The sequence below is a fragment of the Centropristis striata genome, chromosome 10 (assembly GCF_030273125.1).
Source record: "Centropristis striata isolate RG_2023a ecotype Rhode Island chromosome 10, C.striata_1.0, whole genome shotgun sequence".
NCBI lineage: Eukaryota > Metazoa > Chordata > Actinopteri > Perciformes > Serranidae > Centropristis > Centropristis striata.
In genome coordinates, this window is record NC_081526.1 from 11,842,389 (window position 1) to 11,914,477 (window position 72,089).

At 41.4% G+C, this 72,089-nt stretch overlaps 1 protein-coding gene across 1 annotated transcript; it reads left to right on the top strand.

Annotated features, from left to right (window-relative positions):
• Positions 1-267: 267 nt before the first annotated feature.
• Positions 268-48,104, top strand: LOC131979510 (anosmin-1). Its single transcript, XM_059343512.1, has 14 exons — positions 268-526; positions 6,586-6,633; positions 26,767-26,829; positions 27,151-27,373; positions 32,428-32,612; positions 32,972-33,101; positions 35,664-35,869; positions 37,969-38,113; positions 39,040-39,186; positions 42,261-42,349; positions 43,513-43,684; positions 45,192-45,412; positions 46,062-46,203; positions 47,066-48,104. The coding sequence occupies exons 1-14, from the start codon at positions 335-337 to the stop codon at positions 47,122-47,124; spliced, it is 2,022 nt and encodes a 673-aa protein (XP_059199495.1). The 5' UTR covers positions 268-334; the 3' UTR covers positions 47,125-48,104.
• Positions 48,105-72,089: the final 23,985 nt, after the last annotated feature.

A 72,089-nucleotide genomic window follows, 5' to 3' on the forward strand; every position in this document is an offset into this window, starting at 1 on the left:
ATAATTTATATTTATACTTAGCTCTTTCCATTACTTCATATACAACATTACAACATCATGATTATAGACTATGATTGCCATTCACACACCCTTTTCTATCTTCCCACTGAACAACCTGCCCATGCTGTGAACAGTAGGACTCTGCAGCAGCAGTAGTCTACCTGCTTTAACGCTCCTCGTGTCTGTCAGTCAGCGCAGCGTCCTCCAATCACAGGGCGCGTGAAGCCCGTGACTCCTCCCCAGTGTATAATTGAAGTTTCTTTAGTTTCTCCGGCGGAGCCTGCACGCAGTATTGTCCGATCCGTGGAGGGATTAAATACACAATCGCGGGACCATGTTTTCCAGGAGCCTGAACGTGTGTGTGACCCTGTGTTTGTGGATTATGGCGGTAATGAGCCCGGGAAGTGTGTCCGCGAGGAAGCAGGACGACTCTTTCTTCACTGGCAGTATTTACCGAGCAAGATGCGCCTCGAGATGCCTCAGTCTGCACATCACTCGCATCTCCGCTTTCTTCAAGCACTCCCAGGTACGAGCATGTGGTCTCAGACACCCAAACTTCTGGCGTTGATAATGAGAAATAAACGCGATGCTGTATTATCTAATGAGGGGATAGTCGAATCCTTCCTACATAAGTCAAACCTGTACGAGCCCATTGTGAGCAGACAGGTCACTAATGGTGCTGAAATACTTTGTCACTTGTGTTTTCTGTCACTGACAAGGAAACGAGACCTTTTTTTAAACGGAAAGTGTCACCAAAATAAAACACCAGTTGCAGATATAACCCTCTTTATGAAGGTATGAGTTGCTTGTAAAGTTGCCACACACAATATATCACTGGCCGTGTAGCTTGGGACCATATTAAATCTATCTAATTAACACAGTGCAGTGTTTTTGAGACTAAGGAATGATGGACGCCTTTCAGTGCAGCCAGTTTCCATTCATTATTGCTAATTACTGGAAAATGAGACACCCTTTTCTGTCAGTGTTGGACTCAACTCCTGCTATGACTCTACATAGTGGTACTTGGTTCTGTTGCCCCCTTATTTATAAGGCATCTCCTCGGAGAGCTGCCTTTTATATTCACAGTGAGAATTTTACACTAGTGTTCCCAGACTGTTGTGATGCAGAGCTGGCTGAAAGCTGCTATAAATTAGATGTATTCTTTGCATGATTTGGTATGTGGTGTCAGAAGTTGTTTTTCACCCTTCACTGGACACACTGTTCTCTCCCAGGACTCTATAGAGAAAAGGCACTGGTCACTGATCCTTCTCCCCTGTGCTCCCTTTTCACCAGCTATCTATCTGGTGACTGCCTTTATACTCACTTCATTTGCATTTGCAAGGCTAGTCTTTCTCAAGGTGCATTAATGAATTTGTAATTGTCAGGAAACATTGTGAAGCAAGGTAAATTTGTAATTAGCTCTGATGAATCAGCAGAGTGCTTTGCTTGTTTGTTTGTCATCAATTAACTTTACTTTGAAAGCACTTATTGATCCAGTGCTGTAGTTCTCAATGCATAACCGTGGGACATGGAGATAAACTGTGGTTAATTCTTGCAATTTTATTAAGAGGGAATATACACCTGGGGTGAGGGAAGAATGTAGTTAAGTGCAATTAACATCCTGGTAGGATAGAAAAACAGCAGTGCTGTGCATCCAAAGGACAGATTGAAAACAGTGTTTCTTAATTCACAACTTGGCAAGCAGTGTTGGGGATTTGTTTTGAGCAGAATCCAAGGGTATATAGCTGCTCTGGGTTGCAAAGTTGGGGCATTAAATTAGTCACCAGCTGACAGAGAAGTCAAATAACTGATGGAAGTCTCACCTCTAATGAACAGCTAATAGTGTACATAATTGACTGCAGAGCCTCGGAGTCTGAGGCAGCCCTTTTTTCAGTAAGGGGAAAATGAGAGGGAGGTATTTGTCTAAACAGAGGAGCATTTTTGTGGTTAGTGATAAGCAAGGTTGCTTGAGCAAGCTTGTGGGTCTAAGAATAGAAAGGCAATTGTTGATAATCTGCAAGGACTGTCTTATGCACTGTGTTCTCAACAGTCCTTTCATGTGAAAATGGGGGGTCTGGTCAGCTGCAAAAACATATGGTCCTCCCCCCACCCCCCCTGCCCTCTACCCCCTGGCCCTGCCAATAAATGCCAGCATCACACCTCATAGGCATGTAGAGGATACACACTGAGCTACCAACGCCGCTCCTCCGAGGTCACCTTCCTGCTAAATGCTGGCGCCCAATTGTGCTAAATGTGATAAGCTCTAATGTGCTGTTGCCACAACACTGGAGCATGCTCAGTCAGCACAGCCTACAGGTGGATCTGCTTCCTCTGCCAGATCTTATTACAGCAGCGAGCCGACAGGCAGCAGCTCGGAGCTCCACTCCAGTGATTGAGACGACAGACCTCTTAATTCAACTCGGACATCCTTCAGGGGTCATTTAATACGCGATAGGGAAACCAAGACACACAACACTTTCCATTTTAATGGAAATGAAATGCCTGGGCTGGATGTCAAAGCGGTGACTTTTGCCTACTGTTTCTTAATATTTTACTGTCTCTACTCAATATCTAGTAATCTATATGGACCATTACTTATTTTGGTCACGGTACAAGAGGCAATTTGTCCTCTTAACACATTCTGCAGCTGGAATTTAAAACTCTGTTTTTCATATCAGCTTTAATATGATCATTCTGCAAATACTGGAACGATACTTGGAGAATTTAGCACTTGCAGATGTTACAAACACCCACACGTCTTTCCTTTTCGTGCCGGATAAATCGGAGGACAAATAAGAGTCTTTGTTTTAATTGTTGCAATTATGAATTAGTGTTAAATGGAAACAAGCGTGCAGTTGCAGAGTTGGGAAACCCTCGGGTCGCCCATTGGTTGTCAGATTTATAGCAAGCGTAGATTTATTGATGTAATCGTGTTTCCAAATACAGATTTATTGACATTTTACTCCACATTTGGGGAACTTGTCACCCTGGTACAATAGACAGAGGGGAACACCCAACCATAAATATTAGCCTCGGACACTTTAAAATATTAAGAGCGCGCTGGGAGCCCTGTGCAATAATGTATTCAGAAAGCATCAGCCTTGTAGTGGATTATTTATGTGGAGACCATGTGAAGCCAAAAACAAGGTGTGTCCATGAGGTCTTGTTATTACATTCAAAGCAATAAAAACATTTTAAATTCAGTCATTCATTTCTAATGTGCTGCGCAGTAAAATCTAAGCATCTTGCTTGAGAGATTTGTGTTCTAAGCGAAGGGAAGAAAAAACATTGGAAAGTAGTTTTTCCGTGTCCCCTTGTTTTCGCCTTTGATATTAAATAACCTGCGGTGGAATCAAACCTCAGCCAGTGCTCTTCTCATGTGTGGAGTTTTTCATTAGTGAAGACAGCGGATGAATAGAGGTCTATGTAGCTTGGCCTCACCTCTCTGTAAATGCTTTTAAACCATGACAGTCCTGTCTGTAAATCTCCAGCCTCCAGTGCTGCTACACCCTGAGCTACCTCATTTGACAAATAGCCGTCATTCCTAAGCGGGGACAACTTTACACCAGTGTTGTTTGAGATCTCTGAAACACCCTTTTATGTTAACATTGGATGTGCGCTGGATACATTAGCTCACTTTCAGAGCTGCTGTCAAATAATTCATATGAAGTGAATAATTGATAAGTAGAATGACCACAGCCCTCGCAAACGCTCAAGTCAAAGCCCAAATCTTGAGGCCCTTTATTTTAGTGCTGCGTATGTGCCCTTAAAGATCAGTTATTTTGGTGTTGCCTTAGGACCCCTGGGCTGTCAAAGGACACACAGAGACACCAGCCTGTCCTTTGAAGTTCTGTCTCCTGTTAACTTAGCCAGAAATGTACAAGGTCTCATAGACCAGCAGTTTAAAGTAAACATAAGTAAAATAATTCAATTCATGAGCGTAATTTGAGATCTATTTAATCCAAATCAGAGGCTCATAGGAGACAATAGATTTCAAAAGGTGGAAAGCTATCCTCCAAGATAAAAGGGGTTTTGTCCGTGTTCTCCTCAGTTGTCTAGACAATACAACACGCCCCTGGCCACCTGCTCTGTCTTCTCAGTTGACAGCAGCCATAATGTATCTCTGTGATAAATCCCCTGTTTACACGACTCCACCGGTGTCACTAACAAAGCAGAGAGTTCACCTCAGCCACACATTCATACACCACTGTCTGGTCTCCTCTCCTCGACCCCAGGCAGTCACACAGGAGGATATCTGGAAAGCATTCATTCACAGGAGTCCTTGACAGTCCTCAGCACTGCATAATGTTCAGACTGCAGAGGAATGTCATGGTGAGTCAGAGGGATGAAGTCCTGACCTATAATTATTCCCCCGTTGGTCCCTGACATGGTGGGGTCAGGCCTGGACAGCTGGGGCAACATCCTGCTGAGCTTCTCTGCTACGGGATGCTGTCACACAGCAAAATTAGCCCCTCTGTGGATCTGGCCCTGTCGCCGTTGATGGATGGGCGAAGAAAGGTGTCAAAAACAGGATTGATGATTTAGAACATGGTCTAGAGTTGTGACAATCTGTATAAATTATCCCGAGGCACTGGCTGCCAGTGTAAATGTCAAGGTTTTTATTTACGGTGTGTCACCAACGGGGGGTTTGGCTCGCTTGGATTGATCATTTTGTCTAAGTTAGAGAAGGATTTTAATCATGTGATACAATAATAGTGAGGAATAATTCATAATTTAATCAACATTCGACCAAGCAGGGTGGAAGTGTTCTGCTACACAGAAAAAGGGCAGAAAACTTGCTGATGCACTCTAAACTCCTCAGCACAGTTAGCGCTCACTTTCATTTTACTCTGTAAAAAATGAAAAATAATTAAACCTCTATTCCCAGTCTCTTTGGCGCTCAGAGTTATATATTTTTCATCCTTATCTGCAGCTTTTTGTTGAAGAGATTCTCCTAAGACATGACCATACAATCATGGATTCCTTTGAAGCCATTTGACCATTATCCTTGACACTAAAAGCACAGCACTTACTGGTACTGGATGTCAAATTAAACCCTTTAATGATAAGTTCTCTCCTAAGGTCTCATGGGAAATTTCTTCTGGATTACATTGTGGGAAAAGGCTTTGAACTTGACATTGAACTTAAGCAGACTTTTTTCCTGCAGACCCCGAAAGTTTGGCTTCATCCTGCTGCTGCTTTGCTTTCATACAGAAGCGCAGGGAGCATCCAGAAGTGAAGCTCAGTTTCAGGTCATTGACAAAATGAATATCATTAGAGTCCAGCTAATGTGCGATTCTTTTAACACGGGCACCGTTTTGAAATGGAAAAATTTCACAGGTTACCAATCTGATGGCCAATATAGTACATTTATGAGCTGTAACTAAAGATCTTTTCTTTGTGGCAGTGCACCGATATGATTTTACAAAGGTACTCTTTCTTAAAGAAGTATCTTAATTAAATATTTTTTAACATGATGCATACATTGTATTACAGTGCCAACCAATTTTAGCAATGAAAACCGATCAAATAAATAAATAAATGAAGAGCTAAATCATCAGTTCTATGTTCAAGTATCAGCCAACTTCTGACCAGTCAAATAAATAGTTTAAAAAATAGCCTTTTGACACCATTTTCAAACCACCATATGCATCACTTTCTGCATTATATGTTCTGTAAAAGTTGTATCATATTGGCACATATCAACCAACATATACACCAATACTGATAGATATCAATATATTTGTAGTAGATAAATATAGGCTGATAAAAGCGACCGACAGATACTCACAGCCTCTGTCGAAATAATTAATATTTGATTTATTTGGTCACTTATAGAAGACAGGTGGCCAAAATCTGTTTTTCAGGGTTGTTTTTTAACATTGGCCTAAATGTCACATTTTGTGATGCACATCACATCCAAACATTTTATCTCTTTCATGTTGACCAAGTGGTCATTTATTCCAAAGCCCTGCACTCGCCATCCAAGCACAATTATGTTTGCAGAGGATGACAGCATAATTCCTCGCCCTAATGGAATTCAGGAAATGACCACTTGCACAAGCCATTTACCCCCACTGGTCCCTCGCTCGACAACCCCACATATTTACACATAGAGGATTTATAAATACGCCGCAGCACTATTAGGACCAAATGTTTCCCTCGCTGAAGCGCAGAAGGTGGCACTTCCACGGCAATTAGAGGAAATTGGCAGTATCTGCAGTCTGCACAGGAGTGCTGACACCAGTTCTCGCCTCAGTGACCTTGGGGACGTCTGTTGCGAGATCAAACGGGTCCTCAGAAAAGCTGAGGTCACCATGCTCCGCTGAAACTGACCAGAGGTTTGCCCTGGCCCTGGTGCTGGTGACCCCACTTCCCTGCTTAGGTTACATGCACTCAGCACGCAAAGCTGACTCTGATATTTGTCTACTGTTAGAATTATTGTTGCTTAAAAAAGCCTTGACTTAAGGAAAGTGGTATTAAGATGTATTGTGATAGGAGAGGAAATGGACTCCACATGTGCATTTGATGAATTGATAATGTATTTCTCTGATGACTGATGATATTTTTCCTTTTCTTTTACAGAATAATGGATCCTTGGTTTGGTGCCAGAATCACAAGCAGTGCTCCAAGGTAGTGTGGTTTCCCATCTTTCATGAATGAGACACATGCCGCATACATGCCCCATTATCAGAGGATAATGCAACATAAAGTGTGCGAGTCACGACAGGACTAGTTTTGTCATGCCTGCAGGAATCACTTGGGTTGCTGTTGACATAGACTATTATGTGAAAAACTCTTTTCTTTTCAGCCAGCCCTTACTTCTGCTTTCATTGAAACTCATTTGCTCCTGTAAATGGAATACAATTAAAGACAATTAAATAAGATTTGAAAAGACTAAATGTATGTCGATTTATGAAAGCAAACCATGATTGTTTTTCCTACTCGTGTCTTTTGGAATTTCAGTGGGCTGCATTACGCTACACCTCCCGCAGGGCTTGTTTGTGTTTCATGCCCTGTCCCAAAGAAGGTTGATACAAAGCTGGTGTTGACAGCTACTCTGAAAAGATGGCGCTGACATATTCTATCAGACTCTCCCGGAGCTGTTGACAAGGCCCTCGGAGATGTGCCGTATAGACTGTAGGCCGAGAACACTATGGAGCTGAAATAAGGACGATGATACGCTAGCCAAGTAGAAATCTGAACAATGCTCTCTGTAGCTGTCAGAGTCTCCTCACACACAGACCGTGAAACCAGGATTCAATGCCTTTTGCCCATGAGGACTCAAAGTAGGGCATAAACACCACATATACATTGTCTAAATAAAATACAGGAAGTATGCTCTTGCGGGGGTGATGACAAATTAGACGTTGTTTAGTTTGTTTTTTACTCAAAACTCCACATGCTTTGTTGTTCTTATAGAGGAATGCATGGTGAGAATTTGGGCCAATCACAGTGTTGCAGTGATGGTGATTAATTGGAAATTTGGGAAAATGCAGATTTCTTTTTTTCTTGTGCTTGCTTAACACGGCCTCACATTCGGTGTACGTATTAATCACAATCAGTGTCTAGTATCAACTGACTCACAAAATGACCCCTTGTTTGATTTCTAAATTCCTCTTTTGAATTTCAAATTGTTTCCTTGGCTATTTGCATTTGCCTTGGATACAGCGGGGCCATTGTTCTTTGTGCTTTCTCCTACATGTGCAAATGTATAGGTTACCTCCCTTACCCAACCTAGCAGATGTTTACAGCATTATTTAACCTGATCATACCACTGAAAGTGCCCTGTAGTTTGCAGTCATGTTACTTCTAATGATTAAGTTCTTTAAAGGGGACATATTATGCTCCTATTCAGGTTCATACAAGTGTTTTGGGTTTCTACCAGGACAATGTTTACATGCTTCAATGTAAAAAAAAACCCCACATTTTTCTCGTACTGCCCATAGGTGTTGCACTTCTACTCACCCTCCACCTGAAACGCTCCATTCCTGCGCCTCTCTCTTTAAGACCCCCTCCCGGAAAAACTCCGCCTGCTCCAAGGTTATTATAGTTAATGAAAACTAACGAAATAACGAAAACTAGAATTGAAAAAACATTTTTCGTTAACTGAAATACAAATAAAAAACTGAAACTGTGTTGTGTGGTTTCAAAACTAACTAAAACAAACTAAAGTTATAGTGAAAATGACCTTCCTTGTCGTCTTCGTCAACTTTTTAATACATAAACCTTTTTTTAGTGATATAAAATCTATTTATTTAGCTCCGACCAAACAGCTGCTGGTAAGTGAACGTCGATTGCCTTCAAAAAGTTCAGCACTTTAATCAAACCAAAATTCTGGAGCTGCAAGAGTTAATAACCTTATTGTGGCTGGACTATTATAAACAGGTACAATAATTATTATTGGGGTTTTGTCTTATCCACCAAAGGCAAAATTTATTGTGACCTTTTTGAGTCTCGCACCCAATAAATACCCCCGTTATGAAAACGAAACTAAGACTAAAAAAATAAAAACTAATAAAAATGAGCAAACTCACTTTATAAAACATTAAAAATTAGCTCAATTTGAAAACAAAAATTCACAACAAAATTAAAACTAAAACTAATGAAAAATCCAAAACTTCAATAACCTTGGTCAGCTCTGATGGTCGGTGTCTCTAGGTCTTTGGCACCTGTGTTCTTGTGTCTTTGTACCATCATTGAAGCTGGATGGATGACTGTAACAGATAAAAGTGGCACTTTTAACCATTTAAAAAAATGTACACCGGCAGCAACCAAAATTACAGCTTCAACATGTAGTAGGAGGATGACTGTGACGCACTGTAGCAGTTGCATTTACTGCTGTGAAAAAACATAATTAAAACCTCACACTAATCACATAAAAATGTGAAAAAAGTGTTAATTTACAACATCTTCAACCAAGATTGCAGGCTTTCCTGACGTTAGTGTGTAGCTTCATCTAGCACTGCAGTAACAGCCTGGAGCAGATGACCATGTGAAAAAAATGCTGGAAATGAAGTGTTCAGAATGATCGGAAACTGAGGTCTTTGCTCACAGGGATTAGTTATACATACGCCTACGACATCATTAGAAACTTTGGGCACGTTTGACATCAGAAACAGAAGCGTAATAGGTCCCCTTTAAGCATCTTGAGGAAAAGCAAGTTTGCCACCAAAACAAAATCTGTAATAAAGAAAATGTCATCTACGTGATCTTAAACTTTCTGCGACAAGTTTAAAGTTGATGCATAGGCACGTAAGAAGGCAAACCTCCTTTGTTTTCACCATAATGCTGTGAAACTTGTTTCTCTCCTTTCCACTGTGATGGCCAACATTGGCTGTTGGCACTAGTCATTCCCAAGTCGTTCGGCAGAGTTTATGTTTGAAAAAGGCTTTTGCTGGCTGTGAGTCCAAGCACAGCATACTGTTTTCATAATCAACCAGCTAACATTGCTGAACTTCTGCAAATGTCCCAAAAAAACTCTTTAATAGACTTCTTGTTCTCTTTGCTATAACAAGCATGTCAGTTAGCACTTCTTTATCCTACTGGTAGGCTGTAAATAAATGAGGCTGGATTTGATGTAAGCCCTTAAAAATAATGATATGCTTGTGTTAGTGCTGCACAAATGTGGTGCTCCGCCGCTCTGCCGTTCCAAAATCCTTTTCAAGGGCTCTCTGAATTTAATTAATTTAATTGTATCCTGGGTTTTTTCAGTTCAGCCATTCAGGATGCAGGCCACGGCACGGTGCTGAAGTCTAATTTGCGGCCAGAAGTCAATATTTTGGTAGCAAACACCACCACACTTCACATCCACAGCAATGGCTCGAGTGCACACTCTGTGCACACGCCTGTGTGTAGTGTGTCAAAACACAGGGCTATTGTGGCCACTTTAACAATTGTACCAAATGGGCCCATGCTGTACAGTGGTTCCCTGTGAATAGCTCTACAGCCACTGATTAGCCCCTTCACTTCATGAACAGCACACAGTCAAACAGAAAGACAAAGGCAGTGGCTCCTGGGGAGTGCGTTAGGGCAGAAGGCCCGTCCACCCAGAGAGCTCCCCGCCTGTGAGGAAAATGCGAGGAAGGGCCGCCTAATAATTTAGACAAAGATGCTGTGACCCCGTCCATCTGTCTGCATTTTAGGAAATCAAAGCCTCCCGCTTCCATTTGTGAAGACAAAGTCATCCCGGTCATCTCGTATGCAGTGTCCAGAGCCGGCCCCGCTCTCAGTGTCCCCATTGTCATGGTAATTAACCTGCTTGCCCCTCTCTCCAGAGCGGAGCGAGGTGGCATTTGGAGAGCCGGGGAGTCATTATCATGCCATAACACTGGACCAGCAGACAAACTCCATTCAGCGGGGGAGACGCCAGGAGAAACAGACAGCGGGCATTTTCTATGAGCTTTTGTCATTTTGTCTCCCTACTGTTAGAGCTCCCCACTTGAGAAGTTTGGATGTGTTCCCTGAAAGTTTTTCAAAACTCCAGGGGTTTTCTCTTTTTCTCGCCGGTGCAAAGAAAATAGATTTTGTGCGTGCGCATGGGAGAACGTGCAGAAGCGGGCCAAGAAGCTTTCCACATTCAGAGCATGGCTGATATTAGCATGGTTTTCTTTCCCCCCCATGGGTGTGATCCAGGCTCCAAATCAAATGCTAGGATTGACCTAAGGCAGCTAAATGCCGCTCTACAACAAAGCGGTGCTCTGCATTACTCAACCTTCTCTCAGGGAAAGAAGAGAAGAAAGGACATGTGCATTATGGCTGGATAAGTTGGCCTGTGGTGAGTCACTGGAACGTGGCCATCGCTTATAATTCCTGAGGAAGAAAAGTGTCATATTTTTCTTGTAAACGCACCGAACATCCTGAACATTTTTTTAAAATCAGTATACTTTTTCCTCTGTTGAGACTGATCTCTCAATGAATTAGATAGAGTGATGATTACCGAGTTGGAGAGAATTAAAACACCAGTAATAAAACGTCTTTTTTAGCAGCAGGGAGATGTTGACTCTGCCTTATATTTCTCTGAACCTGCCACATGCTTTCCCTTTTATTTATCAAGGTTTTCAAAAAAGAATAGCTTTAGAAAGTAACATTCTCTGGTCGCCATTTGACGTCAATGAGTCGTGCATGTCTTTCACAGACGTCTCATATATTCCAGGTGGCTCTTTTGAGTGTGCTTTTTTTTTTTTTTTTTCCTACCAATCACACCCTGACCTGCACATACCAGCACAAGAATAAGAAGTGTTTACTCTTTTGGATTACATGCGCCTTCGTCTTCACATGTCAGAAGCTTTGGAGCTGTTTGCCTGAATAACAATCACTGGAATGCAACTATGTCTCATTCAAAAGTGTCTTTCTTGTCAACCCCCCCTCTACCAGACCCCACACTTTCTCACGCCAAAATAAAGTGGTCAAACTTCCCATCAGTTATTCTTTTTTTTTTTTTCAGGGTCAGTTGAGCCTATAAAATTAACTCAGGAGCACCGCCTCATTCTTCAGTTTGTATGAACAGGGTTCATTCAAAGACTTCAGTTAATTTTAACTGTTTACAAGTTTAGGAATATAGTTGAATTTCGAATAAAGTCCTAGCATTATGCTTAATTTTTAAAATAATCTGGTGTTTCTACTGCACAGTCTCTTAGATAAACAAAAAATCTGCCAACCCCATATTGGATATTTGAGACGATTTTGTGAATTTTTGAGCTGGAACGAAAATAGACCTTTTCTATGTGGATTGTGCACCAATTTTGCACTGATATGACTAGGCTTAGGTACCCAGAAAGAACTTTATGAAATAATATTTAAAGTTATTATACATTACACATTGAAATTATTACATTATCAACCAATTCTAGGAATAAAAACAGAGAAAATAAAGAAAAAAATAAAGAAATGTTCAGTGTCAGTCTATTAATGACCATTAAAATGAAGAATAAATAAAATAAAAAATGGCCAACTCAATTTCTAAATCAGCTCAAGCATTTTTTTCTGCATTATATGTTCTGTAAAAAAATGTCCATAATGGACAACATATACACCGATTCTGGCGAATATTGGCAGATAAATTGAGGAAAAGGAAAAGATTCCATTGTCATTATTATTGTTGTTGTTTGTTATCTCCTATACCAACTCTAATAATAATTTGCTTAATAATAAACAAAGTGAAAATATACATTGATTGCTTTTTGGAATAAAGGACTTCTGTAAACTAACTAATTAGCTCTTTAGATTTAATACTTTTTGGTTACTTTACCTTAACTTGCTTATATTCTTCTCTTAAATTGCTATACAAACCCTGCATGAGTCTTAATTAAAACCAGCGATAACAGCACATGCTTTGGGGCTTGGTCACTTTCGCTTTGCAAGTGTGTCCATGCAGTTTACAAGTCTTTTGTGTGGTCATCCTTTTTTTTGGCGGTAGGTAGTATATTTTCAAAAGCTGTGATAAAGTGGGTGCTGGTTGCTGGGTTTACGGCTGGGCATGGCTGGAATTGTTAGCTGAAAGACTTCAAAGCACCTTTTGGTCATGCTGAGTCCAGACGCTCGTCTCACCTCCCTGTGTTAGCCACATTACCAGCACCAACACCTCAAAGCAAGCTGGACTAGAAATCAATCTGTCAAGTGGGCAGTGTGTCTGAATTGCCTGTCAGTGGAGCAGCTCAGCAGAGCGCAACAGTGGAGAAACACTGTTTGCCAGTCTGACTTAATTGATTTTCTAATTTCATATATAAATATATGTGGGAGAATTCTGAGGCGGCGGAGATCTTGCAAAGACACATCCTTGTGCTTTCTCTGAAGCCTTTCTTCTTCCTCTGGTGTTTTATCTAGTTTGAGGCAGTGTGTGTGTGTGTGTGTGGGTGGCGGAGGAGTGTGAAGCAGGGCTGGTCAGTCCCAGCAGGAAGGACCTGATCTGGACATGGTTGTTAAGTTTCATTGGCTAAAGGGGGGGTCGCTTCATTGGCTGCTATCTGTGGAGCTCATTATTCACATGGTGGGTGGCAGAGAATGAAAACCCCCACAGCAGAAAAACTAAAGACGTGGCCACAGGAGAGGAGGGCGAGGAGGCAGTGGAACTGCAGTTTAGACTTCCTCAGCATGAAAGCTCACATCTAAAGCTGCTATGCAATGCTGTCTGCTCAATATCTGAGTGATGAGCACTCCAGGAAATCCTCCACAAAGAACTACACTCCGTCTCATACCAACCTGTGTTTTTATTGATCCCACAAGCGCCTTTTTTAAATAGTTGCCATTTGTTTTCCCAGATAATCAACCTCTCCCAGATAGCCTGATTTCACATGTTCTCTGTGTCAGAAGGGATTTCATTCCCTTGAAGGATTAATGTAATCAAAGCTGCTGTGAAATCCTCTTTTAGCAATAATGACCAGTCACACTGAGACAATCTGCTGTCATCCAAGTGTTTATTCTCTTTCTGAGGACGGATTGGCAGAATATCATAGATTGCAGCACCTTTCATGTTGCCTCCGCTGTCTCTTCCCTCCCGAGCTCACGTGTTTAGAGGTGCTAAAGAATGCAATCACTCCACGGCTTTAATTATAGTTTTGTGTTAATATATTGTTACAGAACTAATCGTGCCAATGGTCATGTTGACGGAGGGAAGATTAAAATGTAAGAATCTTAAAGCTGATGTACTTAGTAGATGTGGGCTTATCAATTTATACCAGCTCCACTCAAAGCTGCTGCATCCCGCAGATAAATCCCGTTGTGTGTGACAGTTTCAGGACGACGGAAAACCAGAATGTGTGTCAAAGACTCTGTGATCGACAGCTCTCTTAACCTTTGCCCTGAATATATGGCTACGTCAGCAGATATGTGTATCAGCAATGGGAAAAAAACACCTTCTTCAGGGTTTCTACACCTTTTTCCAAAGTGAAATTCATGCATTTTCAAGCACCTTACAGCTATGCTAAAGTATATATTTATATATAGTTCATACCTTATTTACAGTACACTGATTATACACTGGATGTTATCTGTGCTATAAAAAACGAAATTGTTTTTTGACACCATTCTCACAAAGGTGACAGATTTAAAGGGGAAAAAATCAACACATTTTCACGTTTCATAATGTGACACTCCTTCGACTTGGAATCCATGTAACCTGAATTTAAAGCAGCCAAAGCATTTTACTCAAACTCCAATCATTTTTCAACTCTGAAACACCACATTCATCATACAATATGTACTTTTCTGTCATTAGGGGTCTCTCAATCAAAACAATACCAAAAGTAGGAGCAATGTCGTCATTGCAGTAACTCCCTCGGGTGTTCAACGTTGGAGGTTTTTATATGCAGTACCTTAAGCACCTCCAAAGCAAGCAGGACAGGTGATTAAAACCAGTGAAACATTGAATTAAGCAGTTTCATAATGAAAACCAGTGTTTGGAGGATGTTTTGTGCACGGCTTTCACTAGCTCTTGCTTACCTTGTTTCTCTAACTTGAGATCTGTTTTTTACCAGCAGCCAATTATCCATAGAGGTCTCATTCTCACCAAAACAAACTTTACCTGTGATTTAAACGGGTACAAACAATGAATAATGCAGTTTCACATTAAAAATATTTGTTTCTCCGATGCTGTTCAGCACAGTGGTGGAGGGGCTGCGAGCCGAGCTGCTGCTAATATTTGCCCAGCTTGTTTCTTTGATAACTTAAGATCCAGAAGTCTGATGACTGAAATCCTTCATCTGGTTAAAATATATAGATGAAGATTAGTATAGATAGAAGTGTATTGTAGAAATGTAGCTTAAAACTGGTAAACTTTCAGAAGTTGTAAACTTGACAACTTCTGAAGTAAATAGTGTGTTCTTGGTTAAAAACGACACCTTTTTCTTGGTTTGAAAACTGTTGGAAACATTTGGGTTGATCTAATGTGCATAATATAACAACATCTGCACTGTATAACATAGATCGAGTTGTTTTAAGACATTTTAATGTGAAAATGTGACATTAAAATTCAAGTCTTCTTCAAGAATGTCAATCACATTTGTTTTGGCTCTTTTGTTTGTTTTCAGTATAAATCAAAAAGTCTTTTCACTGTCTTTGTTCCCAGCTCTGAGATATATATCAAACAAAAATCCATTATCGCATCAGCAAAACAAAATGCATTATGTCACTGTTTTTGGGCTGCGCATCATTTCTCAGTGTGTACGTGCTGCTGCACTGGTGTGAGGAGCTGTGAGTGTAGGCTGGAGAGGGCAAGTGGGATTAGTGAAATTCAAGTGTTTCTGAGGCTCAAATAAACAAGTGGAGATAGTGGTGGAATGTGACTGCAGCATGGGATTAGGCCAGCTTTACTCCCCTGAACGGCGCGTCGTGGTTTACATGTTGTTGGCCTACATTGAGACCGAATCTCCAGGTCTCATTTCATCTGACATGAGGACCGGATTGAGACGGCTCGAGTGGGTCACTGCAGGAACGAGCCCTCAGGGGCTGACATCCTTTTATCTTGTTTACTATCTCCTCAGTCTGCAATGACAGAAATGCATTTTTCATCCCCCTGCAAGTTCATTATCGCTGCTGTAAATCAACTGTATAGACGGTTTGAATAACTGACTGTGGCGCTGAGGAAGTGTTTTATCATTTGATCGCATTTTCAGCTCCGCTCCTATGCATCTGTCATCGCAACATTATTCAGTGTGATGGTGTGGGAGTAAATACAGTAAATCATGTGTGGGGCAGATCTGATGTGAGGAAACGGCGGAGCGGGAGGGTTTGGCTTTCCCATGCCACGTCACAGAGAAAGGCCTCCTTTATCACCGATCTGACCCCACATGATGGATACATCCTGTTGAGTCTAATTGTCGTGAAATGTAAACCGAGCCCAGAGGTAGGTGATAACTGAGGCTCCGGTTACAGCCACTGTAAGTTTGTCACTGCAGAACATAACAACATGAGATGGCAGAGGACCTGTAAGAGAAGCAGCCTCACGGAGGGGTAGCGGGGGGTGTCTGGCTGAAACTTCAGAGTCATTAACTATTAAGTGAACTGCTATTGCATTCCACAGCAGACAAAGCACAATTCTGGCTAAGCTGTGTGGGCTTTTTTGCTCATAAATAAGGCAGGCACCTCTGATTGTGGGATAAATGTATAATTCATGCACTGCCCCTCCTGCTCCTCCTCTTTTTCTTCTCACTTTCTGCCAAGCTATTCCTTTTCAGCTCTTTGTTGTCTGCGCCCTCAACTGCATTTAAATTAATAATTAAAGTGATGCTCAAAGAATGTCTTGTGACACCACCTGCTAGGTTACTCACCGTCTCTGGGACTCGTTTTGAGAAACAAAACAGAAAGTCTTGAACCGTATAGGTTTCAGTTCACCCCCAGTACAGCTGGAATATGAGTGTTTTCGTTGGTTGTAAATATGAAGGAATTATGACGCTGGCGTTCGCAGCTTACGTCTCTCTCAGGGCTGTAAAACACTTGGAGATTTGGAAAATGTGTCATTACGTGTGTAAAAGTCTGTATCAATCTGGGGCTGAGTTAATTGGCATACTTGTAATTGTATCTTGTATTACTTATGATGAAGAAATGTTGTTGAGGGGCTGCTGTGGCTGGTTGTCCTGTATCTTATTCCATTTTAAGATGATCATTTCTAACAGACAGGCGTGTCAAAATACCAGAAGTTTAGTCAATCGAACCAATACCTCTGAAATTCCACAATTCTCTAGACCCAATTTGATACCACAATAAAAACCTAACACAAAACATTAATAAAAACTATAAAATATAATGGAAACATGTATTTCAGGATACGAATAACAAGGAAAACACTTAAAATGTTATTAATGTAACTGTAACATGAGTTGAAACTCTCACCTTCAATTTTTTAATAAATCTTTAATGTGCTTTGTTAAGTTAAGTGTTTCCTTAAGTCTAAAAAATTCAAATGGCACTGTCTACATGATTTTTTACAAATTTCTTATTTAATGAATAAAATATTTCCATACACAACAAGTCGAGATAGAGCTTCACTGCAACTGCACTTGTCGCCATCTTCGATATGTTGTTGTTCTTCCATACTGGTAGGCGTTTTTTTTCTTTCTTTGTCCTTTTTTACAGCAGGCTAGAACACTTGTAGGTGTTTTATAGATGCCAGAAGAACTTTATCTCCAGTACAGGTGGTAACTGTAGTGCTTTAGAAATGTATTGCCACTTTTTTCAGTTTTGGCAGCGACTTGGTATAAAACCATCTGTTCTTGAGACATTCAGACATGGCCCAAATTATATAGACTCTTCTATTTTTGTTTATTGAGATCGTTAGCAGACAGATTCACCATCCTCAGATAAGCAGATACTGTTTCCATACAGTTATTCCACCTGCACCTCAAGGGAGAAACAATAGAATAGAATAGATTGTCACTATACACATGTACAATGATTTGAGAGCTGAGTCCAAAAAGCAGTGCGACAATAAATAAAATATATATAGAATATAAAAATATACAATATAAACATTAACATACATAGGCAAGTAAATGTAAAGAAAAATATATACGATATAATGTAAACATAGGCAAGAAAGGGAGGTAAGGTGCACAGTCTTCAATTCAATTTGCCAGAAGCAGATATGATGCTATGCAGTGTTGATAAATATATTGCACGTTGAAGGACAATTTATTGCACAAATTATTGCACATTGCCAGGTATGGTATATTTAAAAAAGAAAGAAATTTTGCACAGTAATAAAGTCCATATGAAAATGAGTGCATATGAGAGTTCAGGGTTGTTATTGCTTTTGGGAAGAAACTGTTTTTTTTTTTTTTTTTTTAAGTATATCTTTATTAGTAATTATGTTTCACAAATTATTCACATATACAACATTTTCACTTTTTTTTTTTGTTTAAACATTTATCCCCACCCCCCTTTGAAAGAACCCCCCCAAAATTGAACATTCAGCACAGCAGTCAGTCAGTCGCATGTCACAAGCATGGTAGAGTATCATATGGCATTAGAAATGACAACAATAAGTAATAATATAAAATGGAACAAGTATACATTACAATAATTAAAAAAAATAATATAAAAATTAAAATAAGAAATAAAAAAGAGCAAAACAGAAAGAAACTGTTTTTGAAACGGTTTGTTTTTGACTTGATGCACCTGTAGCGCCTCCCTTATAGGGCAACAGGTCAAACAGCTCAGAGCCAGGGTGGGAGCTGTCCTTAGTGATGCTTCTGGCTCTGCTGAGGCAACGGGAGGTGTAGATGTCCATCAGATGGGAGACAAAACTTCAATAGTGGGAGCGAGCAGTGATACTGTGAGCCATGTGGGTTTCCTGTTAGTTTGCTGAGGCTTATGTAATTGCAGAATAGGAAACCCCACAGCAACCACTGCGGTATAATTTCATCTGTGCACCCCCTGAAATATCAAATCCAAACTTTTCATGAATATTTAAGATGCACTTTCATTGACACACACTGCTTTTTCTGTCGGTTTAAGTTGCAAACGAAACATCAACATTGACTGGGAATGATTCCAACAGTTCTAATACCGTTTAATTGATTAAATAGTGGCATTTAGATAAGCAACCTTCTGTTCATTGGAAAATCTCATTTCATATTTATCAGCACCCATGTGAGCTTGCTGCGTCTAGAGTTCCAGGCTCGCATCTCAGGTCGGCAAGCTGTTAATCTTTTTGATCTACCTGATATAGCCCACTGTCTGCTCAACGCACACGTGCTGATTTACTGCAGTGCAGAAATTAAATACGCAATATCTCATGGACTTAACACACTATAAGGTCGCGTAAGGTTGAGGAAATGGCGTGTCTAGACTTTATAACCGCTCAGGACGGGGATATCTTCTTCCTGATTTACTCGCCATCATTTTACAGTCCTTTGGAAGTTAATGGCACGTCAGAGACATATTGGAAAGCCTTGCTCGCGTATGATTTTACTCTCGTTGTGATCACAGCTCCAGTGCTCGATGAAATATGCTCCAGTCTGGTTAACCTGTAATCACAGTCTCAGTGGGCATCATCTGGAAGGCAACTACAAACATTTTAGGCATGCTTCTCCTTTTTTGCCCACAGAAATTGACTTCAAATTTGGATGGAAATCAAGCTGACTTTGAATTCTGAAAGCCAGCTTGAAGTAGGGCCTCTGCCATGAATAAGAATAAGGGAGAAAATAGGAAACTCGTCAAGAGTAATGATCCTCATTGTGGGTTTCCACTGAGAACTGAGGCTGAGAAAGGTAACAAGTAGCAGACAGAATGAGAGTATGGAATCATGAACATTAAATTGCAGATGAATTTGAAAAAGTACTGATTGAATATCCAAAGTTTTTCATTTTTTTATATGCCAAAAAATGGGAAAGCTCATTTTTATGTTTAAGTGGTGCACCAACATCACAATGTTGAGAGAAATAGGGTTGAATGTGCAATATAGACGGTCATGACCACTGAATTATTTTGGAGTTTAAGTGGGAGGTCAGATAAAGCAAGCAATTACGAATAGTCCCCAGGGTCCTGGGAAATCATAATGGGGTTTTCAATATTTGACATTTTATTGACAGAACGAATCATTGACATGTTAGTCGCGAGCGCTGTTAGTTGCAGCCCTAGTTCAAACATTATGGACAATATGGTCAAAATCTTTCATCCTGATGTATGCCTTTTTATATCTTGATAACAAAATGTATCACAATATATGACATTTTCTGATAATTCAATATATATGTATATTGTATGTAATAATCACATAGTAAAAGCCTATTATTGTGTACTCTATATTCCATGTGTGCAAATCAGCTCCGCTCCAGTGTCCATGGATAAAATTGGTGTCTCTTGAGAATTCCCCAATGGGATTTTTGCATTGGATTTTAGATCATTGCAAAAGATAAGTTCTATGGCAAACACACATTTCTGATGCTTACAGGTTTTTTTCAGCAGGATAATCTTCACAAATGAACACCACTTTTATGATGTTTGAAGTGTTAATGCAGCAGACAGAAGAAAAAAGCTAACGTTATGCTATAGCGAACTACTCCACGGTAACATGACTTGAACGTCACTACCGCTAGCTTCAGACGGTCTCCAACAAGCTAACTAGCGTTCTTGACAAGATAGCAAAACTGTAGCTTAATAAATTGTTTAACCTAATCTACAATCTGCAAGAGTTTGCAAAAGCACTGAAACACACAACTAGAGGCTGTGAGATTAGTGAGAGAGTTCCCATCCGTGTCTGGCGTGAGGACATTTAATGCCCCTGACAACCACTTTAGTCTCATTTGGCCACTTGTTTGCAACCGCGTTTTAATGGCACGTAAAAACTTCAAAATTCACAAGTGGGGGCATTTACTCACATATTTTATGTCGTACAACAAAGCGCGGACATATCTCCAGCTTGTGTTGACCACAGACCTTTTTAAGGCATCTAACCACCAACCCATTCAGAATCCTCACTGTGTTTGAGAGGAGAGACCCCAGGGTGCTAAAATGCTAACTTACTTCCTGATTTAAGAACTCATTCCTGTGGTGCTCTATATCACCCAGCACTACTTCAAAGCCTAATTTGGTCACTTCTGACTCCCTCTGTGGTTGTGTTTTTTGTGTGTCACAGAGTGCCCAAACAGTCAGAACAATTGTGGTCATTGACATATTTTCCTCTTCTCTTTATAATAAATAAATGCATATGTGCAGTATAAACCGTGAGTTTCCCGTAAAAAGGCTTTGTGCCGTTCAAGGGTAACTGTAAAAGCGGTGCTTATTTTGAGCATGCAGTGCTCTCTGCATAGACAGTGTTAGGTAACTGCCACTTCAAAAGGGTATGCAACTCTCCCAGCCATCATCACCAAAGCGTGCTTTGATAAAATGTCAAAGGTATGTGGGGTGTAACTGCTTGTTTGCAGTCAGCCATGGTGGTACTGTTGCTTGCATCTTCCACTTCAGTTCATCCCAACCCTCCCTCCACTTTGCCTCAAACCCAGGCTCCAAAATGTCTCTATTATCTGCAGACAGTGATGTGATTTTTGTGCTTTTGCAGATGTCTTACAACGGACACAAAACATGTGTCCCTGACATCACCTGTACTGTGCAGTTGGCTGCAGACTTGGGAACACACACAAAAAATGATAACAGAAAAAAATTTTAGGCTACAGAAACACTGTAACACTGCTGGCAAGTCAAAGTGCATTGGCCATGTTTGTGAGAGATATATCACATGATAAAAAGCTCATTCTTTGTCTGCGCTGCAATGTGAGCCTGGTGTTTTCAAATTTATCTACTTTGGAGAGAGTTTTTGGAAAACATCCATTTTTCTGAGCATGATCTTGCTGGCTTAGTGCAGATGGATGGCCAAAACAGAGAGAAAAGATGAGTTTTAAAATTTATCAGGATTAGAGTGGACGTGATCGGAGAGTGCGAGAGAACGAAAGGCAGATAAGAAGTGAGAAGGAACTGGAAGTCGAGACGGGAGACGACAGCCAAATAAAAGTGAAATAGAGTGAGAAGTGAGTGAATACGTGGAGTAAGTGCCTGTTTCAATGGAAGGGAGAGCAGAGCCCTGCGTCTCGCTCCCGGATGGGTCGATAGATATGAGCAGAGGGCTGAGAGCTGCTGGAATAATTGAGTCCGGTCATCGGGAGTGTGAAAAGCGTCGGGGCAGCAGAAAATAGCCATAACTCAATGAGATTGGAGGTGATATTTACAATGTGTGTGATCAACAACACAGAATCCTCCATATGAGTCTTCTGGAGAAGCAGACAGCTGCCGCTCCGTCCCAAGGGGCCGCAAAGGCACCTTGTAAATATCTGCTGGCACCACCCGAGCCTCACACTGCCCGTCAGCGCGGTGATCGATACATTCGGCTCGAATATCAGACAGAAAACATATTGGGGAAGTCCAGATTTTGGATGCAGGGGAAGTACAGGCACTCTTGCACGTATTGGTACAAGGTTTGACAAATTTAATTTACAAAACAGGATAAGTCATAGCTATCTCACTCATCACCCTATGAGTGTACAAATATGTTGTGGTAAAATGTGTAAATGTCATCTGTATCAGTATGAATTATTACCCATCTTTTATTTTGTATACACGATGTATTGTTAGACCGGAGGGCAATCTCGACTGGTAGCAGCTCATGCTTCATTAACAAAAACAAAACACTTGCGTGACATTTTATTTATCCACTTTTTTCATAGTTTATGTTATTCCAGTCAGTCACTCGGGGCTGTAAGCATTTTTATGATGGGTGGAGATAACCATGCTCCAATTACAGAGAAAGATAGGTCTTTGCTCAACAACCCAGCCCCCTAGTCTCTCTCCCTTCCCTGTCCTCCCCCATCCTCCCCCTCCACCTCGTCCCAGCCATGACAAAGTGAAGATGGGCTGTGGCATTGGCTGCCATTCAGCCTGACTCTCTCATCGGCCCCACAGAATGCCTTTCAGGGTCCCCCAGAGTAACAACTGCTGCGTTTTATTACAGCGTGAAATGGGGAGTGAAAGAGCGCTATGGATGTTCCTACTTAGCCATGCAGAATGTGTCACTATTGGGCAGGAAGATAAGAGGACAAAGGGGAAATCAGCCGCTCAAATGCTTTTGTTAAGACTAACAGCTCAAGTCCATAGAAACAACCCCATGCTCTTGTTTACATCTCAGAGTAAAACCATTTGTGTCTTTTTAGGCGAAATTTGTCCAGAAATATGTTAACATCACATTGAATGATTACATGCATTCCTTACGCTATTCAAACAGATGGTAGCCGTTTTGCCAGCTGGAGAGATTTGCTTGAGGGAGACCCAGACGTTGGCACCCAAACTCACCAGATACACTATGTCCAGCTCAATTACGTTCTCTACTCCAGCTCCGTGGAGTGTTTTTCCAGATTAGATCTCGAAAGTCAAACTCTAGCATAAATTTCGACGGCTCAAGATGTGCAAATGTTTGAGGGCTCCGAGCCTCTAGAGGAGCCACTAATACTCACTGTTAGACCACAGATAGTATCTCCTGATGTGATCTTATTAATGGAGACTTTATGTGCCATTCACACGTACAGGGAGTTTTACATATGGTTTGGAAGTGATTTAGCATTTTTTTGGGTTTGCTGTAATTAGCCATTTTTGTGGTATTGCTACAAGATTTCAACATATTAAAGCAGAAGTAATTGAGAATGAGGGTGTGTATGTGCATGTTATTGGGTGGAGATGGTGGCCTTCCAAAAATTGCACAATAGTTTATAGAAAATCTGTTGTGGCACTCTCCCAAGCAGGCTTTTGGCGGCATCGGCACTATGGTTTTAGATCAAGCACCAAATTGTGTAAATAGGAGTCAGGCACTTGATTGATGAGAGCACCTTTGTAATTAAATACAGCCGTCCTATTTGCTTTGGCAAGACATCTGTCGTCGGCCCTCCTCTTCCCTCCTTAAATGTCAGGTTGTGGGTGTGGCTGGGGAGAAACGCTGACAGATTGTCAGATTTCAGCACACCTGCAGGGAGCTCTCGCTGCCTCCACACAAATGCTCATCTTTTTTTTTTTAAGAGTCCAGTTTACGATGTATCCGCTCACTCAGCAAAAATAACTGTCCGGATGTTCAGATTTTTTAAAATACAACTTTTTGTTAAGGTTCAGCAGTTTTTCTAAGGGAACTTTTGCTTTGAAGAGTTAAAATAAAAGTGAAAAATGGGACTCTTAGGGTGAGACAACACTAAACACACAGCCAGCATTCTGATCTGTGTTGCAATACCCTTGGTACGCAATGTACTGTGTTAATTCATACGACTTGGCACGCAAGCCCGAGCATCTCGAGGTAACGATGATTCTATTTTCACTTGTATAGTTGTGATTGTGGTGAACCAGAAAAAGATTCATCCTCATGAAAAGCCAATGGAATGCATTCAGTCCGTGCACACAAGATCTTTCAATGAGTAAAATGAGCTTGATCCCCCTGGCTTATGTGTGTATGTTCAGTGATTTGTAGAAGGGATTTGGGGGCTTTAACATGTGCGTCTACTGGCAGAATGTCCTTTAGACGCTGGTGCAGCACACAGTTATTGCCTCAACACCTCATTGTTCCTGCGCGGTGCTTGTGCGGGTCTGGGATGCTGAGGTTGCTGCTACTGCCCGTCTTCGCCGCAGGCTCCGCTCTCAGAGGACACAATTGAGAAGAGAATTAATGATATAAGGTCGCAATATTATTAATAGCAGATGATGATAAAACTGCATAGACTCTTCTGGATGGTGAGGCGTAACTTGGACAGGGCAATTGAGCTCATATGTCATCTTAAATCTCTGAGGTGTTGCAGTGGTTTCACCTGATCAGCTCTGTCAAAACCACATTAGTTTCTTTTGGAGCTCTCAGCTGTCATAACTACGTCCTCTCCCTGCAAGGTGTCCAATTTTCCCTCTGGCACTTTATATTTTATATCATCACTGTAGGCATGTCTATATTGCTATGAAGTAATTAAGAAAATACCTCCCCTCCCCTCCCAGCCTCCTCCTCCACCCTCTGGAGCCAGCTGCTCAACACTCAACACACTGTCCACACAGGGCTTCTCGTTTGCCCGAGACGAGGCTGGGCAAAGCCGAGAGCCGAAGCGGAGTGTAATTGAGCGCTGGCAGACGTGTGCGTGGTCCTGATTGCAGCATGTTCCTCCAGAAGCAAGGTTTATGTTTCATCATGTGCCCATCCACCGCACTCCATAAAAAGCAAATAAACTTTTCACTGGCAATGGCATAATAATGACACAGTTGGCTAATGAGCGAATTAAGGAGTCGTAAATACAGCTCTGCCCCCTGACAGAGATGTGAAATATCTTACATCAACTGAAAATACATTCTCTACAGTAGGTGCCCTTATTTAACCACTCTTTTGTTGTGTACCTTACATAATACCACATATTGTTCTCATTATCTGTTTTCAGGAGATGCAGCCAAAAGTGGGCCTCTGCTGATGGCAGGTCTCCACATCTACTTTATCATATCTCCCTTAGGCTTGGGCGGTATCTGTTTTTTCATCCCGTCATACCTTACTGACAATCCACCAGGGTATACGCTATATGAAGGTTTTTGTGTAAAACAATCAAACAAAATAATGTAAAAGCTGAGCTGCTATTGATAGTTGTTGTAGAACATTGTAGGACAGACGACAGTCATGCTACAGTGACTTTTAATAATTAGACAAGTTGTGCTATGTTCCAATACTTGTAAGGAAACTGTACAGATTTCGACCAATGTTTCATCCACACTATCATGTCACAGCATATAAGCACATTGCTATTACCAGATGAGTAACTTTGTTCGGCTCCTTTTCTGTAAAGAGACTTTAAGTGACTGTTGGAGTTGGTGCTAGCTACTTTCTTTGGAAAAGATATGGCAACACTAGCAAGCTTTCATGCTACACTGGTGACAAAAAAGGGGCCCAAAAAAGGGGCCCAACAGCAGGCTGGTGACCAGCAGCAGTGCTGGGTAAATGGTAAACGGAATGCACTTAAATATTGCTTTTCTTATAGAAAATCTGTTGTGGCATTCTCCCAAGCTTGTCTTTGTGGCCACTCAAAGCACTTAACACTACATTCACACACACATTCATACTGGTGCTGTGCACTACAATACATCTCCTCCATTCAGAATCTTAGCATCAAAGAAGAACATCTGTAATTCTGACATATTGGAAATCACATGTTTTGGGTTTTTAATACCCTGGAATACCTTAATATAGATACCGCCCAAGCCTAATCTCCCCCACTGACCAATATTGGACTGTCCCAGATGAAGAATGAAGGCGAATGTGTTGAAAATTTACTGCTGTGCCTTGTCTTAGTACTGTAACTGATGCAAGAGTCTAAATTAAACGGAGTTGAATGAGTGACTTTGGCAGGTCCCTGGTTGGTGTGGTTTGGGCTGCACCCAGTGCAGCATAGAAGCAGCCTGGCAGTGGTTTGACTGTTTGACTGAGCCTGCTCTTCTCTTTCACACCAGCTCTCTGTGGCCAGCAACGGGAGCATATAAAACCCTCGCTTCTCTCAGCCCCATCTGAACATATTCCCTTTCCCGTGACAGCATCTGCCTGATTCTATTGGACATGCATGGACCTTTGTGTTAAATTACATTCGCTTTTATTGAATTTGATTCTTCCAGGGTGAGTTGTAGTATTTAAAGCAAGAGGAGTATGACTAGATTGGTAAACTTTCATTTGAAATTTTATCATCCCATTATGTTTGGCAAAATGACTTTGAGCTGCTGAGGTTTTTCTTTTATCCCACGCCTATGCCAAACACTCAGTAAATTTGTTCCACGTGTTAAAAAAGGGAATCCCAAGAACATTAAACCAAGTGTATCATTTATTAAGCGCTCTCCGTTCAGCTTGGTGAAGAAGATGGGTGTGTGGTGCCGGTGCCAGAGTGTATCAGGCCCAGACACGAGCAGGAGAAGCGGTGGGATGAGAATGAGGTGTAAACGGTATGGGAGGCAAGTGGTGTTACAGCATGAAGAAGGAATCTTCGCGGGTACACCAAATCCAAGTATCAGTAGATTTCTAGACACAGCAAGGGTGGGGCTGTCTGCTCATAACGGACAACCCCTTTGCCCCATGTTTGCTTTTGTAGAAGATTGTTTATGTGCTTTGAAGGTATGCCAGGCATCTGAAACAAAAAAAAGGTGTGACTGGCTGTTGTGAACGTGCAGGGGAAGTGGTTGAGTGAGGTGCCTGTCAGTCAGCCAGCGCTCAAGCTCAGAAAGCACCATCTCTGAAGCATTGGCTCTTTGATGTGGCTGGCTCTTTGAAGAACTGACACCCTTCTCTCCTTTTCACAGTGCCTGGAGCCCTGCAAGGAATCCTGGGACCTGAAGGAAAACCAGTGCCAGGATTTATGCGAGGTATGTCACTACCACAAATAGTGGTCGCTTCAGACTCAAGTGTTTGAGCTTTTCATACTTAGTGGGAAAATTCAATAAGAGGAAAGTTTGAGAGGAGTGTGAAGTAACTCTTTCTGTGCTGTAATGGCACTCTCTGTGCGGCTGAATCAAAGCTGTTTAAATGTACCCACCGCTCCGGTGAGTCATAAGCTGAAATGTAAACAGGACAATCCCTGTTTGCTCACAGAGCTGACTGTTTGCAGCCAGGCAGGTTGGTCTTAAAAAAGTAATCTGACATATATTTTCCCTCACCTCCTTCTCATCCTCCCCCCTGCTCCTCAGCCCCTCTTTCCCAAGAAACACTACGAGTGTCTTACGAGCTGTGAGTTTCTGAAGTCAGTAGAGGGAGTGAAGCAAGGCGACTGTCCGGCCCCAGAGAAGGCCAGCGGTTTTGCAGCAGCCTGCGTGGAGAGCTGCGAGGAAGATGGAGAGTGTTCAGCCGTGAAAAAGTGCTGCTCTAACGGTTGTGGCCACACCTGCCAGCTGCCTAAGAACCTCTACAAAGGTAATACTAAAGGTTAACCCTGCACCACATTGTATACCATTAAAATGTTTTCATCACAACTACTTGTTCGTTAAACTTATAGTCCTTAAAGGTTGATACTTTGAACATTAATATGGTAAAAACAGCTATTTCCTATGTAAAAAATATAGTGGAATAATAATATAGAAGCACCCTGTGTAGAGAATGAAGTCAAACTGTAACCAGAGCTTTTCTGTTCTTGTTTTGGTTACTAGGCCAGCCATGCATGCATGTTCGTGCATGAGTCCCTATCATAGACTGTTTGTTTTAAAAGATGAAAAGTGTCTCCCTTTTTCTCCATCTGCACAAAAAATACATCCAAAATATCAAGGACATGATTGTTGTCATTTTGTGTTGAGTCTTCACAGTAGTGGTCGGCTGGTGGAACCACGGTAAAGAGGTCCCAACCACACACCTGCTCACCCTTGATCACAGCTATCAATCATTTTTGACCTGTACTGCAGCCAGTCACAAGGGGGGATCAAGATGTTTTGGCTTCACCTGGGGAGCTGTCAGTTAATTTTTCAAAAATTATACAGTCAATGGTCTATTCAGATTCATGTGTGTGGCCAATGCGTAGGAATGGGAATCGAGAGCTGATTCCAGTTAAGGAGCAGAATTTTTTAAAGCTTAATTATCAGGAATCAATAATGGAATCGATAAAGAATTGACTGAAAAGCAGTATCAATAATGGCATAATTTTCAGCTGCAGCAGGCAGCTGTTTTCAGCAACAAAGAGCTAAAAATGTACTGTGTACTACCTGCTCAGCACTATTTAGCAGCTAAAGAGCCATATATTTCCCTCAGGAGTTGATGAACACATACTCCACAAATTAGTGATAATGTTGCTCTTTAATTTCTAGATGTGTACACAAGTTTGCTATTAAATTCACCATAATAACCTTAAAGCTATTGATATGTCAGTGTTGCGTTCAGAATTTGTCTCTACTGCCCCCAAGTGGCCAAAAAAGGAGTAATTGCAGGTTTAAATGAAAATGCATTCATAGAATATGATGCAAAACACATATAAGAAACATAAATACAAACACAATTTATTAATGCAGGGAGAGAGGAGTTTGACAGCAAGTTAAGTTTGCAGACTAGGAGGCCCAAAGTGTCTTAACGTTGGACTGTGTGCGCTAATAAAGTTGCTTAATTGTCCGTGCACTCAGCAACTCATCTCTTCATTTAATCATTGCTCGTTACTGTTTCCAAGAGGGACCAGATTAACACGGTTCAGCTGAATCATGAATATTCCCTCCCTCTCTATTTATCCTCCTCAATAAATGACGTTTCACATCTGGTAATGGTCCAATGCAAACGTCATCATTTTAATGTGATTAAATATTACAGTTTTCATCGTTTTCATTGACGGCATTCAACCAATTAATCCCTCTCTGTCAGCTATTAGTTTTAAATCTCAATGACGCAAATTACAGATTATCTTGAACAATTTTTGACAACTTGCTCAGAATCATAAATCTTTATTTCATCTCTTTGTGTTGCACCTCACCCACACATCCCTAATGCTGTTCCTGTTGTGAATTGGAATATATCTTTAGCCTTGAATTTGCTGGATAAGCTTGAGGGTTTCACAGACACAGATGTACCCAGGAATCTTTACTCCAGTGAAACAGTTTAATAGCGCTGCCCAAGGCGGCCTGATGTTCTGAGGGTGCTGAGTTGTTATGTGAGAGAATCAAGAGCCTCTGAACTTGGAGATGGGAGCTGGAACTACATTATATACACTATCAGCGCACAATTACTGGCAGCCCGAGGCCATAACAAAGTTGAGGAGATGTTGAAGTGAGAGCAGTGGAAGATGAGTCTAAATCAAGCTTTGAACCGCAGCAGCGATCCACCGGTGCTGCTTTGAATCACACTACAGTGAGCATAAGCATGTTCTACTGTGTGCACTTGAGAGAGGCAAGAGCATGTGAATTTGAGCTTATGCACACATGAAGAGCATGCTAGTATTTATATTTGATTTGGAAAAAATCCTGAGGGACTTCACGGTGGATGTTGTGCTCAAAAGGTGAACAGGACGTTAATCGGGGGAAGATGAAAGCACGCGTAACCTTGAAAATTTCAATACGGTGACCCCAGTCAATGAAAACCATTCACTGCACTGTGAGACCTTCAAATCAAGCAGCCTACACGCTGATTTTTAGTCCAAACACTGAGCTCATGACGGGTCGCCGTCAGCACTGCATTTACACTGAATTACACTGAGCAGTTTGGTGAAAGTCCGGATGGAATTCCTGTCCCAGTCCTCAGTGTTAAAGGTCTAATTAGTTGCTCATGGTTTGAAGAGCGTAATTGTTTCTATGTGTGCACAAGTGTGTGTGCAGTCTCTGCCATGATGAGCCATGATGCTGGAAGCCATTAGCAAACACAAGCGGGGAGAAATGGAGCGTTTCCCCCACTGAGATCACTCTCAGATGTGTGTGTGTGTGTGTGTTGTGTGTGTGTGTGTGTCTTCAGGTTAAGGTCCCCAGCCCATGTGCATGTCTCTGATTGAGAAATACTTCAGGATCTCTGAGACACTGGACCCCCACAGGGCTTTTGATGAGTGCCAACACATTTTTTTTACACATCATCCGCTGCTCTGTAATGTTGTATCAGAGATGTTTTCACAGGGGTGTACCTCTGATAACAAATGTAGCACATGTATAGATATAGGTGCTTTATTAGGCTCTTCTTTTATCTTTATACATATCTCTCATTTTCTCTGTTCATCACAAGAAATAACACCACATGTGATGCAACCCAGCTTGATATGCCTGTCTTTTGATCAAAAGCAGAGAACAGTTCTACACTACACTGTGACAGAAACTGGCAAAGGAGCTAGAGGGGTGCGTAAAATTAAAGAAGTGTGAAAGATGTCAGAATCAAACTGAAGTGATGCTGAAAGTGTGGCACTTTGCGAGAGGGTCCCTAAAAACTTTTCAGATTTATTAACTTTCATAGCACTGCATTATTTTATTTCAATAATATTAATACTATTTAAATGTTTCAACACAGTGATTATCTTCTTATCTTACAAAGCTGTAACTCTTAGAATCTACAAATATGTCTTTCACATAATTAAGATATTAACATACAAAAAGTAGTCAGATTATACAAAGATGCATACATGAAAGGGTGTTCCTTATATTTTGGATTTTCAACAACACATAAACATCTTAATGAGAGATTAGAAACTGAACCTGTAAATGAAATGCAGAATAAAAACTTAAAATAATACAGTAAAATACATAAAATCGTGGAGAAAAAAAATCAAAGACAAAAATTGACACTTTTGTCACTGAATAGTAAACAAAGACAAATACAAAAATTCACATGGCAGAGGAAAATAAAAGATAGTTAACATTCCAGACCCAGTAAGGCTAAATTATTGTGGTTAAATCCACTCAAACAAAGCAGCAAACGCCAACCCCTCAACATGTGGGAAATGAAAGGACATTTCAGGAACATTGTCTGTCTTGTAAGGGGTCCTTGGGTGAAAAACAGAACCTCTGGCTTATGGTCCTTGTGCTACATGAAGTATTGTAGTTTTCCTCACCCCCTGTAATTACAGCAGTCATTATGACAGTATGTGCGTGAGTATTGAGAATTATATTCCTGGAGTGTAATTGTTGGCATGATTATGACATGAATGGACGCTGCGCTCTTGCTTCAGCAGCAGTTACATCACAGTTTGGAGGAAGCCATTGAAAAATGAACACTGTATGATTCTTGGACCAAACCTGACCCAAAAGTTATCTTTGGAATGAGCGAGCTGAGGGAAAGTGTATGCGTTGCCCTCCCACATATTGCGGAAGAGGGAGGTTATGTGCATTTGTATTTTTGTGTGGTTTGTGCTTTGCAGGAGTGCTTGTGTGACTTTGTGGGAAGATGAGCTAAGGCAGAGGGAGCAGAGGAATGCTGTGGTTACCTTGGTGTTCAGTATTGCGCAGGAAATGTGACACGTTTGTTCGCACACACGCAGACACACACACACACACACACACACACACACTCGTCTGTGGAGCTGTGAAACCACAGCACAATGACCCCCAGCTGTTAGTGTGCAGAAAGCTGTTATCAGCAGGACAAAACAAAGTACTGCCTCCATATGCATATGGCTCAAGGACCCTCCTCCATCTTCCAGGACTTTTTATAAGCACCAATCAATCACTTTTACATGCCCTGTATGAAGACCGAATAGAGATATAAGTAGATCAAACGCTCTGCATACAAAACACAGTGTTGATTATGTTGTTTACCGACACGCCGTGCAGTAGCCTTGAGCCTGTGTTGATGCTGTTTATGAATGTGGAGCAGTGGTGGGCTGTTCAGCAGCAACCGAGGTCCAACATAATGGTCTGAAGTGCTAGGTGATTTATTGAGAACTGTGGGATGTATTCAGCCTTCTCCTGTACTTTCAAACTTGCTTTTCCAATCTCCATCTCATTATCACTGTGCCCAACGCTCAATCAACAACTCACTACGCCTCCACTGCAATAAATTTACTTGAGAGAGTCAGTCTGACTTGGCTGAGCATTTGGCCCAGTCCTGCACTTAATAAATCTCTAATTTATTGCACATGGCCACATCGACTCCGTCTGAGAGGCTGAATGTGAAGTGCAACGATGCAAATGAACTTTACATGCATGTGCGTATGTTTGCATTGGTGTATCTCGTGTCAGCAAGAGAATGAGACGTTACGCCGGCCCTCTCACATACCTAGATACAAACTGTGTGTGTCATTACTAAGAAGCGCAGCTACTAAAACACATCACTCTGGCCAGGAAATATCACAATCTGTCACAGAAGAAAGATGATGCTGTTGACCCGCAGCATGTATTAAATCTATTGCGGTGAGGTCATGTCTCATTTTCAAATCTGTATCTGTCCAACTCTGATGGTGTCATTTATCTTTCTAACCAAAAAAGGAAAACAACAAGTTACATGTTGAAGTTCATCTGCAACGTTCCCCACGGCGGTGAGATTAACTCCTGTCACTGTATCGTGTATCTTGCTTGTACTTTTAGGAGTCCCACTGAAGCCGAGGAAGGAGCTTGTGTTCTTGGAGCAGCAGTCAGGGCAGCTGGAGATCCGCTGGTCCTCCAAGTTCAACATCTCTGTGGAGCCCGTCCTCTATGTGGTGCAGCGCCGCTGGAATTATGGCATCCACCCCAGTGAGGACGATGCCACCGAGTGGCAGAATGTGGCGCAGGTAGGAATCTGCAAACCCTATGTGTAAAAACACTAAAGCATGCCAGTAAGATTAAAAGATTTTCTCGTTAGATCGCATCCAATGATGAGTGATTCTTTTGATCAGACATTTGGGATTTCTATCACTAAGAGCTGTCAGTTTCACATGTCCCGGCGTGCCACATGCTACAGCTGTGAAAGTGCCGCAGTGCGCTGACAGACTGTTGCACGCGGTTGCACATTCCTCACAGTCACAGTGTCTTTGAAAGTTTGGCAAAGAGAAACACACGGATGACTGATGTAGCAGCAAACTCACATGGGGCTGTGACCCCACGTGAACCCTGACCCCTGTGGTTTTCTATCCCCCCATCTGTCCCTCAGACTGCAGAGGAGCGCGTCCAACTGGCCGACATCAGAGCCAGCAGATGGTACCAGTTCAGAGTTGCTGCTGTTAATGTCCACGGGACCCGGGGCTTCACTGCACCCAGCAAACACTTCCGCTCCTCCAGAGGTCGGTGTGTGTATGTACATATGCATGTGTGTGTGGCCTTAAGTTCCTGTTTGACACCCACTGCCCTCCATTTGTTATGGTTAGGACCTTGGAACAGGTGGAGCCTTTGGGAAAGCTGACTTGACTTCTTATCGGACTGCACAAACCGAATGTATATATATATTCTTTATCACGGACTCACAGAAATTTTGCTTGTCTTTTGAAAAAAAAAGTGCGTTTTGCATCTCTTTAGAGGACTTAAAGACATATTTTTTGTCAAGACAAGTTAAAAAATATTCGGTTCTGTTACTGATACCTTCACTTTGATATTGTCCCTTGAACAATACATTTTTTTAATACTGATTTTTTGTTTTGTTTTACATGGATATGGCAACAATTGAGGTTCAAAATTATGTGAAAATGCATTTTTTCCACAAACCTTTGGGAAAAGCTGTAAGTTGTTTAACCCCAAGGCTCCAAACAGAAGCAGAAAACTGATTAAAAGATGATTTGATCTACACTGACGACTACGACAAGTATCACACTGACCGCTCTTGCGACCTATAAAAGCACTAAAAGTCCTAATGGACTCGAATTTAACCCACGCCACTTACTCTTGCTATGTTTCTTGACTTCATCCTTGCTTGTGTTGTATTACTCTCATTTGTACCTCGCTGTGGATAAAAGCTAAATGACATTGTAGAATTGTAGAATAATTGGAAAAGCCAATCATCCATACATTATGTGTTTATTTAAAGCTCTTTTCATGTATTAAACCTTTGAATTCTATTGTTTACCTTGTTAACCTGAATTATAAATAAGTGTTCCACCTCCGCAGCTTTTACACATTTACCCAGGGAGCTAAGTGGAAAGGGTAATTTATGCTGATGCCATGTAAAATGAGAGTAATGAGGAGGGACTGGGTGTGCAGAACATTTTTTTTTCTGCGTTGCAACCAGATCTTCACTTATGTCTTCAAAGAAGGGGTTTCCCCCTCTTTACAGTCATATAAAATGTAATATGTCTGAATTAGTCAGGATATTGCAGGTTTCAAATGAATGCAAGTGTTGTCTTGCTTCCAGAGGGAGTGACGTAACCGAGACGCGCTTCAGATCTTTGCCACAGATTAGTGAACGAGCTCTGATGGCATCCTGTGTTGCCGCTCCGCTCCTGTACCCTGCACTTTCTCCACTGCTGAATGACACTAAATCACAGTGTTGCGCTGCAGATGGCATTTGTTAAAGACTGTTGTGTGGTTCCCAGGGATTACAGATTTGTGAATATAATGTGTCAAGATTGAATCTGATCCAGATCAGATACAGTGTGTTTGTTTGACATGTAGAGGCAGAGACTTTTGCCCGCCAGTTCATACTTCAGAGAGTTTAATGTTGGTAAATGTAATAGTGTGTAGACTGATTTGATTTGATTTGAATTTTTCATTTATTTAATGCACAGTGCACATCAGCATTCTTTACCAAACTTGTGTTATTTATTCATGAATATATAGAAAGTTGTTTTGCAGTTGTTTGGAGTGCTGGCAGGCATCCTAAGCACTTTCCATGTTCTGCCAAAAACTTAAAATCTGAGCCAAATGCAAAAAGTATTAGCCTGTTTGGTGGTGTGTGTGTGTGCGTGTTGACCTGCCCTGTCAATCCTTCGTCATACATTTGCTCCCAGGAGCGTTCTGGATGGCTGTCAGATGCAGCCAGGCACCAGGTGGGAAAAGGATTCTGCTGCAGGGATGGAAACCGATCTCCAATCAGGCCAATCAGTGCCAGAACGTTGATAGATTGATGGGAGCTGTCATGGATTTGATGAGCTCCTGGCCATTCTGTCATGCCATTGTTATTTATATAGTACGGCCATCTCATCTGATTGCAATTTTGCACCACCATACTTTGTTAGGGCAATTTGTAAGAACTGACTGCTTATTTATCTTGCGCCGCCAACATCAGCTGGTATGGAGAGCCGATGTGTCCAATTGTGTTGTTGGACTGGATTAAATGTGTTTCAGGTGGGACAGGGCAGGAGGAGAGGAGAGCCAACATGGTGTGGCGTGAATCATTTTCTCATTACGAGGGCTTTTCCCTCTGGTCTGGCGTCTGGCATGCGCTCCTCCTGCACCAGGCTGACATCAGCTGGGTCACGGCGCATACGGATGGGTTCAGAACCAGCTTTAATCCACACACACTTACACACAGTACAGGAATGTTGATTGTGGAGCCAAAGTGAGCAGCATGTGTTTGTTAACCCCTGACCTGCGCTCTCGGTCCTGCTGAACGCTGTCATAGACGTGACATGACACCTGTCATAACATCTCATGGCAGATTGTCAGCGGACGACTAATTACTTTACACAGTGTCATACCGGTGCCCCTACTCAACTGCAATGCTAACCCACAAGTGTTGAAAGGTGTCTCGCCCTTTAAAACATTCACTCTGAAATTACAAGAAAACTGCCTCGGCTTAAGATTTGTCACAAGGAACCCAAGGACCCTTTTTGTCTCCTGTTCTAAATATCTGCAGATGTATTAAAATCTGTTGCCGCTGACTGTGTTGTTTCTCGTTGTTGCTATGTCTTCAGATCCATCTGCTCCTCCGAGCCCGGCCAGTCTGCGTGTCACCAACGTGACGCTGGGTGACGAAGGCCTGGTGACAGCCCGTCTCAACTGGACCCTGCCAGAGGAGCCCGATATCCCCATACATCATTACAAAGTGTTCTGGAGCTGGACTGTGCCCACCAAGTCCATGGTGCCATCCAAGAAGAAAAGGAGAAAGACCACCAACGGGGTAATCTTCTCACTCTGTCTCGCTGATGTGCTCTTTCTCTTTCCATCCCTTTTTCCTCTCTCTAAGACGACAGGGTCTCGTCCAGGATTATCTCAGCATCTTCTCCTCTGGCCTCAACACATCACTTTAAATATTATCCATGCAGGCCTGCAGTGGAAGAAACTTTGAACATGGAATTTGCATTTATTTATATATAATTGCAAGGCAATCCATCACACAGATTAATTCAGTGTGTTCTCCGTTGTTTTAATTCCTGATATACTGATGAAAGAACCCTTAAACGCACCGTTAAGCTTTGAAAGAAAACACATTAAGTGTGATAAATAGCTATATTTATAGATATAAATAATGATTTCAAGGCCTGTGTTTCTTAAATATCTCAATGTTAATAGTCCATTCTTTTTCTTTTTTTCTTTCAGTTGGTATGTTGGAGGTTTTGTTTTCTCCTCCCTGGTTGTTTAATTTAGCTATTTCTGAAGTGGCACATTTGTTTTTATGTATTTGTTTGTCTAATATTCAACATGAGCCTAAGTAGTTTCAAAATCAAGTGGTTATATAACTATACTCTCAATTAATACCCTATCTTTGTATTATGTACATTTAATTAACATTTTGATGCTTTTACAACTGTTTCTTTCAAAGCACTGAAAGGTGTTTTGTTCTAACGACAAAGCAACGGCCATAGCTGGGTCAGCTCGATGAAGTTGACTCGATGTTGAATGATTTGATTGGTAGACGAGAGTTTGCATGTATTCAAAGAAGAGAACAAATCCAAAACGACACTTAAAATTTGAATGGCATTCTCCCAAATGAATGGAACCTGTCTAGACACGGAGGCAGCTCCTTTTATAAGCTTCTGTTAGCCTTGATGGTGCTGCCGTCAAATTTATCCCAACAGCTTTGCTGACTCGTGTTGTTCAGATAAATGCCAAAAGAAAGCATCCCTGCACGTTGACAACATGCCAAGCACCAAAAATAATGTTATAATCTACTTCTACAACACTTTACCATGTAACCAGTTATTCCCCAACACTGCCTACATAGTCTGTTTAAACTAAAGTGAGTAACTCAGAGCAGAACAGATAAAATATCCAAGAAAAAATCTCTAATAATGCCATAAATATCATGTTTAATGGAAAATATAATCAATTCATTCTGTTATTGCCTTGGAACAGTTTAGTCTGCATACTGGAAGTTTCTCAACTATTTGGCCTTTTGTCTGGGATGTCCACTTACTATCACGAAAAAAGAATAAATACAATTTGGTTTTAAAATATTAAACAAACAGCCAAGCTTAGACTTTCTGGCTCTGGCAACTCCGAAAGCCACAGAATAATATTATGATTGAATTACAAATTTATTTTTTTGTTTCTACAATGGTGCATGCAAGCATTGATGAGACTGTGACAGATTAAAGCAAAGGGTCCATAAGTAAATTATAGAGTGTCCTCACATATTACAAACTCTACTGCACATAACTGAATTTCTGTGAGCCATTTGCTCGATCCATCTGTAACATGTGGCCTGATAGCACATACCTGTGGCTCAGTATCTGTGAAGAGCATTTCATTACTGGAGCTGATAGACAGATTGTCTAGACAGTCCACACACATCTCTATAGAGTCTTCTCCTGAATTAGTGTATGAAATGCATAGCAGATGTGGCACAGAGGAGATAGAGGTGGGAGACACCAGACACCCATTGACACATGTACTACTGGTTTCCACTTTGGCACCTCGGGGCTTTGAAAGCAGCCTGCTGGTAGAGGAATGTCAAAACAAGCACAGTCAATAACAAGAATTCATCAAGCTCACGCTGATGGTGGAATGCTGCAAGTCAAACACAGTGAGGAAGCCCTGGGAGGCTCTGATAACACGGCTCCCTCACAAGGCCCTGAAGGCTATCTCCTCACCATGATACCTTCCCCAGCTCCACATGTGTTCTTAATAAGCAGGGCTTTCCCACAGGCCCGGGTTGGCCCAGGCTGAGCTGAGCTGAGCTGGAACTGTGACTGGGACACTGACAGGGCTTTGAACGGAGCCTCAAGTGACAGTGCGGTAACATACAAAAGCCAACATGCAAGTGTTTTTGTGCTGCAGGCACAGAGCTGGGTGGATCTGGAGGGACTGCAACAGAACAGCAGCTACACAGTGGAGCTGCAGGCCGTCACGTACTGGGGACAGGTGCGCCTGAAGAGCTCCAAGGCTTCTCTCCACTTCACCACCTCCCAGAATAATGAGTCAGGTAAACATTGGTGCCTATTTTCTGTTGGTCATAGCACTGTCAGGGTTGCATTGTGTTTTTTTGCCACTAGAAATGACAGTACAGCCAGCCGGTTCTACACTTTTGTCGGGACTGAAATATCCCTAACTATACAACTGATTGGCATGAAATGTTGTGTTCCCTTCCTTTCTGCTACATAGCTAAATGGCATGTATATTGCCATAATTGTCAGTGTTATGATACTGAAATTGGCAAGTTTAAGTATAGAAGAAGCCAAATTGAGACACAGCATTTATCTAGCTTTGCCCTTTGGTGAATCTTTGTAACCAAACTACCTTAGTTTTGTACGAGAATCCCATCAGAAATGCAGTCGAGGTTATTTGGCAATCAAATCATAGGTGCAATTAAGAGCCACATGCAAGGTCATGCACGACCTGAAATAGATTTAAAAAGGACTTGGACGGAGCTGCGGTGTTGTGATTGCAGATCCATATGGGATTGAATTTAGCAGAAACCAATTTTCTTTTTTATTTGTTTGTTTTCCTTGAGAGTTAATTTTTCCTAAATTACTGTGAGTCTTCAGGCAAACAATCATCATGAAAATTGCAAAAAGCAGGAATGGCCAAGGTGCTCTGACAGCACATCTGCATTCATTTGAACCTCCTGCGTGTTTATGAATCACAGAGCAGACCTCAGCGCTGTGAGGGTGTAGGTTTTTTGCATGTGTGGTGGCTCGAGAGGAAATTGAACCTCTAACCTTGGCAGTGTTGCTCAGTACTGCGTGTACCCATCGAGTTTCACCAAATTTCTGCTTAAAGAACCGGTTGTAACTGCTGTGATATTACAAAGAAATAATTGTGTGTTTCTGTTACCATGCTGGAGAGTTTTGCCACAACACAGTCACTGTCTTAGCTACAGCAGCAAACGTTTCTCTTTTCTCTTCCCAGTAAAATCGGTGATCAAGTCAAAGAAGGAGGAGATATCCCCTCTTGGTTCGACCTTGGCCAAACGCCCCTCCGGCCCTCTGGAAGTAGGCACGCCCTTCTACCAGGATGGCCAGCTGCAGGTCCGTGTCTACTGGAAGAACCGGGGAGGTATGCACTCTATTGTTTTGATTTACTGCATTGTTAGAATCTAATTAGCACCTCGTTAAGCCCATCAATCACTATGACTCATGTACACTATAATAAAGTGTTATGACTGACTCTCAGTAACTTAAACAATGGAAGACTCCTTCTTACAAATGTGGTATCAGATGGTGTAAATGAAATAAATGAAACAATGTGTCATTGTGAGAGCTGAGAAATGCGAGTGCTGGGTAAATTGGTGTGAACCTGCACGTGGACTGGCAGAGCGGAGCCACTGTTCAGTAAAGAACAATAAACACGCAGAGCCGGAGCCTTGCAATGGGATTTATTGACAGCTGTATTTAATAGATCCTCGCCCGCGCATTAGTGTTAAAGCGGTCCATTTTGTTTTACAAGACCTGATGTCATGGGGAACAGAAAGGGTCGTGGGTTGCAGCACAGCAAGGGGTTAAAGCCTATAGGAATGCCTGTCCCCACGGCGTCCATTCCCCCAGCCCTTCTGTTAATACCAGAGTGGAAATATGGAAACCTTGAAAGCCATGCTCTCAGGGTAACCTGTCAAGTCCCATTCACTGGTCTATGTTATGTTACTAATATATGTCATCGCCTAAGCCAAACTCCACATCTTAGAGTCAAGAATGCAAACCCTGGCTGAAGGAGAGGCCTGGTGAGACACCAACTGCTGAATCAGAGTGAGAGAGAGAGAGAAAAGGGGAAGATAGAGTTGGCCCAGAGCTGTTAGCGAGGTTGGCCTGGACTCAGAGAGCTGAGTGATGCTGACGGGGATCAAGCGTGGCTTGGGAATCACAGCGTTGCAGTGCAGAGTTAATCCTGGTCCGGCTTCTTTTTCTGTGTCTTGTTTGCAGCGCTGGTCTGCAGCGTGTGTGTGTGCCACTGCCACTCATTAGTCTGAGGGATGACCCTGGCTTTGACTCTGACAACCTGGGTTCCACTACTGTAAACATACAGACATGCAGATGGCCTGGAGAGTTGTAGTCTCTGGACATCTGGTTTGTGTGACAGAGAGAAGGGACAGGTTAACTGAACCATGATTAAACTCTCACTCATTGTCTCTGTGATGCAAAGCAGTCCGGCCTCTGGGTTGTCTCCAGCAGACGAAAGCGAGCCTTACTGTACACCAGCTCAGATAATATATCGCTGTCTGCCCGGCACCCAGACAATAGGCAGCAGTCCGGCGGTGGCGGCACTTCTGAGGCTCGCTTCCAGCCATGATTTATCGAACACCGCTGAGGTTCTGTTCTCTACCTGATTTCCATGTCCCATTTCTTGTTTTACATACCACTTCCCCTCTCCGTCAGACCTGGCTAAGCATATCTTGTTTATTTTTTCCCGATTTCCCGGTTCCCTGTAATTCCTCTCTTCTGCTTCCAAAGAGCTCAGGGGCTCCAAGTGCCAGATCTGTGTCTAAGCCTTCAAAGGACCCCTTTTATCTCCCCACTACAACCCAGGCCCCCGCCGAGGGGCGAACATAGCATAACTCAATTATTAATCGGAGAAGTATTTCACGTATCCAAGCGACACTGTAGAATGAATAATAAATCCAGTAACGTAAAATGAGGGTGATGGGCAGATAAACACTGCTGCTGATGAGCTCAGGAGGAGCTACTGTACAGTAATGAAGCGTACGAGAGCTACTGTGTCCCAGCAGGACCGAGGCTGCTGCTCCACTGATGAGAATGCAAATCCTTAAAGTTGAAGTTAGTTGAAGTTTGGGTTGGGAATTGAGCCTTCAGCAAACAAAAGGAAAGGTTTATCAAAGAGGAAAATCATGAGCATAAATTAATGCAGGATAAAGAAAGATATGCTTTCATGTTTCTTTTATATTATCAGAGAAATGCATTATTGTCAGCATCAATAATGGAAATGGATACATCAGATCTCAGATAGGGACTCTTGTAATTAATAAGATATCCATCAGTTAATTATTTCAGCCTGTTGGATTTTATTTTAATACTAATGTTCAGTGGCTGCAGTGGTGTTACATAACATACGTACATTTACTCAAGTTCTGTCCTAATGTGCAGTTTAAAGATATCTAAACATACTGTACTTATTGCATATCTGTGATCAACATTTGTTTTTTTCCTACAGCAACATATAAATGTGATTGTCTTTCTATTAGAAATAAGATGTTATAAAACATATCTCTAGAATCTGCTCCCTGCTGTGCATTTAGACATTTTTCTGCTGAGCCCTGTTAATCAGCTCAGGTAACAGCTGAATTTTGAATCCTTAATTACAAAGCAGCTTGCCATCTCCTTTTTCATGAATCTGACATCCCGCATCTCCGTTTTCCACGTGCCTTCTTCCCAAAACTTTGCTCTGCACTTCGTTCCACCAAGCACAGAAGTTTGAATATTATAGATAAAAAGTTTCATAAATTGTACTGCTTGCAGAAAAAGATTCAACCTGATTTAAAATGTTATATTAATCTAAATTATATTGTAACGTCATAAAAATGAGAAAGCTTGCAGATAGGCTATGTAATGTATTCAGCATCATAACATCCGAATACTCCCCTCCAACTCCTGCCACTTAGTCAGTAAATAGTGTGAATATAGTGACAAATGCCAGCCTAGAGTGAGCTTGGTGCGTTGGTCAATAGTCCAAAACACAATTTGTGCCAATAAAAAGAGAAAAGCCGCAAATCATCACATTTGAGAACCCGAAACCGGTAAATGTTTGCCATTTTTATTTAAAAAAAACAATTGAATGAACCTCAATTAGACATAAAATATGCTGTCAATTAATTTTCTGTTGACACACTAGACATTTTGACATGAGTACTTGATACAATTATATTAATAATATATCACATGAGCCGTTCTGTTGTCTTATAAGTACTTTTTATGATTTATGCCACATTCATACGCTCTGGTGGAAAACACAAACTGTGAAATATAAGGTCTAGACTTAAGTTAACAACAAAAATGGCCCATTTAAGTGACACACAGCCATAAAACCTTGTGGCTAATCGCCACACCACTGGATCTCATTACAATGTGGCCTAATGCTTCAGTAAACAGAACTTCTGAAGATTCTTTCTCTGGTTGTTTCAGACCCCACCGTGAGTCGCTACCATGTCCAGTGGATGCCGGAGTACTGCAGCCACAACGAGACCCGAGGACCGGAGAAATCCGTCACGCAGGTAAGTTTCCAGTAGCCGCCTCACACACCTTTCTACTAATGGTCCCATCAGAGAATGCCGAGCACAGAGCTATGGCACGATCAGCAGCTCTATTCTATGCAAAGCACGTGCCTAACCTTTTGTCTGATGCTGAGAAAGGACAGATCAGCTAAAGAAAACAACTCCACTGTAGTGAGCCTGAAGCCCTGTTGCGTTGGATTTGCACTGGGCAAATCACTGGCTGTTGTTTTGAATATTATGAGTCAGTCGTGTGGTCAGGCATGTGGTGTGTTGGCCAATAAAACGCATTTACTAAAACAATGTTTCCCGGAATGGGGATCATTCACCTCCAACGGCCCCAGCCATGTATTCTGCATGTGGCTGTCTGGTAGAGTGCAGTATGGTCTGTTTAGGGGTTGGGAGAGTCTGGGGGTGGGAGGGGGGTTAACTGCTTGGGCTCAGGCTGATACAGGATGGCAGAGGCCTGGCAATCAACACATTCTTTGGGGACCGGCGCTTTCGTTGCTAGGAAATATACATCCATTTTCTATAGATCGCTGGGAAGGATTCCAGGCTTGTGCTTTTATGTGAGCACAGCGCCTCATTCACTTTTAATCAAAGCTGTTTCATATCAGTGAGAATATACACACACCCTCTCTCGGGGGACTGCCTATTAATGTAGAACCTCTTTATTACAAATGCAAGATCTGAATCCACTAGTCAGCAGGATTTCTTATTATTTTGGTTTCCTTGAATGAGATGAGAAAGGCGTTTTTTCTTTGGTGTGTGTGTTAAGATCAATAGATGAATAAAGTCCCAAATGAGTGTAAAGTGTAAGACTGCAGCACAGAATTCATTAACAGGGTTTTTACTGGCCAGTCCCCTTTTAAAAATTACACATAAATCCACTTTGATTGCTGCTTCTTAATTAAGTCGTGTTCACTCCACATGTGGAAGCTATAAAAAATCATTTATATTGTAAGTTGAATAAAAGGGATAGTGGTTTAACCCCTACCATGTGAGTGTTCAAAGTGGTCCTGTAATGTGGGGCATGTTCCTGAGGCCTGAACGGGAATGTGATCTGCCCCAGCACTGTGTATTTAATTATCTCTGAAGCTCCATGGGACCTGACCTGGGTGACATGTCAAAGTCATCATGGCTGAATAATGTGTTTCTTGGCACAGGAGAACTACATCAACCTCCCAGGCCTGCTGTTCTCCTGCAAGTACAAAGTCACTGTTCACATGTTGAAGTCCAAGAGGCGCTCCAAGGACGAGAGCACCACCTTCCTCACACCGTCCTGTGCTACCATCCGTAGCAAGACTCACAAACACATCCCATGCCCAGGGGAGGGAGGTGAGTGTTCGGCTCTCTGACACATACAGGGCATACTGAAATCGATCTGTAGTTCAACATGTTGTGAAATACACTTACTCGCTTTCTTGCCAAGAGTTAAAGAAGACAGATGCCGCTCTCATGTGTCTATGGTAAATATGAAGTTGCTGCCAGAAGCTAGTTAGCTTAGCACAAAGACTGGAAACAGGAGGAAAAAGATATCCTGGCTCTATCCATAGTACCAAAATCCACCTAACAGCAGCTCTAAACTTCACTACTTACAGACATTAGCCCCTTTCATAGTGCCGTCCCGCTATATTACCGGAAAGACCTGTGCCGACTTTTCGCCTTAGGGCAGTAGTAATGTATGTGCTGCAGTAGTATGTGTTCAGTTAGCGACCTCCGTTTGTTTACAACAAGCACCGGACACTCTGTGCACAGTAAGCGAAGCATGTTTGTTTACAATCAGCACCGGACACCACATGTACAGTTTGCATGCCGTTTTTTTTACAGTAAGCGGCGGATGCTCTGCACAGTTAGCGACAGCGGCCACAGTGAACAGTGATTCGATGACAAGTGGGAGGTGTGTGTTAAACGTCATGCGCGATGTCAAATATCCCGCCTTGCCGGGATGTCCCGTTCATAGTGATCCTGCTTCCAACAGACCCATCAATTTTCCGCCTCTGTGACTACCTCTGAAGGCGGAAAATTGGTGGGATCATTTGATCCCGGCATCCCGTATGAAAGGGGCTATTAAAGTGGTGTCAGACTTTTGAATGTTGTGTTCACATCAAACACAAAGCAAGTTTCTCTCCTTGGAAGGACAATATTGGAACCGTTTATTTTCGTGCTTACTTGTGTGTGACATGCCTGTGATGATACCAACAACTTTTCTTTCCATCGTCAATTGGAATAACTTTTAATACTTTATACCTGTTGTGAAAGTCTCAGCTAAGTCTGGACTCATAACATCATCTAGAGGTGCACACATAAACACAATAAAACTAAGCCAAAATAACTGCATCATGATGGTAATGTGTAAAAAGTTTGAATTCTGGCTTTGTTATGTCTGTTTGCAAGATGAAGCATCAACAACCTTAAATGCTTGTTTTCTGCATTGAGTTCTGATCATTCAGGGCTATGTTTTGCAGTAACTCTGCAGTAATAGGCTTTGTGACACCGCATCAGCAAATGTTGTGAATACTTGAATATCACAGATTTATGTCATTGGTAGCGTGTCTTTAATTACTTATGCTTTATTGTTGATTTGATGCACAGTTAATGTATTGCACCAGAAATAGCTGTAAGCTAATTTGCATTTGCAGTCCCATAACAACACTAAATTCTAAGCATGAAATCCAAAACAATAATCCATAATTAAAAACAGTCTATTCCTTACATAATATAATAGAATGTGGTGTGAATACTCCATAAATCTTTGCAAGAAAGCAATTAAGTTTATTTCCCAAAATGTCAAATTATTCCGTTAATATCATCACCCTGATCAAGAACACCCTTCTCCTCACAGCTCCAGGGCTACCAAAGGTTTTGGCTAAGCCAGAGAATCTGACGGCCTCTTTCTCCATCATCGAGGGAAACATCACCGGCAACTTCCTGTGGCGTGTGTCAAGGGTGGCTCCCCATCAGCGAATCACAGGTTTCCAGGTCACCTGGGCCGAGATCACCACTGAAAGCCGGCAAAACAGCCTGCCCAACAGCATCATCTCCCAGTCCCAGATCCTGCCTCCAGTAAGTCCGTAGAGAGTAAAGGCTGTTTTCTAATGCTGCCTTTTGAATATGTCTCCATATCCCGCAGGGACCACGCTGTCATATAGAGTCTGTAAATGTCCCTTGTAGTAGGAAGGTATGTTCTATTTTCAGCAGTTCATCTCACAGCATCTGTCAGAGGTGAGGGTGATTTCAGGATAACACTGTTGTGGCCTCCTCTGTATGAATCTTGCGATAAGTGGTGGTGTGTAGACAGGCACAGGGAGAGATCTGAGGAAGTGTTGTGTCCTGCTGGAAGTCCTCCTCCTCCTCGTTTTCATCTGCCATCATGCCTTCCTCTTTCATCCTCTGTGAGAGCTCCGAAAAAGCCGCTCTTTGACATAATCTGCTCCATCAACAACACGTTCCGCCTATCTGCACCACCCAGCCTCTGGAGCTCATCTATAAATAAAACCACCCACCGCACACTTTATCAAGCTGGCAGCAAAAGAGGAGAGACAGCAAGCCTTATGAAAACAAAGTCTTTGTTTTTGTCTGTGGCTTGTGCAAAGACAGCTCCGCAGCTGCTTTTCGGCCCATTCAAATTCAAGTCCTGTCAAATTCAAAGGCACGTTCTGTTGGATTTCAACTGATTGCGTGTCTCATTCTGTTTCCCTCCCTCTCTTGGCAGGATCACAACTTACTTGTCGTGTCCAACCTGCGGCCATCCACATACTACAGACTGGAGGTGCAGGTCATAACAACTGGAGGGGAAGGTCCTGCCACTGTCAAGACCTTCCAGACCCCAAACACATTACCAGTCATTCAACACCGTAAGTCTGCCAGCTGCTATTATGCCAAACAACTCAAGGAATGTATGCGTCATACCTTAATTACCTCAGTTTAAAAGATTATATGCTGGATTTATCAATATTTTGATGCTCTTCGGTGCCAAATCATGTCTACTAATGTGGTTCTCTTCAACAATTTTTTTTAAAGTTGGTGTTGCTGTTACTGCTCAATGCTAACAGCATCATGTAGCCCTTGAGAAAAAATCTTAATTTTCAACATATATGGGTGCTTCATCTATAAAAATACCACAAATCTTTTGATATTTGAAATGAAAAAATCCTATTGCCATATGTTTGTTGACTTTGGCATCTCACACCAGACAAGCTAAGCTAATAGGTTGACATACAATCAAAGTTAATAAAAATAGATGATAAAATTAACAAAGTGTCAAGATACATTGATTGCTGTGGTTATAAATGGATTCTATAGCTTTATTCCTCACAATAAAGTTTATAGTCTCACTTTAAATGTGATGATAGAGGCTTCAGGATTATTTAAGTACCTTGGAAAGTGCTTGATGATTTGTACGAACCTTAATGTTTACAGCTTATTTCCGCTGCCCCCAAGTTGCCGAAACATCAGCAGTTTTAAGAAAAGATGCTGCGCTTCCGCCACATTACTTTGTGTTAGGCAGCATAATTTCTTTTACAGAAAAGCCACACTTAAGGCTGGGTGTTTAGCTCAGCAAAATAAGCAGGATGTAAAAAGTATTTATGACCTAGATAACAGGTTAAACACTGTAATGTATCAGCAACAGCCAGAAGCAAAACAAGCACATTTATACTGCATGAAAGAATAGTTAAATGGTGTCTGACAGATGTGTGATAATGTGTGTTGTTCCAGGACCCAGACTCCGGCAGCACCACTCTCACCACCAGAAGCCATCAGTAGAGAGGCACTGAGCTGCAAGTCGAGGCAAACCCAATAGGGAAAAGCTCCAGTGGCTCTCTGCTCCTGTCTGTCAGGGAAGGAATGTGTGGAACCAAACAGAAACACAGCGCACCCGACCATGAACTGACCCCCCTGCTCGTGAAATATGGGTCCATCTTCTCCAGGCTCCACAACACATCAGTTATTCCTTCTTAACCCCTCTGCCTTGACTGAGACATGTCAGCGGACGGGTTGGTCTGTACAGTGAAATTCATACCGCAAGGTCTCATATTCTGCGTTGGTTATAGTAGTACACAGCTCCCCAAACTCATCCTCAAACTCATCCGGAAGTTATGAAATTCCAGGTAAAAAGACCCAAGAACCCCCCTAAAATAGTCCAGGTTGTCCTCATACGCAGCCAGTTATTATCAAAATTAGGTCACGAATCAGAAGATGGTTGAACATGGATGGAAGGAAATGCCAGAACTGTAAAACAATTGTTTATTCATGAAGAAAGAAAGGTAGAAATTCATCTATTTATTATGTGTTACCCATTAAAGAGGCGCTTAGGCAAACAGTCAGTACTGATGGATAATGTAACTTAAGTCATTGTTGTCTAACCCAGAATATTTCACATAGTATGTTGCATGTAGTACATTAGATTTTTTGAACTGTAAATGAATTACTTGCTTCAAATTGAAAGCTTGTAATGGTTTTGCATGACAACCGTTAGCATTCTGTTGGCATGAAATAATGTCTGTGTTACCTCTTTTCAGTATGTTAGCAACATTTCATTAACAGATTAACAAAGAATTATATTGGGAGTAATACGTAATGTTTATTAATGAAATTATAACTTGTGTGGAAATGATGAATTGTACATGTTCTTGGCTGTAGAAATATTTGTCGTGGAACAGTCAGTGAATGTCTATATTTATTTATGTGTGTATTACAAAGTTTGGTTTGGATGTGTGTGAATGTGTATGTTTCGTGTGTTCTAGTCTCAAGTTTTTGAACCGGCAAAAAAAATCTTGTAAAGACATTTTGTAAAAATGGAATTGTAAATACAGTCTTATGTTACATGTTATTTTTCCATGGTAGAAACTGTACAAAATGCTAAGTAATAAAATAATCCTTAACCAGTTTCCCCTGTGCTGTTTGTTTAATTGAAGCTGTGTAAGCGAGCAGTAAATAGACATGCTTCTCCTCCCAGTGCTCAACTATTTGGCAGTTAATGTTGCTTATTTTGGCTGTAAAAGCCATCATGGCCGACTCGGCGTACAGCATGTTCACTGATGGGTCCAGGGGCCTGAGACATGTGCTCTGCAAGTCCAAATAAACAGGTCATCCAGCTCAACAGCCCGAGCAAATTTACCATTGCTGAGGTCGGGCAGCCTTTAGCATAATGCGCTGCTCTCAGAGCACTTGTGTGTTTGAAAGGCATTAAATCCCTCCTCTGCTCTGCAGCCTTTCACCCTCGTAAAATGAAAAGTGGAAATGTTTACAAGAAAATAAAGCTAAGAGTGACATTGTGAGAGTTAATCCTATATGTACGGAGTGTATGATTTGTGTGCTCAAAACCGCAAGCGGAGTTATTTGTGTTTGGTGGATGAAAGCCGTTTTAGGACACATACAATAATCGAGTGCAGAACAGTGTTCAGTAGTACCATTTTTACCGCTTTTTTATTATATCCCCAGGCGAGTTGACATTACAGTCTTGTTTAGAGTCATTTCAATGAGATAGAGGTTTATTTGCTGAAAATATACTGCATAAGAGGTTATTACATTTTAGTTCATTTTTCAGTTACAAGAGCTGTTGTCAAACATTGTTTTGCATTGTGCTGACGAACCTGAGCTTCAGAGTATTCAGGTATTTATCTGCATTTGCCAAATCTGCCTTTTTTTTTTTTTTTTTTTTTTTACTCCAAAATGACTTCAAGCTTTTGATGTATTAACAAGAACTCACATGCAGGGAAACCACAAATGGTTGGATTCCATTTATGCTCTTTCAAATTTAAAAAATAAAATAAAAAATAGGATTAAAGAAATCCAGATCAATTAGATACATTATAACACTTCTGTTACGTCCACCAGCTCTTAAAGGGGTAAAAGGAGATAACATAAACCAGATGTAGTGGTTTTAACAGAGGTGTTTTAATAAGAAATAAAATAGCAGTAAGATATACAAACAAAAGGACCCTTCAGGCTTAAGGTTTGACAAAATGAAATAACAACAAAAAAACAGGGTCAGTTCTAACTGTTACACAGTACAAAATAACAACTACCACTAATCCCAGTACTGTTACACAGTACAAAAGTACAACTACAATGAAACACAGTATTCAATACTACGAAATGCCGAGCACAGACAAGGGTTTGGGCGACGGTTCACAACAGATCCAGCCGCTCCTGACTGAAGCTCCATCCAGCCTTTTGAAAGATGTGGCTCACTAATTGCCGAATCTGATTGGCTCCCGTGGTCGCCGGAACGCTCCAATCATCCTTCTCCAGCAGCCTGAGGGGAGGGAGCAAACACACAGACGCACGCATGCGCACAGACACACGCACAACTACAGACTATACGGCTGGGGCCGTAACACCCCTCCCCTTAAATCAACAACCCGTGGTTGTTGACATTTTACAAGTTTATACACACAAAACAACAAAACAAGTCAAAGCCTGGACAAGGCATCTGCAATGATGTTTTCTTTACCCTTTTTGTGACGGATTACCAGGTTGAAGTCCTGCACGATCAACGCCCACCGCATCAGCCTTTGGTTGTGATTGTACATGCGCGCAAGGAATCTGAGCGGATCATGATCTGTGAAAACAACAACTGGCAGGGGACTGGACCCAACATAAACTTCAAAATGTTGGAGTGCCAACAACAGAGCAAGAGCCTCCTTCTCGATGGTGGAGTAATTTACCTGGTGTTTGTTGAACTTCCTGGAGTAGTAACACACCGGGTGGTCAACCCCACAGACATCCTCCTGCAGCAGAACTGCCCCGGCTCCGACTGCACTTGCATCAACCTCCAGTTTAAATGGGCGAGCAAGGTCAGGAGCAGCGAGCACGGGGGCGTGGCTTAACAGAGCCTTGATGCTTTCAAAAGCATGCTGACACGCCTGGGTCCACACAAAATCAACTTTGGGGCTAAGCAGGTTAGTTAAGGGCTGAACAACAATGGAAAAGTTTCTACAAAAACTCCTATAATAACCCGCCAAGCCAAGGAAACTCCTCAGAGATCTCCGGGTGGAGGGGGAAGGAAACGCTGCGATGGCAGCTATCTTAGCCTCTATGGGACGAACCTGGCCCTGGCCTACCTGTCGGCCAAGATAGGTCACGGTAGCTTTGCCAAACTCACATTTTGCTAAGTTCAGAGTGAGTGATGCGTCGGCCAGCCTGCGAAAAACCTTTGTAAGGACCTGCATGTGTTCCTCCCAGGTTACGGTGTACACAATGAGGTCATCTAGATAGGCGTTGCAATTATCAATCCCAGCCAACACAATATTCACTAACCTTTGGAAGGTTGCTGGTGCATTACACATGCCAAACGCCATTACATTATACTCCAAAAATTGATCTGGAGTCACAAACGCAGATACTTCAGAAGCACGCTTTGTCAAAGGCACCTGCCAATAACCCTTCAACAGATCTAGTTTTGACACAAATTTAGCAGTCCCCAAATTGTCAACACAGTCTTCCATCCGAGGAAGAGGATACGAATCTGGAACAGTGACAGCATTCACTTTCCTAAAGTCGGTGATGAACCGTGGTGATCCATCGGATTTTGCCTCTAGAAGGCACGGAGAACTCCAAGCACTCATACTAGGCTTAGCCAAGCCGTTCTCTAAAAGATACTTTGTCTCTTTCTTCATTAGCTCCCGCTTTACTGGATTTACGCGGTAGGGATGCTGTTTAATGGGCCGAGCATTTTCTACATCTATATCATGCTTTAGCACGTTGGTTTTTGTGGGCACATCATTAAACAAACACCGGAAACCATTTATAAGACCGCGGACATCATGCTGCTGGTCAGGCGTCAGATGACTCAACACTGAGGGGAGTTTCGCTAACATTTCTGAATTTGGCAAGCGAGCGCTGTGAAGTGCCGAATGGCGCATAACTAAGTCCTCTGGAGGACTCTGAGAATCTGCCACAATTAGAGCGCACGGACCGTGTATTACGGCAGGCTCAGTTTTTGTCACGTCTCTCGTGTGATACTTTTTAAGCATATTAATATGACACACGCGAGTCTTACGCCTCCTCTCGGGGGTGCGAACAACATAATCAGTATCACTCAAACACTCACAAACTTCGTAAGGGCCGGCGAATTTGGCGGAGAGAGCGGAACCGGGCACCGGCAACAGGACCAAAACTTTTTCACCTACCTGGAAACGCCGGAGAACAGCGGAACGGTCATAGTAGCGCTTCATGACTTTTTGCGAAGAGGACAGAGTCTCTTTTGCCAATTTATTTGCCCGATGCAATCTCTCACGGAATTTACATACATAATCCAGCACACCTTCCTCTGCGGAAGACTCACATGCCAGAAACTGCTCCTGGAGAGATTTTAACGGACCGCGAGGAGTGTGGCCAAAAACAAGCTCCGCGGGGCTGAATCCTAAGGATTCCTGGACAGCCTCACGGGCAGCGAACAAAACGAATGGGAGACCTTCATCCCAGTTTTTCTCTGTTTCTAAACAATACTTACGCAGCATGGCTTTCAATGTTTGGTGCCACCGCTCCAGCGCGCCCTGTGACTCAGGATGATACGCGCTGGATACTACGTGCTGGATGTTTAATGTCTGGAGGACCTGATTGAAAAGTTTTGACTGGAAGTTTGTGCCTTGGTCAGTTTGTATTGTGCGCGGAAGACCGAATGTGGAAAAGAACTTTGTCAATGCCTTTACAATGGAACTGGATGTTATTTTACGCAGCGGCACAGCTTCAGGGAATCGGGTGGAAGCGCACATCAGGGTGAGTAAAAATTGATTTCCACCCTTGGTTCTTGGTAAAGGACCAACACAGTCTATGATAACACGATCAAAAGGCTCACCTACAGCAGGTATGGGATGCAACGGCGCAGCAGGGATAACCTGATTGGGCTTACCTGTAATCTGACACACATGACAAGAGCGACAGTAGTTAACAACATCAGACTTTAAACCAGGCCAAAAGAAATGTTTGAGAACACGCCGGTAGGTTTTTGTTATTCCTAAATGTCCGGACCACGGGCTCTCATGTGCCAAAGACAGCACATGCGAACGATACACCGTAGGGATAACCACCTGGTGTACAACACTCCAATCACAGTCAACCTTACTACGAGGACACCATTTACGCAGTAAAACACCATCATCGATCGTGTAGGCTACTTGCTCACCTCTTGCTCTGTCAGCACTCACCACATTAGCGAAGCAGGTCTTCAACGTTGGGTCCATCCCCTGCGCCGCGCACAGGCGCTCTCTGGAGACGGGCAGAGACGCACTGTCCGATGGTGACGTAGTGCTGGTCGAGCGCGCCTGGGCAGCGGCAGTGTTGTCTTTCACTTTACCCGGTGTTTTTGGTTTGCTCTCAGTCTCAGATTGTTCTGTAAACTCTGACATGAGAAAACTGTCAGACAGCGCCACAGTGTTTTCTTTCATTGACTGAGACCGGGTGATAGCACATGACGGGAACAGATCAGAATCATTACTTGTGCCTACATTACCTGACTCATGGTGCTGCGGCACTTCCAGCACCTCTAAAGTGGGAGTCACTTTGCCCCCAGCGATGTCGTTTCCCAGTAAAAATGCAACACCTTTAATTGGGAGGGCAGGGCAAACAGCTACGGGAAACACACCAGTTACTAGTTCAGTTTCGACATGCACGTAATGCATAGGACGCGGAACATAACCCAACTCGATGCCATGCAACACCGCACCATAACCGCAGGCTGATTTGTCAGAAAAAGGCAACACACTGGCGAGAATTACCGATTGCGAGCAGGCGGTGTCTCGCAGGATGCGCACCGGGCGCTGATCTGCAGGCTCACCTGGTAGCGACACATTCCCTTTCAAAATAAAGGGCTCAAAACAAGCATCCGGCTTGTCATCAATAAACTCGGGTTCTAAAGCATTTACTTTAGAATTTATCAAGCCGACACCTTTTTGCTGCGGCACATTTTTACCCATTTGCTCTTTTCTTTTTAGAGTAAAGCAGTCAGCGATAACATGTCCAGCTTTATGACAATAAAAACACTCGCGCTCCACTTTATTTTGGCTCAGAGGCTTGGACACATTACCGGTACTAACCGGGGAGCCGCGAGGTTTCTCAGAAAGAAAGGCAGATTTGTGTGTGAGAACATATTCATCTGCCAAGACAGCAGCAGCAGAGAGCGAATTTGCTTTTTGCTCATTCAAATGCACAACAATACGATCTGACATACAATTTTTGAACTCTTCTAGCAACAGCAGTTCTCTCAGAGATTCAAAATCATTTACTTTGCTCGACACAAGCCACTTATCAAACAAGGTTCCCTTGTCCCTGGCAAACTCACTAAATGTCTGGCTCGGCGCTGTTTTCCTGTTCCTAAATTTCTGCCGGTAGGCTTCGGGAACCAACTCGTATGCGCGGAGAATGGCGGCTTTAACACTGTCATATTTCAAGCTTTCCTCCAAAGGAAGCGCAGAAATAGCTTCTTGGGCTTTACCGTGTATTTTACATTGCACTAACAAAGGCCAGGCCTCTTGTGGCCACTTAAGTGCGGAGGCAATGCGCTCAAACGCGCTGAAATAACAATCAACCTCCGACTCTCTGAATGTAGGAACTAAACTTATATACTTACTAATGTCAAAGGCAGTGTGATTTAAACTGGTGGTAGGAGGATACATACCGGTTGGCGAAGTGAGCGTATGAGTCTCCCTCTGAGACTCCAGCTCGAGCTGGCGTATGCGGACAGCAGTTTCAGCCTCAATCTCCAGCTTTCTGATTTCAAGTTGATACTTGAGCTGGGCATCCCTGCTCTCAGCTTTTTCTCGAGCGTCTAGCTTTAACCGGGCAAGCCTGACTTTAAGCCGGGCTTCGCTCACGGAGCCAGAGCTTGCTGAGGAGGACGAGGAGGAGCCTGAGCGAGAGCGTGTGTCTGGCCCTTTCGGCCGCGCACCACTCCCTTTCTCAGCTCCAGTGAGAGGCTCACTATCCACCTTGATACTACCAGCCCCTTCGCTCAGGGTGTCACCCGCAGGCACCGCGGATGCTTCAATCAACCCCTGTTCCACCAATTTACAAGTAACTAAGGCTTTGAGCTCCTTCTTGAGAGCTTGCCGGGAGTAGGCAATTTGTAAATGATCAGCAATTTGAATGAGATCATCTTTTCTACAGCTTTCAACTTGTGAAAGCGAAGGCTCAGCCAGAAATGAGTCAATGTCAAATTTCTCCATTCTCCGCACATTTTACACATCCAAACAAATCATACTACAATTTTTTTCTCTTTTTATAATACCTCCTCGGGAACTTTTAAAGTTATCCCGGACGAGCCCCCAATTATGTTACGTCCACCAGCTCTTAAAGGGGTAAAAGGAGATAACATAAACCAGATGTAGTGGTTTTAACAGAGGTGTTTTAATAAGAAATAAAATAGCAGTAAGATATACAAACAAAAGGACCCTTCAGGCTTAAGGTTTGACAAAATGAAATAACAACAAAAAAACAGGGTCAGTTCTAACTGTTACACAGTACAAAATAACAACTACCACTAATCCCAGTACTGTTACACAGTACAAAAGTACAACTACAATGAAACACAGTATTCAATACTACGAAATGCCGAGCACAGACAAGGGTTTGGGCGACGGTTCACAACAGATCCAGCCGCTCCTGACTGAAGCTCCATCCAGCCTTTTGAAAGATGTGGCTCACTAATTGCCGAATCTGATTGGCTCCCGTGGTCGCCGGAACGCTCCAATCATCCTTCTCCAGCAGCCTGAGGGGAGGGAGCAAACACACAGACGCACGCATGCGCACAGACACACGCACAACTACAGACTATACGGCTGGGGCCGTAACAACTTCAAATATCACAAAGGTAACAAAAAAAGTCAGTCAACAGAGGAAAAGCATGAGTAACTTTTTTTTTGTTTTACCTCTCTGAGCCATGTGTAATCCTAATCATCTTTAGATACACTTCAGAAAAATCACTATCCCCAAATTGTCAAATATCATTCCAGTGTGCTGCTAGGAAAGACATAGTTTCCTATTCAGTTGTTGGAGGTTAATCAATTAATTATTGCAAATATGTCAGTGTTAAAGGTGTACTTTTACCACATTAAAGTGACTAAAAACAAATGGATATTTGTTATATATTACTAATATTATCCAAAATGTTTGTATACATACATACATATTCATACATACAGAAATCTGTAATTGTTACCAAGGTGTGACAATGTGTGGTTGTCATTAACCTTTTATCCAGTTTTAAACCATTGTTTTTATGATTTACTTTTCAGATTTTGGTCGTTTTTAACTATATATTTTAACAGCATTTTTTGCTGACTGATTAACCGATTTTTAACTTCAACTGATTTTGGCTTTCTGAAATCTGGATCTTAAGTTATCAGAGAAATAAGCTGAGTTAGCAGCGGCTCGGCTCGCAGATCCGTTGCTACTTCACAACGTCACCGAACTCTTTTGTAAGCGTGATCTAGAGACCCCTATAGAAAATTACATATTGTGCCTTTAGATGAAGAACTACTGTGTATTGATTAGGCCTGTGATGCTTTTAGCATACGTATTTGTGAAAAGCAGTCCCATCCAGATGTTCAGATTCAAAGTTTGTTCTTGTCACCATTTTCCACAGTGAGTCCTTGTTTTCACACACTCAGCCTCTTCAGTCAGTCAATGCTTCACCGCTCACTTCTCAGGGATGTTGTTTATGTACAGTTCTATTATGTCACAGGAGATTAGTTCCTCTTGGTCTGTGCACGCTAATCCCTCTCTCTTTTCTAGGAGCCGGGCCAGTGTTTAGCCAAGGCTCCTTTCTGTGCGAGCCAGCCCAGCCCCTCTCCCTTTCAGGCTGTCACAGTCCCTCTCTACACACAGCAAATACCATGGCCCTCAAGTGTGAAAACCTCAAAACAAAAGGGCCTCTAGCCTCTTTTGAGGCATGTTGCAAGACGTCCAAGTCTCCGAGGACATAAAAGAAGGGAAAAAAATGCAACAACTAAATAATAGGCCAGTCGTCGGTACAAAAGCTTTGTCTCTTATGGTACAAGGCCAGTGAGGGCTTATTCACTTTGCATGACATTACATCCCTATTGTGAAAGTCAGGCAGGGGATATCGCTTTCAAATTTGAACAAATATTTCTGAAAACAATATTATTCATTTGGCTCTTCGAATAATCCTGGTCAATTAAATATTTACCCGTCTCCTGGTTGACATTAGCCCTCAATTTAGTAGCACTGAGAATAACACAGTGAGTCCATTCAGAGGAGTGCAACAAAGATAGGCTGTTTCTCCCACACATTTCCTCTGACCCCTTTGCACCCGTTCTGCAGATTAACATCGCAATGAGCCATGCATTACAATTTATCAAATCTAAGCCACTTTTATGGGTCATCCTGCAATAGTTGACAGATCAACTGTAACATAACTCCGCAAAGGATGGGTGGAATTTAAGTTTTGATGATAGGTACGATCCGAGCATAGCGCGACTTTGAAGTATGAGACAAAAAAATAAAATGGATGGACTTCACTTTCCCTTTTCAGATGACACCGATGGTAACCTGAACGATTTGAAAGCAAACTCATGTGAGTTTCAGGTCAGTGAGATCATCGAGCAGAGCCAGGCATTCGCTCCAGATTACTACCACATGGACGCCATCCATTTGCGCTGGTACTCTTTCAATATGATGAGATGGAATATATTGTCTGTGAGATTGATGAAAAATAACCAGAGTGTTTCCCCCCCTCCTCCATTAGGAGAGGCAATGTTGCTTTAATGCTGTGGTATGGTGAGAAATCTGACCTTGCCCTGGGCAGTGGCATGTTTCTGGTTAGGCTCTGGTGAGTGGGACCAGGCAGGGGACACATGAAAGGATCTCGCTGTCAGGCCGCAAAAGATGTTCAGTGGAAGTCTAATGAAGACCAGAACACATGGACAGACCTGAGAACATGCCACACATTACACAACGCTGTTGACAAGCTTAGTATTCGTCTCATGTTCTTTAAAGGCTGACAAAGTGAGAAGCTTGATAAGTGCTGTGATTAAAAAGCAGCAGCACCAGGACACTGAAGTAAAAGCGTCGGCACATCCAAAGACAGACAGAAATTGTGTTTGTTTTCTCCGTCTTTCATTTTAGTAACAATTTCCTCTGCCTCTGTGTCTCCACAGGGAGCTTTATTTCTGTGTGCCTGGAAACCCTTTTTCGGGGTTGTACAAGTCAGAGCTGCTATAATAATACCATAACAAAATTCTTTCATCCAAACAAAGTTACTAGCCTGTAAAATACACCTGCACAATCAAATACAGCCCAGTGCAATATCTCTTCAATAACTCTAATGCTGTGGCTACATATTGGACAGCTATGGAGAGATGTATTGAAGGAAATATTAAATCACTCCTCAGTATAATCACTGGTGGGTCATGTAATGTAATTATTTAAAGTCAAAGTTTCAATAGCGATATAAGATAAGATAAGATATTCCTTTGTTAATCCCACAATGTCCCCATTACTTTGTTACAGCAGCAAAAAGTGTAAAGCAAGAATAAAAAAGAAACATCAGTAAAATAACGATAAATAGAAACAAGAAGAAATAACAAAGTAATAACAATTTAAACAATAAGAAATGTAGAATTAGAAACAATATGTACAATTGTACTATTACACACACACACACACACACACATATATATATATATGGTATTAGTACTTTTATTGAAGTAAAGGATCTGAACACTTCTTACACCACTGTCTTTTTTACTTCTTTACTTTTTTTTACATTTATTTTTTTTCTTTATTTTACTATTATTTTTTATTTTTTTATGTGTTTATTTTTTTTTAATTATTATTTTTTCTGCGTTTCTGCCCTTTCCGGCTTCTGCGCATGCGCGGCTATCCCGGCGCCTCTGCGCATGCGCGGCTTTTTCCGTTTCTGCGCATGCGCGGTTTTTCTGCGCTTCTTTTTTCGCTTCTTCTGGACGAAAAAGGCCGCGCGTGGGCAGAAGCGCCGGAAAAGCCGCAGAAGCGCAGCGGGACCGCGCATGCGCAGAAACGCAGAAAAAATAATAATTAAAAACAAATAAATAAATAAATAAAATTTTAAAATTTATAAATAAATAAAATTTAAAAATAAATAATAATAATAATAATAATAATAAAATAAAGAAAAAAAGAAATGTAAAAAAAAAGAAAAAAAAAAAAGGAAAAAAGACAGTGGTGGAAGAAGTGTTCAGATCCTTTACTTCAGTAAAAGTACTAATACCACACTGTGAAATGACTCCACTCCGCTCATTTTAACTACATAATACATTTTTAAGTGGTTTAATGTATAAAAATGGGTAATCATTTTAAATGTATCATGTTTTTCATTTTAAATCTTGACCTGAAAAGTAACTAAAGCTGTCAGCTAAATGTAGAGGAATAAAAAGTACAATATATGTTTCAAAATGTAGTGGAGTAGAAGTATAAAGATGAAAATGCGATCATTTGGGAAGAAGAAAAAAAAAATCATTCGAAATACAATAGGGACCTCGCAGGTCGTTGCCTGCACGGGCCCTAATAATACAATATAATATGTCTAAAAATTCACTTCAATTACATAACAGATTTTCCCCAAAACAATAGTTATGGTAGCCTACTACCATTTATGTGTAGGGGGGATTTTAGTACTACGACACCTTTAAATATTGCAGTTATTGCTCATTTTATGACAATCAGGTTGTAGTTTGCAGTCTGCCGAACTGTTCGGATAGATGTGCCGTTTCTGACTTATTGACACAAATCTGTGAATGTCTTTACAACTTTACCGAAAACAAAAAGGTTAATTTTATTCTCAACTGAAATAATTGTATTTCAACTTCATTCTCGACGATATTCTCGTCATTTCAACATTAAGCTCGTTATTTTGACTATTTTCTGCATAATGAAAAAAAATCCTCCTCTCCTACCTGACCCCAATCCTCTTCCATAAATCCACTGTGGAGGCATTCAGGAGAAAAAAATCTTACAGAATTCTCGGTAACACTGAGTGAGTAATTGATACACAAATGTTCATTTCAGAGCAAAGTTTTTAGTGCGAGTACATGTACCCCTATATTATACTAAAGTACAGGACCTTTGCTAATTATTTCAATCAGTTACCCATACATAACAACATTATACATAAGGGAAAATCACTTATCGTGAGCTAAAACACTTTGTTCAAAGGCCTTGCCATGCACACTTTGGTGTTTGGGTCAAAGGTAAGCGAGAGGTCCAGTGTGTTTGTGTTTACAAAGAAAACGTCACCAGAGAAGCCATTATCCAGATCCCTCTTTCCAAACCAAACATCCTTCTCCACAGGCGTACAAAGTGGAGAGATCAGACAGGAAAGTACCATCCAGCTGGGTAATAGCTGCTTATAATCCCCTCTGATTAGTGTTAATCCCCTTAATGCTCCTTCCTGAGAATAAACACATGTTGACCCAAGTGACCTAACTCCTAATTAATGAAGTTTGGTACGCTATCTTCTATTCAAAGTGTTACATGAGCTCACGTTGAAGCAGATTGTGCATTTAATGATACGATTCATAGGTAATAACTCAAATTCCAACAGCTGACACTTTTAAATAGGGATACAACATGGCCCGAGGCGTGACTGGCGATGAGAGGCAACTTTCCATCTTGTGTTCTTTTCTCCTGTGAAGTCAGTGCACGGGGGTCGGTAGTCGGGCCTCAGAGGCGAGGCAAAGTTCACAGGTCAGCGTGTACCCAGGAGGATGGACGGCTGCAGCGCGAGGGCAGGGCCCAGGCTCGGGGACAAGGGAAAAGGTCAGAGGTTGAGTTCAGATGGAATCCACACAGAGGATGTTGAAACAGATATTGTCAGGGGAGAGCAGAGCTTCCTCCACTTTTCCTTCTGGCCTGCCGCTAAACACCCCACAAGGCAGGAACAGCATCCGAGACTGTAAACAACATCTCCCGCTCTGAGCACTAATTCAAAGGTGTTAATAGGATGATGCATCTGCCATCCAAAGTGGCTGTTACAGTAGAGGAGGAAATTATGACAGGCATAATTTGATATGTAAACAGTATGCCTCAGCACCTCTGCTTTCCTCAGTATGTTGAAATAAACTTGCGTGACAGGAAACAGAGCTGTGAAAAATGTTCTGAGGGATGTTTACAGATTAAAATCCATGCACACTTTTTTACAACAAACAAAAGAAATCACATTCTTACTTCGGCTCGGCACACAGTTGCACATTTTAATGAGAGAGATCTCTGAGGAAAATCTGCTCTGTCTCCGTCTTGATTGTTCCAGATTGGCAAAGACTTCAGTGGATCCATTTGTCTGTCTGCTGTGCTCTCTCTGCGTGTGGAAGGCCTGCCATGGATCAACATCTGGTTCATACCCAAAATAACAAACATTCCTGTTTGTTACATATAGAAAGATGGTAATTATTGCTCACAATAAAGGCGCAGGGGTATTTTTTTTTCTTCAAAATTTCTGTTAAATCCATTTGTTGTCCTGAGAAAATCAAATTGAGGCATGGGCTGAAAAGGGAGCATGAAATCGATTACACTGTAAAAGAACGGCTTATATGTGCAATCACAAAAGAGTTTAGAGGCCCCCAAAAAAACATGGAGCAGCAATTGACTCCACAAATAAATTAGCACCAGGATAATATGATTTTTGTTATTATTTTGAATGAAGACGTTGATCTAAATACATTAAAAACAAAGCCGGCACATGGCTCAGCAAACCGCAGTGTTTATAATGAATATGCAGCATTTTGTCCTGTCTCTCTCTTTCTCTCTATGTGTGTGTGTGTGTGTGCGTGTGTGCTCCAAGGCTAAGAGCTCATTTCCACCCTTGATGATCACAGGCACCATTGATTGTAATGCTGACGAGCATGCTAGTTCTGCCGGTGGCGTACAAAGGAATCTGGACATGTTTAAAGCACTAACTTTCATGTTTTTTTATGCTGGTATGAAGTTGAATGCTGATGTTGCGGGCAGCTGGCTCTCATTAACAAAACATGATGTCAAACAGAGGGTCTGGCTGGAGAAAGCCAACTGCTCTCCCTCTCTGGTCGTCATCGGCGTCTCTCGGCGTGCGCCAGAGCTGTTTGACCTGGTGGACTTGATACTTTGGCTCTGGTTGGTAACGTCTGACAAAGATAAGCTGTGAAGGAATGATGGTGTGAAAGAAATCATGCACACTTTTGTTCACTGATTACAGACAGATAGACAGATTACCTTTTACCACAGCTCCCTGGGCGCAGTAATGTGCTGCCCACTGCTCCTTGCATGGTGTGTTCACTTGTGTGTAAAAAAAGGATGGGTTAAATACAGAGGTTGAATTTCCCCATTGTGGGATTAATAAAGTAATCTTCTTCTTCTTCTTCTTCTTCTTCTTCTTCTTCTTCTTCTTCTTCTTCTTCTTCTTCTTCTTCTTCTTTTTCTTCTTTTATGTTTTGACAGATTATGTCATTTTCAAATTTCACAAATGTCACTTTTTAGGGGTTGAAAAATATTTTTTGGCTTTATTAATGGTTAATATTCATTTATTATTCGTTTTTAGGTGAGTGAGTACCCAGTTTTAGGGGGAAATTTTTTTTAAAACACCCTTTTGGTTAGTTGTTTGGTAATATATTGTCCTACAGCACAACTTATTTTGTCTTTATCTAGTTTTTTGATTCCTCAAGAACATTGAGAGTGATCATCTCCAGATCAAAATGCCAAATTTGAGGAAGGGAACATCAATTGCATTTGATTCTCCATCTCACTTTCCTGTCATGTCTCAAAATCACATTAAAAAGCCACCCAACTGCCACCCACTGTCATAGTGGAATAACCTTTTAGTGCTTAATCATTCACCTATAAGCCATTATGTCTGCAGTTATCTTACGACCAATTTCATAAACGATAAGGTTCCCGTCGAGACGAGATTATTTCAGTTGTGATGTAACTAATGTAGCTATATTTGACTCTCAGATTGCAGGGAAGTGCACAGATATCTCCCTCTTCAGTAGAGATATGTGAAAACACCTCTCGAGCGACTAACTTTGCACAGATAAAAGACAGTATAGTCAAGGTCAGACATTTTTAGGAACATTCACATGAAAACATAGTTTAACAGCTTTATAAATAACTTTCTACTAAGCCTCAAACTCAAAATGTTGCTCTCTTTAATGCTGTTACCGATCCAGAAAGAAAACCGAATAAACAAACTTCTATCCTTGAACAAAGCCATTAAAACCCATTAAAATATGTTTTTCTATCACACCAAAATGCACAGTATAAGCAACTTCTAATCCTTTAATGACTTGGATTTATGACCTCATTGATGGCTGACCATTTCCTGCCTCAGCATGCTTGGAGGCACAGCCGGGTCTTGTTTGTTTCACAGCCTGAGGACAACAGTGAGCAGAGCATGATGGAATATAACTCAGTCACACTGGAGCATTCATCCCATTTCACACACACACACAAAAAAAAATATTTAAGAAATAATCGGGACATCTGCAGTGGGTATTAAGGTGTTTATATCCTGAAATAGTGTTAAAGGTAGATCAGTAAAATAAAAAAGGAAACATCCTGTTCATAAATCCCTTGTCTAAATGCACCGTTACAAGTGTGCTTTTTCAAGCCTGTTTGCAACATAAACAGTTCCGTTTGCGTTGAGGTGTTGAGTGGACCTGAGATTTAGGTGAGCTGAGGGAATCCTGTAATTCAGTGTCAGGACAGGCCGCTGTGCCCGCGCAGCCTGTAACATGTTTATGATACTCGAGAGGAGAGAAAAACATATGGTATACATGTTAGGAAGGTTTGCAGAGCAAGCCAGACGAGGGATGATCTGTCTTTTTCCACGCTTTGATGGTAAGTGGCTGTTAACCACGTCCCACCTTTGGGATAAATGACATTATCAGCTACTTATCTGACGACAATCTGCTTTTCATCACTTGTGACAGAAACCTAGAGCGTATTTTTCCAGACTCAGCTCACTCTGCAATGCTTTGCACTGACATCTGATGACTGCAGATCCATATTGGAGGTTTTTTTTTCTAATTGATTGATGTTTAATTACTTGTCACGTAAGGCAACATTAACTGTCATTTGGCTTAAGCAGAGCACCTCAAGAGACATGAGTCCTGGAAGTTCACATAGTTAGATTCATAAACAAACAAACATCTTCCTCTTTTCAGTCATAAACAACTTATGCCTTTTCTATTCCCACGTCTTATGAATATATTATGTTGCCAAAAATCCTCCTCAACTCGGCTCATCTGTGTGCTCATCTGCTCTCATATTCACGTCCTTTCAAGCAAAGATCCAAAGACAATGAAATATTGTGCAGATCTGATTGGAACCAGCCCTCACAATGTGAAACGAGCGATCTTTCAGACTTATGTCATTCCAGTTTCAAAATAGACTGTTTGAAACATCACAGTAATTTGATTAAAATGGATTGACAGCCCGGTGAGTTACTGTCAGTGCGCCAGTGGGAAAAGAGTGTTTCTGATTTCTCCTGAGGAGAATCCTTCACCTCCCCAGCAGTTCTTTTAATATAAGGGCAGAGCCTTTCATCTGCTCCTCCAAGCAACGCTCCTAATGCGTTGCAGATTCTTTTCATGCTCTGACAATATTTTACCGTCATCTGTTTAGTGGCTTTCTGGAGTGCGTTTCAATTAATCATACGTTTAAACAAACTTAGTTTCAAACAGTCAGTGTTTGACAGTGAATGGCTCATACCTCTATCGATAAATAATGCCATGAATCGATAAAGAAACTGAGAGATGTCAGCCAACCTGTCTATAGGTTAAGCTGTTAACATCATTATCCAGGTGATGAAATGCTTAGAAGCTCCATGGATGCATTTTTACAGCCTCATAAGTATATTTTTTGGTACTGTGGAGACACCAAATTCACCAGAGAACTGTAAGTATTTCACTGACCACATCAGCAGAGACAGACTAATAACTTCAACAAAGTAAAGCAATAATTCTGCATTTTGGTTATTTGATTTTTTGCCATGAGTGAGATGAGGATATATGCTGCCTCCAGATGGAATCCGTGTTCTGGTGGTGACGACATGGGAAGTCCTGTACAAGACATGCTTGACGTAAAAGTGGATAAGCGGTGAGACTATTGCTGGCAACATGGATGCCATGAGGTTAGCAATTTAGCAAGCTAGCAAGCAAGTAACATAATGCAGGAAATGCAAAGACATAATGATATTAAAAGAAAAGATGTGGCTGTTAAGAATGTCAACATCTTCCTCAGACATAAAACTGCAAAAAAAAAAAAGATAGATCTTGTGGCTGTTTGGTAAATTAAAGGCTGCCAGCACCTGTTTAGCTTAGCATAAATACTGAAAACGGAACTATTTCTCAAAAAAAGAAAAGAAAAGAAAGTCATTTTACTAAGGTAATTGGCACATAATCCCCTCGTAAAGCTACAACTTATTTTTACACTTCAGCTATTTTCTACCTCTTTCCATGAAATGATTGTGACCATGTGATTTATTCTTGACAGATAAAGTGTACATCTTCTCAAAACGGAATTAGTCAATATCTTCCAAACATATCACAATGAAAATAAAACCACAATTAACAGAGGATTGTGTCTGAAAGCAAAATCATTCCAACTTTATGGGCGACCGTGTATAAAATGTTATTTGGAAGCTAGCTTTGCTGTCTCTGGCTAGCTGTTTCTGCCTGTTATCATCTTTATGCTAGGCTAAGCTAACTCTCTCCTGGCTATAAACTATTCCTTTAATCAAAGAACAGAGCCTCAGCCCTCTCGTGGGTCATTCATCCTCTTGCTGTGTTTCTGTGAACTCCTCTGTAGTTTTCTTATGTTCATACGCGTAAATCAACCATTTGCTGCAGGGCACAACACTCTGATGTTTGATTAAGTCAATTAGCATGACCAAATCAAGAACAGGAAGCCACAATATGTAAAGATAATACAAAAAGCAAACATTATATTTAACTAACCACTGTAGTGGTTGCTGTAAAATCCCTCTAGTAGTCCTCTGGCCTTGCTGCACGATCTGTCTTTCATAGTCGACCAGTGCTGGCTGCCAAGAATAGCACTCTGGCTGATGTGTCTGGCTCTTGTTAGCAGAGGATAGGTTTGTGTCAAGCACAGCCTCTCTGCAGGCTGAGCCGTGTTGTTGTTGTGGTTGAAAAAGATCATGGGACTGTTGTGTGCAATCGCTCACTGACAGAGATGTCGGAGCTGCTAAATGACACACTTCCAATCATCTGATCCTCTGCCAGTGTGAGTCATCTTTTTCTCATGGCAAAGGCCCGATACCGCAGTCTTTGAACAGGTGTCCAACACTGTTGTTCTCCCTCTTGTCTCTCTTTTCTCATATATATATTTTTACATTACTGTTTGTCTATCTGATCCCATTTGAGTCCTCCACTCCCACTCTCTCACACACACCCACATGCTCGCTTTTTATCACTTTCTTTTGCTCCTTTCATACAAAAGAAATAGTGTCGGCCTCTGGCATTTATCAAGGATGAAATGTGTTCAGAGAGAGAGCGCCTTTGAATTTCAGCCTATTCAACATACTTTATGAGAAAATGCTGAATTAAGTTAAACCTTCGAAACGGGTACACTTTCTTTTTCTTTTTTTTTCTTTTTTACAAGAAAAAGGGATTATATTTCTTCACTGTGATATTTTCTTCTGTATTCTGATCCTCTTTGAATGGACTAAAACTTCTTATACATTTTAGTGTCACTGAATATATATCCAGTGACTTTTCCTCTTGAAGGTCTGCCAGCTATTGAGGGGCTGTTTTTAATTGACTCATTGTCCACATGCTTGGTATATTTACCGGCATTGCCACGGGCAGATTTTCTTCTCATCAGAAGCTGCTGTTGGTTGAACATCTCAGATCTGAGGTTAGTAATTGAATAGATAGGCTTTTGATTGATGTTTAGAGGAAGTCCCTTTCCTATTTAAATATTCATGGGTCTGTAGCCTGCAGGGGTGAGACAGGAATCCAAAGCAAACCTGCGCACAACAATAGCAGCTCAGAGTTCCTCCTGCCTGCTTCTCATTACAGTAAATACACTCTCAGAGCTACCATCCCTGCTGCATTCCTGCTCCCCACTACACTGGGCTCCACCTAACAGAGGGTATTTGGCCTCCGATGACTAAATGCATGGAATGAAGAGACAAATTTCCCATCATCTTACTGTTTTGGTAAATAAAAATCACCAGAACCATGAATGACAGAGTGTCACGGCATGGGAAAGCATCAGCAGGTTTAAATTCATCTGGATTTAACTGCCCGCTATGCTTCATTTTCTTACAGATTGAAAGTGACTGTAATGCTACTTTGTTTGAAACATGCAACTCATATTACAGGTGTTGCCTTTGGCGCCGTGTCCCCACTCCTAATGCACTCATGGTCTTTCAATTCCAGCAAATCCCACTTGAAATGTGTCAATCACAACGGGCCTGTCGCTACAACATAACAGACTGTCACGGACTCTCCAGTCTGCTGTGCCAAAATGATCCCAAACCCATAAAACATGTGCAAGAAAGCAACATTATGCGCAATTTAGCCCGTGGCTTTTTCACTTGGATCAAGGCCCCAAGTGTGATAATGGAGTAAGAATGCCTTTAAACTTCATATCAAGTGGCTTTAACCAATTATTTTATTCTGTATTAGCATGTGATGACATCTAAACCGTTGACAGCCGCTTCAAAGCTAAAGAACAGGTCCTCAAAACCTTTTGATTACATAGGTCGTTTGTTATTAAGGCTGGGCAATATATCAATATTACATCAATATCATCATATGAGCCCAGATATTGTCTTAGACTTTGGATACTGAAATATAGCGTAAGTGTTGCCTTTTTCCTGGTTTTAAAGCTGCATTACAGTTCGGTGATGTAATTCTCAGATCTTACCAGACAGGCCATTATTTGTCTTTTACACTTTTAGTTATTATATGTATATTATTGATGATTTTTTATCACAAATCTGATTGGATATCAAGTCATTTGGTTAAAAAAATGTAGATATTTGGTTTTCTCCATATTGCTCAGCCTTATTTGTTCTTCACTTTTAATATGACCCACAGCAGCATTTCCTAAATTGTTAAAAATAAAATACTTAGTTAGGCTTTTTTACCCTAACAAAAACATTGTTAGGGTAAAAAGAAATAACTATGTTATGTTATTTTGTTTTCAGACACAATCCTCTGTTAATTGTAGCTTAATTTTGTAATATGTTTGGAAGAGATTGATAAATTAAGTTTTGAGAAGATATACACTTTATCTGTCAAGAATAAATCACATTGTCACAATCATTTCATGGAAAGAGGTAAAAAAATATTTTATTCCAACTTTATGGGCGACCATGTACATAACTTAACCTACATTACGTATGTGAGGTTATTAGGTATGCTACTTACCTGACATACTCATGTTAAAATAAGTTAACCTTGAGATACAGTTTTACCCAGGACATAAGCAGCGGTCTCCCTGGTTTAAGTCCTGTGTTTGTTTGTCCCATCCATCCACTGTGACCTCCTCCAGACACAGACTTTGTCACTCTTTACACTACATCACCTCCTTCTCTCCCACCATAATTACTACTGCCACTAGAGGTCACTGACTAACATAAACGTCAATGTGGGTTTTAATTAGCTGCTGGTACAAATGACCCATGGGATCGTTTTTTCCCAGGCTAAATGTAAACTAAAGACAGATTAAGTAACCTGATAAAAAGAAAATATATCACTTTGAAGGATCCCAGCTGGTTAAGGTGTCCTGCAAAATAAAGGACAAGGTAGTTGATGAGCAAACATCCTATCTTTTCTTGCCAGGAAAATCTGGCAACAGAGATATTTTACAAACTTCATCTTAGCTTCAAAACATCCATTTGAAAGACATGAATCATTAGAGGTGGTGAAAGCTGCCAACAAACCAAGAATGCAACCTTTTCCAAGGAAGCAACTCTTGACCGAAGCATGCCTCATTAGTGTTGTAATATTCCACCACAATGTCAGGTATGAAATCCTGGACGCCTTGAGTATTTTAATTGCTGGGTCTCTGTTTGACTGTCAGCTTTCAGCAGTGTTAAAATTCACCACAGCCTTGCAAGACACTGACAAGGGGAAAAAAGGCTCTTGGAAATAAATTCTCCCACTTATAAGCCAACAAACACAGACACAATCTGGGTTGGAGTGAGCGCAGTCCTCTTTGGGAAAACAAAGGGCCATGAATTGTCTGCAAAAGTGTTTTCAGCACGGAATATCTCCTTTCTTTCCACAAACACTTTTTCAATCGAGGATTTAATTAAGAGAGTGTGAGACTTTGTTTGAGGAGTACCGGGAAGAAGCAGAATAATAAAAGCTCTGTTATAGAGCCAAAGAGTCAAACAGCATGCTGCTGAATACACAGCTCACATTTCTGTCGTCAATTTTTTTTTTTCTTTTGCTAGGTGTGTAATTTGTCTACTTGTTTTAATTTACGAGGTCTGTCAGTATGAAGCCAGGACATGGCCATGGGAAATAAAGATCCTTAAGTATCAGAAATTATGTTTTTATTGCTTGTTAGGTTGTGTGGATTTGTGCTACTCATTTTGACCGAATTAAAAAAATTAAAAACGGTACTCTGACAAATATGTTATATAATATGTTCTTTTCTGTGTCTAGTAGTTGTTCATAAGACAAGTAAGCTCAGTTAAATATGTCAGTTGCTTCCCAGCAGTGTCTTTGAAGTGAGAGACAAAGTGGAATGAAGAATAATATCCCCAGGGTCCCATTTGGTATTTGGAGAAAATAAACATTTGCCAAGCCTGATCTTGTGCGACTGACTCTGTACGTATAGGTCTGGGAAAAGAGCCAGTAGTATTCCTACAATATAATTAAAATGATAGGTATTCAGGAGATGAGTTGCTCTTTGAGGAGTAGTGATGATTTCATTATTCAGTCTTGTTGACTCCAGATAGTCGCTCTAGAGACTCCACTACAGTAAAGTGAAGAGCCACACTGCTTCAAATAAATGCTGCTTTAAATAAATACCAGACTTTAATAAATGTCTAATAAGTTTTTCACTCTATTGCAGTAGTTTTTGACCTTTTTCCTTTGGGAACCCCTATCAATGAGTACAAGAACGACCCCCCTGACTAAGTGACTATTATTAATGGATATCTCATTCACCCAAAAGGTTAACACAATAACGTCAGTAGGTTTGTGTAGCAATTTGGATGAATTTTGGGCAGATTATTTCATGTGAGATGACATCAGTGAGTAGTTTTCCTGTTATTTATTAGTACATCTTTAAACAATTTTCCTTCTATATTTTGTATTGTTTTTGCTAAACAGTTATAAATATTCAGTGTTTTCTTCTCACTGACACTTAACCATTGTTCTGTTTGCTCTTTGATTATTTTAACTGTGCAGTTTTCTTGTGCAGGACAAGGCTGTTTTGTGAAGGCTCTGTGAAAAAAACTTTTTGAAGCCAGCACCATCATGAAGTTTCGGAAGCAAAAAAATTCCCATTTACCAATATGGTAGTCAATAAAATGAATTTGCTGGGATGCAAAAGGACCTTTTCCTTGTGGATTGTGCACTGATTTTGCACTGATATATAACATCAGCACCATAATTATACGTTATTCATACTGGGAAAATAAATACAAATAAAATAAATAGCTAAAGTATCAGTATCAGTCAGTTGCTGACTGATGAAAATAAAATAAATAGCTATACAACACAATTTTCAAATCCCCCTAAGCATTGCGTTCTGCATCGTGTTCTGTAAAAAATGGTTTTCACATAAGTGCATATTAGAAAATAAATACGACAGTACAGATAAAAATCAATATGATGATTAAATCAGCCAACCGATAAATTGGTTAGGTTCTTATGACGTGTTCAGGCCTTCAAGTCTGTTATCCAGATAACAATTTTAGCTTTACAGAATGAATGAAATGCTGAGATACAGACAAACTGTAAAAATAAAGTATAAACACTTCTATTTTTGAAACCATTCTTATTTACAGCATTATTCACACCTTCCCAAAACTTTTGCGCAGTACTGTGTATATATATATATATAAACCAACAAGACCCGCCATTCGTGATATGCACACTCTTAAGGCTGTGCAATTGGGCAATTAGTTGAAAGGGGTGTGTTCAAAAATATAGCAGTGAGGTCATTCATTTTGGGAAAAAAACAGGTGTGAATCAGGTGGCCTCTATTCAAGGATGAAGCCAGCACTTGTTGAACATGCATTTCTCTTTGAAAGCCTGAGGAAAATGGGTCGTTCAAGACATTGTTCAGAAGAACAGCGTACTTTGATTAAAAAGTTGATTGGAGAGGAGAAAACTTATAAAGAGTTGCAAACAATTATAGGCGGTTCAGCTAAAATGATCTCCAATGCTTTAAAATGGAGAACAAAACCAGAGACACATGGCAGAAAACGGAAGACAATCATCAAAATGGATGGAAGAATAACCAGAATGGCAAAGGCTCAGCCAATGATCAACTCCAGGATGATCAAAGACATATATAGCCAAAAAGGCCTTGCAACCCCCTGTAAATTTTGTTGAGTCCTAGTGGGGGTCGGGACCCCCAGGTTGGAAACCAGTGCTCTATACTGTCAATTTCTTTTATGACTGGAAGATTAAAATAATAACATTCTCATATTCAAAGCACGAGTTGTTATATACCCTCATGTTATTGCTCATAGCAGTTTTGGAGAGTTCATTCCTATCGTTTGATCATCATCAGTAGATGGAGTTTACCCAGGTGTCATGCAATTGCAGCCGTTCAAATTTTCGATTATTTCCCTCTAGAACATAAATTGAATCTGAGGTGTGTGTATGGAGAAATAATCAGAAATAAAGCATCATAAAAGCATATGACATTTTCGTTGTGTGGGCAGGAAGCATTACGACAATTAGATTTGATCAGTAAATGCAGATCTGAAGGGAAGAAGATGAAGTAAGACATACTTGAGCTTTAAGGACTGACTCATCAAAGCTTATCTTCGCCTTTTATAATGACAAACTTGCTTCTTGGCATTTATTCAGAGTTTCTATCCAAGAAAGGAAAAATAAAAATCTCTCTTATGACTGAGCACACATTTTTTTCATCCTTTTCCAAAGCCCACACTTCAACCACTCATAATATCCCAGCGAAATGTCCTGATTTATTACGTCTTCAAATTTCACAATCTGGGGACAAATTGGTCTCCTCAAAAATGCCTGAACATGGCTAAGAAGCCCCATATTAGATGCAAATGCATTCCTGATGTTACAACATGAGAGAATGCGGGCATGGTCGTGTCACTGTGGATTAAAGGAGATGCCATGTTTTATGACCTGCAACACTGTTACTAATTTGGGGACACTTGATATGGTGCATTTCATTAGAGGGAGACACAAACATAGAAACCCACAGCGCTGTTTCTCCCGGCCCAGTCGCTCAGCTCAAGGTGACATAGACACATGGCCCACAGGGTGCCTGGGTTAAGCATCTCTTCTAACAAGAGGAACAAAAGCATTGTGGAGCGGAACAGGCAGTCATGCCAAAACACTCATAAAGAGGCATGAATTGGCAAGTCCTGGATCTCCACATCTTGAGAAATAATCACTCCCTTCTGGATGTGTTCATGAGGGCAGAGGGGCCTGTGCTATGACGCCTGTACAATATACTGAGGAAGAAGCATACAATGCAGCTGATCTGAGCCTTGGACTCCTGCAAAAGGGCATGCCTGAAATGACATTGTGCTTTCGTCATCTCTGAACGACAGACTTGTTTTCTGTTGTGA

Bases quoted from the DNA above. Each gene is read 5' to 3' on its own strand.
- LOC131979510 (XM_059343512.1), top strand. From the start codon at position 335: ATGTTTTCCAGGAGCCTGAACGTGTGTGTGACCCTGTGTTTGTGGATT. The intron at 45,413-46,061 runs GTAAGTCCGTAG...CTCTCTTGGCAG, and splicing joins AGTCCCAGATCCTGCCTCCA to GATCACAACTTACTTGTCGT. The intron at 46,204-47,065 runs GTAAGTCTGCCA...GTGTTGTTCCAG, and splicing joins ATTACCAGTCATTCAACACC to GACCCAGACTCCGGCAGCAC.